The 69,205-nt window shown below is 32.9% G+C and overlaps 6 protein-coding genes and 2 pseudogenes across 8 annotated transcripts; 3 read left to right on the top strand and 5 right to left on the bottom strand.

Annotated features, from left to right (window-relative positions):
* Positions 1–13,712: 13,712 nt before the first annotated feature.
* LOC123199743 (1-aminocyclopropane-1-carboxylate synthase-like) lies at positions 13,713–15,717 on the bottom strand. Its single transcript, XM_044614794.1, has 4 exons — positions 15,347–15,717; positions 15,105–15,236; positions 14,869–15,029; positions 13,713–14,765 (listed from the first exon to the last, which is right to left on the bottom strand). The coding sequence occupies exons 1-4, from the start codon at positions 15,491–15,493 to the stop codon at positions 13,820–13,822; spliced, it is 1,386 nt and encodes a 461-aa protein (XP_044470729.1). The 5' UTR covers positions 15,494–15,717; the 3' UTR covers positions 13,713–13,819.
* A 12,379-nt stretch (positions 15,718–28,096) lies between these two features.
* On the top strand, positions 28,097–31,086 carry LOC123198711 (pentatricopeptide repeat-containing protein At3g49710-like). Its single transcript, XM_044613469.1, has one exon. It carries the CDS (start codon positions 28,194–28,196, stop codon positions 30,354–30,356), a length of 2,163 nt encoding a protein of 720 aa, XP_044469404.1. The 5' UTR covers positions 28,097–28,193; the 3' UTR covers positions 30,357–31,086.
* Positions 31,087–32,465: 1,379 nt separating this feature from the next.
* Positions 32,466–36,090, top strand: LOC123199399 (DUF21 domain-containing protein At2g14520-like). Of its 2 annotated transcripts, none has more exons than XM_044614371.1 (11): positions 32,466–32,906; positions 33,263–33,339; positions 33,415–33,498; positions 33,621–33,734; positions 33,817–33,903; positions 34,056–34,195; positions 34,288–34,375; positions 34,466–34,539; positions 35,211–35,335; positions 35,441–35,682; positions 35,764–36,090. In XM_044614371.1, exons 1-11 carry the CDS (start codon positions 32,729–32,731, stop codon positions 35,806–35,808), a joined length of 1,254 nt encoding a protein of 417 aa, XP_044470306.1. In that variant the 5' UTR covers positions 32,466–32,728; the 3' UTR covers positions 35,809–36,090. The 2 variants fall into 2 exon arrangements, with proteins under 2 accessions (XP_044470306.1, XP_044470305.1); XM_044614370.1 differs by having other exon boundaries at positions 32,468–32,906; positions 35,435–35,682.
* A 981-nt stretch (positions 36,091–37,071) lies between these two features.
* Positions 37,072–39,717, bottom strand: LOC123199398 (putative pentatricopeptide repeat-containing protein At5g65820). Its single transcript, XM_044614368.1, has one exon. The coding sequence runs from the start codon at positions 39,614–39,616 to the stop codon at positions 37,724–37,726; it is 1,893 nt and encodes a 630-aa protein (XP_044470303.1). The 5' UTR covers positions 39,617–39,717; the 3' UTR covers positions 37,072–37,723.
* Positions 39,718–44,211: 4,494 nt separating this feature from the next.
* On the top strand, positions 44,212–48,025 carry LOC123198489 (pentatricopeptide repeat-containing protein At3g49740-like). Of its 2 annotated transcripts, XR_006498039.1 has the most exons (2): positions 44,212–47,188; positions 47,907–48,025. XR_006498039.1 is itself a non-coding variant. In XM_044613172.1 (1 exon), the coding sequence occupies exon 1, from the start codon at positions 44,247–44,249 to the stop codon at positions 46,446–46,448; it is 2,202 nt and encodes a 733-aa protein (XP_044469107.1). In that variant the 5' UTR covers positions 44,212–44,246; the 3' UTR covers positions 46,449–47,590. The 2 variants fall into 2 exon arrangements, 1 of the variants encoding a protein (XP_044469107.1); XM_044613172.1 differs by lacking the exon at positions 47,907–48,025 and having other exon boundaries at positions 44,212–47,590.
* Positions 47,674–51,581, bottom strand: LOC123198491 (annotated as a pseudogene).
* A 1,247-nt stretch (positions 51,582–52,828) lies between these two features.
* Positions 52,829–61,754, bottom strand: LOC123199416 (annotated as a pseudogene).
* Positions 61,755–66,071: 4,317 nt separating this feature from the next.
* LOC123199473 (receptor-like protein 44) lies at positions 66,072–67,756 on the bottom strand. The gene has a single exon (XM_044614496.1). The coding sequence runs from the start codon at positions 67,185–67,187 to the stop codon at positions 66,381–66,383; it is 807 nt and encodes a 268-aa protein (XP_044470431.1). The 5' UTR covers positions 67,188–67,756; the 3' UTR covers positions 66,072–66,380.
* Between the last annotated feature and the right edge of the window lie 1,449 nt (positions 67,757–69,205).

The raw sequence follows: 69,205 nt of genomic DNA, 5'->3' as shown, positions 1-69,205 counted from the left end.
GTTTGACGCAGGACCAAAGACTTCAAATCGTGGAAGGAATACTAGGTTAAGACACTAAGAGAAAAGATGTAAAATGCATAGAATTCCAAAAAAAAATGCAAGAGGGTGTTGTTGTGGAACAAAAAGTGAATTAAACCAACACACAAGAAAGCAACGTATACAATAATCCAACTCATAAAGAGCATGATGATGTGGCAAGACATATGACATGATGACGTGGTAACCATGGATTATGTGGCAATTGATATGGCATAATGTTTAGTAATGTGACCTAGTGACAAGACATGTTAAGGTGGCATGCTTATATGGAGAGCCATGTGAAGGAAGTGTTTAATTTACTTTAATAAGTTTCCTAATATTCTTGAGTTTTTAATTTAAAGTTAATTTCCTAGTTTGTTAAGTATTTAATTTATTTAATTAGAGTTGTTAAGAGTTCTATTTTGAGTTTAAGAATATTTTAAGTTTAGGAAGTATTCAAATATTTTTAGTTTAGTTGAGTAAAGTAAGCTTTTATAAAGGGGTTTTTGTAATTTTCATTCAACAATACATTGATCAGAAAATAAAATTTTAGTCTATTGTCTTAAATTGCCATGCATATTAACATTATTATCTATTTATCCTTTTCATCTTATTGAACGATTTTTGTGAGCAAGATCACAAGCTCAACAACCCTTGTCCTGCATCATAGTTTCCCTTCATCCGTTACATGAAGTAGTAACAATCAATCTAGATTTAATGCATTGTGACTAATGGGAGACTCTTGATGCATCTCTTGGAAGTGTAAAAATATTTTATCTCATAAATTTATTGATAAGTTTCTAGATAAGTTTGGGTGTTTATGCTCAAAAGTAAGTATAAATAGAGTGGCTGAGCGAATGAATCACATATTTACAGATTTTGTAAGGAGTAGGTTAAGTAATCTTGTGTTGTAATGATGAGAGATCATTGAAATTGTAATTATCTATTGCTCTAATGAAGTAAATATTTAAGCCAAAAGAGATGTAATCCCAAACTCACACTTTCTATCTTCCAAAAACTCAAATATGCATTTATGAGTCAATTTCCGTTTAAAATATCAGTTAGAGTTAGAGATAAAATTATTATTTAACAAAAAAAATTTTAAAAACTAAAGTTTATTACATTTTTCTCTCTTAGTTTAAAAAGTAACAATTTTTTTACCCTAGAGTTTTGAAATTGTTGTCCAAAATGGCAAAGTTTATTGTCTCCAACCACATTGGTTGTCCCTCTTGGTTTATCTCTGTCTACCAATCAAACCCCACCCACTGGTGAAACCAAATTTGTCCAATAAAGACGAAATCATCTTCATTGGAGTGTTTTCATCTCTGATAAAGATAACCGTATGAGGTCTTAGGTGAAGACAATGTGGTCATCTAAGACCTGCGATGGTCAATTTAGTCTCAAACAAAGACAAAATCGTCTTTGTCCGAGACGACCTTGTGGGTGGGATTTGATCGGCAAGAAGAGATAAGTCGAGAGAAAGAGCTAACGTGGCCAGAGACGATGAACTTCACTGTCTCCGATGATGGTTTCAAAATCTTAAAGGGGAATATTGATTTTTTAAACTTTATGTAGAGAAAAAATTGAGATTTTTAAACTTGGAAAAAAAAATCATAAAACTTTAATTTTTTAAATTTTTTTAGTAGGTAACAATTTTATCTTTAATTATAACTAAGATTTTAAATAAAAATTAACTTATAAATAAATATTGATATTTTTGATAATTAAAAGATAAGAATTTGAGATTCCATTGACCCTTAGTTGGGTGGGAACAAGTCTTTTTGGCCAAATATTTAAGTATTGTGTGACTCATTGAGGTAGGCATTTTAGATTTCACTGAACCGCATAATTTTGTATAAATCTAGTATGCCGTCTCTTGCCTTTTCTATCATTTATTTCTTGAGTATTCAAAATCAAACTTATTAATTATGCATTTGACCAAAGATTTCCTAACAATCACCTCTTAAAAAATTAAATGCACGTTTTAATCGCTATATTTTGGTGTGCCGTGTTGTTTAAAACAAATACAGTTAATGGGCTGTACATATCCATCCAGCATAATATGTTTTTCACACTAAATACACTTTTAATTAATTACGAATAAAAGCATTTGGAAAGTTAGTTTGGGATGCAATTGTTGTATCCATATGCCTAGTTAATAAATATGGAACCAAAAAAAAAAAAAATACAGGAATTATATGGATATAATATAGTAAATGATAAAAAATACGTTTATAAAAAATCGATCATAAAATTTGAATACAAAAAAATATAGAATATATATATATGAGTTTAATACGATACATTATCTATAATACGTTTTTAAAAATATAGGAATACCAAACATAATTTTAACACTTTTCATAAATTTTCTAGTTAACAATTTAAATTTAAAGCATTTAATTTACTGTTAAACCTAATATAACATAATATATAATCAAGATTCAATTATCATAAAAAATTATCAAAAGAGATTAAAGATTTGGATGACAAAAAATTGTGTTTTTTATTTTATATAGTTATAACATTATATAATTAATTTAAAATATAAGAGATATTTTTGTATTTTAAAAAAATTATAAAAAATAGCAAAAATACATATTTAATATGGGAAATATATAAAATATTAATAAGTTTTGGGTTCAAAAATTCAGAACGACATGTTTAAAACACAAATTAAATAGGAACGTAAATTAAACACGAATAATTAGCATTTTTACTAACTAGCTCCATATGTATTTTCCCCAAAGGAAATTGAACACACGAGCTAAGGACTACTAATACAAAAAGCTCTTGATATAGAAGCATTGGTACAAAAGATTTACCCGATACCATTTTTTTTTAATTATCAATCTTACATGTGCTTAGATTATAGTGTAAGATCATTAGTATTGTTTTGTCTTAGACTCATTAAAGAAGCGACTTTAGCTTCTAATAAGTTGATGCAAAGATGACCTAGTTTCCATTCAGTATGCCTTTAACTACATTACACACACCTTGTAGCACTCCCAACAAACAACAACACACCCTTTAAATCAATAATCACGTACACTCCCGCTTACACATGTCCATCAACCATTCGGTGAATAATATTATTAAACTATATTGCATGCTTTAATCTATAAAATTACTACCAAAACTCACATAGTAAATGTGCCAAAAAAGAAAAAGAAAGCCAATAGTAGCTAGAAATCGTATCAAATATTTTTGTATTATGTGTTATTGTTTCACCATCATTATTACTAGTATACTCACCACCATTACCACTGGAGTTTCAACCATTTTTTTCCATTTCAAGAAAACACCTAATACGTCATTTTTCTTCTTTTTTAAAGCGTACACCCATGTTCTTCTAAAAAAGTCATCAATGAAAGTAACAAAGTAGTGTCTACCTCCCAAGAAAGTTGTATTAGTAGGTTCTCACATATCAAAGTGAACATAATCTAAAATACCTTCAATATTATGAATTGCAATACTAAATTTTACTTTCATCTATTTTTCCAAGACACAGTACTCACAAAAATCTAACTTGCAGGTCTTTGCTCCTTTGAATAAATCTTATTTCACCAAACTAAATAAGACTTTTTCCCATGCATTTCCTAAGCGCATATGCGAAAGTCTAGTTGTTTCAACATTTGTATCTTTTTCAAATACTACAACTGCTGATTCAAGAATTGTACCACCATTATAATAATACAAGTTATTTCTTTTTATAACTTTCATCACTACAAGGGCACCAAAGACAATTTTTAAGACTTCATCTGACATTGATACATTGAAGCCTTTGGATTCCAAAACTCCCAAAAAGATGAGATTTTCCTTCAACTGTAGTACATGTCGAACGTCACTACAAGGGCAACAGAGACAACTTTCAAGACTTTATCTTGCATTGATACATTGAAGCTTTTGGATTCCAAAACTCTCAAAGAGATGAGATTTTTCTTCAACTATAATACATGTCGAACATCTGTCAGAACTCTAGTTGATCCATTATTATTCTTTAAACGGATTGAACATATTCCTCATTGTTTTGCAAGAACTATCATTACCCATGAAAACAACTTCATCATTTAGTTTTTCATAATTGAAGAACCACTCCTTGTGTGGACACATATGGTAAGTGCAACCCGAATCTAGAAGTCATTCATCATACTGAGATGTCGATGGTAGACTTACTAGAGCAAAGTCTGACTCATCTTCTTCAAGTTCAACTACATATGCATCTGAAGCAACTTTGGTCTTACCTTTATCTTTCCTTTGTAATTTCGGACAATCTTTCTTCCAATGTTTCTTCTCTCGACAAAAAACACATTCATCTTTACTAGGTATTTTCTTTGACTGAGATCTACCCCTTCTTTCTTGCTTATGACTGTGACTTCGTCCTCCTGCAATAAGGGTTTTAGTAGTCATCTCTCTATTCTCTTGTTGATCTTTCTTTCGAATTTCATTATTATTCAAATTAGCACATACTTCATTGTAAGATAATTTCTTCTTTCCATGAAGTAATGTAATGTTTAGATGATCCAATTCTTCAGGAAGGGATCCTAGTAGAAGCATTGTCTCATCTTCTTCTTTGAAGGTTTTATCCAGGTTTAATAAATCATCTATCAACTAGTTAAAAGTATCAATATGATCACTTATATTTGTACCAGGTTTCAATTGAAGACGAAACAGTCTCTTATTTAAATAAAGTCTATTCTCATTGCTCTTCTTCATATACTTGTTTTCTAATATCTTTCACATCTTACTTGTAGATGTCTCTTTCATGAATGGATAATTCTACTCTCTACAAAGACACGTATGGATTGTACCACAAGTTTAGCGATTGATCCTTGCCCATTCTTTGTCATCCATCTTCTCTGGTTTTTCCTCCTTCAAAGTTATATCAAGATTGTCTTGACACAGGGCATCCATTACTTCACATTGCCACAAGCCAAAATTGTTTCAGCCATCAAATTTTTTCACATCAATTTTTGCGGTTATCACAATTGTCTTTGTTGATGTCGATACTATTTTATGTTGACTACAGTTTAATTGGTAGATAGTTTTTCAAATAATCAAGTTTCACAAATTTATATTCAATAACTAAAAAGATTACTATAAGCTAGGATAGTAGTAAGTGTCAAAAATAATAATATAAGCACAAGAAAAATACCCAAAAAAGATTGGTGGGGACAAAACCTCCTTAAAAACTAATCTCCTTAGATAGCATTTTCCTAGACATGCACATAACTATATAAAAAGCTATTCACTATCCTAAACCTAGGCTCTGATACCACTTGTTGTACAGCGGAAACATAAAACACAATTGTTATGCTATTGAATATAATAAATAATTAAGGCAAAAAATATAAATACAGAAAAATAAAAGAAAAAGAACACAAGAATTTATGAGGTTCAATAAATGTGCCTACATCTTCAGCACCACTGATTACTTTCACTATCTTCAAAGAATAGTTATAAAAAAAAGATAAAACTATTAAAGATCCATAATAATAAAATTTTCTCAATATAATTGTGTTTGATTACAATTATTTTTGGGATGTTTTGAATTAAAACTAAAACTTCTATTTATAGCATTTGATAAAATATAAAGAGAATAAAATAATTAATGTATGATCTAAAGAACCAATTTTTCAACATTACGGTGGTAACAAGAGACAAAAGAATATAGACAAGAAAAACCAAAACCTCACAGCAGTTATTACACAATTATTCAAATAAAAAATGGAGCCGGATTTGAGGATACTATAATTTGTGGTATGGGCGAGGGAGGCAACGAGGCATGTTGATATGGGGCATAGTGTTCCCATAAACGTAAGCATCACTCAAGGCTTGTGCAGGTGTTGTATGTTCCCTAGCATATGTGCCTCCCTGCCCTCCCTCATGCGACTCCCACATGACTCCCATACTCACGTAGTCTATTTTGTTTTCTCTTTCTCTTAATTTCCATGCACTCGTTTTCCCCGTTTGCTGCCTCTAATTTTCTCGAGATGAGTTAAGTTAATAGAACTATTGATGTTATGCGTGGATATAGATTTGTCCCATATATATTGTGTTAGAAAATTTTCTATGGTGCGTTAATATTAATTATAAATTTAGTTTAACAAAATTAGGTAATTAAATAATCAAATGACTTTTTGCATATATGATTAAGTGGTTAAATATTATGATATGAGTAGATAACATTAATGTGGATTAAGGTTTTTGGATTTTTTTTATAGGAGTTCAACAACCTATTATATATTAGTTAGATCTCACAGTAAAACTCATTCTGTATAGTTTTACATATTGAAAATTGTTATTTACGAAGATTTCAAGAGTGTAAGACCAGTCACTCCATTGCTGATAATTTTAAAAACTCTATGGTTTCAGATTCTATGACGTTATAAGTATTTATAAACTCTAAAAAATTTAATTCAATATTTTATAATATCTGTATAGATCTTATATATTAGGATTACATGATTATATTTCTTCATGTAAAATTAAAAAATCTTACATATTGTGCAATATATTGGCTTGGATAAAGCCTTATCGATAGTTTGGCTATCTTGTCATTGTCTCTTATTATGTATAATGAAGACATTAGAGGGAGATTAGTCTCTAATTGTGATGTTGGCGTGTAAACCCTTGCAGAGACAAAGCTTTCTAAATCAGTTGTTCTCGTGTCGTCTTTTCCCAACGTGCCATTACATGATTAATTACTTTATATATATGTGTGTGTGCGTGTGTGTATAAAATACAGCCTATGATCATGCACGCCTGTTTTTCTGAGCTAAAAGCACGTCTAAAGTCGTTTTTGTTGCTTTTTTTTTTTTCATCTTTATTTGTTATTACTTTCTTTGAAATCATAATAATTCTCCTAAGTATGAACACAGAAAATTCTTTGTTTTCCTAATCTAAATGGTGCAAACCTAAGGCTTGTAGTAAGAGGCTTCGCAAACTTTCTATGAAGATTCTTTTACAATTTACTTTTCTATAATACATAATAACCATCCAGCAGATTAAATATATAATTATCAATATTTTATAATATATGATATAATATAGATGTAAAATAATATATATTATGAGATATATCGTACGATATAATAGATATATTGTACGATATATTATACATTATCAATATAGATTGATATATTTTTTAAAGAAAATAATAATATAATAAAGATGTATATGAGGAATTTTAAATTTTTAAAAATATTTGTGATTTTTTTAAAATGTTGACATGTTAATTAAATTTTTTATTATTTTATTATCATAATTTTAAAAATCTGTATAATACAATAAGATACTTGATACACGATACACAAAATAAATTTTTTGATATATCATATAATACATGATCCGATTACCATGATTAGATGCTTAGTCAACATAATGGAATAAATAGAACAACATATTTTGACTGTCAAAATACAGCATTTATAGGAATACTTGATAGAATATTCTTTCATAAAGCATTTAAAATGTTTTTCTTATTCCAAAAAATATTTATACTTTTACTTTGGTCATTCAAATGTTAGAAAAATTAAAAAAAAAACAAACAAACAAACAAACTATATCTCTATATCTTTGATAAATGGAAAGTTGTAAAAGTAAACCTTTACAAAGTCTTCTAAAACATTTAGTGTCATTTCGTTTGTGTTATATAAATATTATTTTAATAATTTATTTTTTATTCTTTGTATCATATTCTTTGGTTTATCAATAATAAAATATTATAATAATTTTATATTATTAATAATAATATGACATATAATATAGGTGGAAATCTGATTACTACTTTCATCTTGATATTAAAAAATTACTAAGGTAATCTTGATTTTATTATAATTTTATTTTTATTTATTAATCTTTTAAGACTAAAATACTATCACTTTTAATTAATCTAACAACTAATATGAAATATATTTTAAAATAATTATATCTAAAGATATTTAAATAAAATAATATTTTAGTATTCATTTAGTACCTCTGACCAAACATAATAATTGTTTATATCTACCAACTTTTAATAAATTTTATCAAATATGATCATCATTTATACCCAGTAATCTTCTAAGTAATCTATCTTTAAGGTAATCTTTTATTTTTTGTAATAACATATTATCCAAACCAAATATCCCCTTAAGGGAAAATAATACTTTTATGGAAATTTAAAAATTAAAAAAGAAAAACTTTTGTTTTTATCAGTCTCAATATATTGATAATTACAAATCAATATACATAAATAATGTGTAATTACATGATTTGATGATTTTGAATTAAAAATACATTAACATTTAATTGCATGATAACACATCATTTGTGTATTAAAAAATATATATATAACTTTGTTCATCTGAAAAAAAAAAAAACTGAGAGAAATTATGTGTAAAGGTGTGCACGGTCTGGATTGATGCAATTTGAGAGTTTTTTCTAACTAAACTGAAAAAAATAATTTGAAAAATTTTCAAACCAAATTGAAAAGATATGTTTTTGTCCTATTTAGAGTACGGTTTGAATCTATTAAAATAATTTATTTTAAAATAAATATTATTTAATTTAATTAACTGAATTATAGTAATATAATATAAATATGTAAAATAAAAATGAAATATATATATATAAAGAAAATAATAAAAAAATTATAAAAAATAAGTTGTATATCTAATTATTTATTAAAAAAATTTTCAAATATCCTTTTATATATATATATATATATATATATATATATATATATATATATGTATTTTTAAAAAAATATAACTTCTGATTTGATTTAGTTTAAAAATTGTTCAAACCACAATCCAAACTGTAAACTAATATTTAAAAAATTATCAATCCAAATCAAACTATTTTATAAATTAAACTAAATTATAATTTTTAAACAGTTCAGTCTGGCTTGATAATTTAAATTTAATTACCCACATCTCTCATTATGTGACTCCATAATTAAATATTCAATTCTTTTAGGGATACTCTAAACTTGAATCACATAAAATCGACCCTCCTGCCGCCCGGATCTGCGATTCATTGAAGAAACTAATTTAACAAAAACCGTGTTGACATAATCTGATTGAAAGATATTAATCAACATTATATATGTATAATGGCCAATAATATGTGCTAAATCTACTGCAATATATGTCCTTTAATATGATATGTTATATAAAAAGGATCATGGACATTAATATATCTACCTAGGCCAAAAGACCATTTCCCACCCAAGGTTTACCGAGACAAATTCCCACCAATTAACTTCAAAAAATCTAAACACGCACTCATCTGGTAAAATTCATTGTTAGGATTAGAGGTAAAATTATCATTTAGAAAAAAATTCTAAAAACTAAAAATTTATTACATTTGTCCCCTAATTTCAAAACAATTTCACCAATCGAAGGTTTGAAAAATGACTATTTCCTTCTAAGGTTTTCTTTTCCCTTCTCCGACAACCATCTTCTATGGTCAACCCCCCCAGACTCCTCTTCTCCGACCAAATCATGCTACTCTTGGGCGAAATTGGCACTTCCCTCTAAATGGATGAATGCATTCATCCAAATCGGTGAACCTGTTCGTCGCATTCTTCATGGATGCATTCATCTAGATGCATTTATGGATGTCGATCTGTGGGTGAGAGACACCATGTCCAGATCTGTGGATGTCGATCTTCATCTGAACCTTAATCTGTGGGTGAGAGACACCACGTCCAGATCTGTGGATGTCGATCTTCACCTGAACCCTGGTTTGTAGGTGAGAGACACCACGTCCAGATCTGTGGATGCTAATCTTCGTATGAACGTCGGTCTATGGGTGAGAGACACCACGACCAGGGAAGGGCGAAAGAGAGATTGGAAGGGAGAGATGAGTTGACCGGGAGGGAGAACATCGATGACCGAGAAGGAGATGTTTGTCAAAGAGAAGGAGAAAAAATCATAAGGAAAAATAGTTATTTTTAAAACTTTGGATGAAAAGAAATTATTAATTTTACAACTAAGGGGGAAACGTGACAAATTTATAGTTTTAAAAAAAAAAATTATTAAATAACAATTTTATCATTAACCTTAAAGGTAAATTTTAATAAATAGGTGGATATTTGAGTTTTTAAAAATTAATGGGTGAGAATTGATCTTTTTACTAAATCTTGGGTGGGACATAGCCGTTTGGCCTGTCTATATAACATACACATATTTTCCAAAATTCCCAATTTTCCTTTTATTTTATATATTCGAACCATTAATGAGGGCTGCCAGGGACTTCAGCACATGGAAGGATCATGGGCAGTTTTGATAGGTACATATTGGCCGCATATGGTGGAAAATTAGGCAGAAATAATTAGGACTCAAATAAATATTAGAAATAACAAATATACGTATCATGTAGTTATTTATTTATTTCAACTGAAAAACAATTGAGCTCTCTATTATATTTATTTTTTCTTCTTTCATAATTCGTTTTGTTATATGTTGGCTCACCCACATGGCACATGCAATGGACTTATTGGTCTCAAACAAGAAGCAAGAAGACGAAGAGGGGAAGCTCCATTTTATGATTCGTGATATTATAAAAAAAAAAAATGTTGTCTACAATTTAATTAAGTGCAAAATAATTTTTGTTGCTGCTTGGGTAAATTACAAGAAAAATAATGTTTTGCATACACATTTTTGTATACACGAATATGTATATATATGATGTATTATTAGATAAATAGTGTCACTTTATTATTATTTAAAATCACCTAATCACATAATGACATATTATGTGTGTATCTATTTGTATACTCAAAAATAGGAATGTACAGTTTTGTTGTTATCAGAATGACATGAATATAAATAATTAGGGGTAGATACAAATCGAATCAAGTCAAGCGAGCCCGAACACCACTTGGCTCAAGTTTGGTGTGAAAAAAAAAAAGTTTGGCTCAAATTTATCGTGCCAACATTAAGGGTAGTTCGAGTTCGGTTTGAATAAAAATGGTTTGGTTTAAGTTCAGTTCAAGTTTTGCTCAAATTTATTATTCAAATTCATAGCTCAGATATGTGGCTTATATACGTGGTTTGAATTCATGACTCATTGATAAAACGACGTTGTTTAACAATTATTTAACATAATTCGAATTGAATCATGAGTCAAGTTCAAATTGAATCTAATCATTCATCTAACTCACAACCCAAACAAAGTTGAATTCTCTATAACTCAAGTTCGGTTCGGTTTTAAAACAAATCAAACCTCTTAACTTGAATTTAGTTTATATTTAAAATAAATAAATTCAAACCGAGCCGAACCAACTTTCAATCTTGAGTCAACCCGGTTCCGGTCCAACCCGACAAATAATATTGCAGTTTAAGGGTGATATGAATATTGTGGGGTGGATTTAAATTGGTTTTCAATTATTAAAAAAAGTGTTCATTATTTTTTTTAATTTCAAATAAATTTTAGTATTCACTTAGAACTGTACTGGAAACAGCAAAACCAAACTAGGTTTCTTAAGATTTTGATCAATTGTATTTTTTAATTTTAAAAAATAACATATCTTGATTGCAAATTAAGTGGAGTCTTATTTTGCTTTACAAATATAGAAAGAAACCTATTCCTTTCTTGATGTATTAACTTTCTGTCTTAACAGTTCAAATGATTTTTCTTTTTTGTTAAATATATCTTAACATGTTGCATTGAGATCCCCATCTTGGATCATACCTAAATCAGCAATGAAACTAACCAAATTAATTTTCGTATATAATATAATCTAAAAATTTAGTCCGTTGTATCCACCATATTTTTAATATCTTTTTATATATATAATATTTCTATTTTTTTTTTTAAGTTTAAAAACTATTAATCTCCCTCAAAGTTTGAAAAGTTACCATAAGACCCTAAGGTTTTTACTTTTCTTCAATCATCTTCTTCATTCCAGCTAAGTGTCAGCACTTCCCACCCATCTTCCCATTCCAGTCACTCTAGAGACATCATTAAATGCCAAGTGTCGTTGAAGATACAAAACCCGTCGTTTTCGTCAACTTCTCCAAATTTATTGTCCATTGAATTGGCTCTAGATAAAGCTTCTATAACACGATTCGTCTTCTTCTAAAACCAAATTGACAGAAAAAAAAAGTTTGATTCTTGTTATCCATAGCTATTCTACGAAAACAAATATCCTCATCTTCAATTTGTCGCCTTCATTCTTTGTCATCACTGATCGGTCCTCGACCTTAAATAATATTCAGTACTCAATAGCATATATGAAGTAATTAAATCCCCTCTACTATAATGGAACCACATGCGTATATTATTTGGTTGGTAAAATAATGATATGATTATGGTAATGATCCCAGTAAAAAAGAGATTAATAGTCAATTCATATACTTAATTAACTAAATAAAATATCATATTCAATTAGTACCAAAAGATCTTGAGAATAGAATCGTAGTTCTATTATTTTTCCCTATAACAGAACACATGCTATCTCTTTTTTTTTTTTTAATTTCGTTAATTATATAAAATTCAAGGAAGCACTTGACAGGAAAAGCACTTTCTAAATAATTTAACACTATTAATGACTTTGTTTTGTCACCCTTTAACTCATATATGCATAGCAGTTTTTGAAAATAAATAATGTGTTATTATGTGATTAAGTAATTTTGAATTAATAATAAAATAATATCAAATCATATAACAACTTATTATATTTATATTTATTTATATATTCTAAAGTATGTATGCATAATATTATTCTTTTCGCAAAAACCGTATGAAACACTACAAGAAAAAACACTTTTTAAGCCCCTTAATTAATAATCCTATCAAGTTCACAAAGCATTAATCTTTAAAATTTCTTATTTATCACTCTTCCAAATCCTCTCTGATCGTTTGGTAGGCGACGAATAATTTGACGAGAGACATAGAAGTGTCCAAGTGTTAAAGTCTTTATCATATATTCATTCCTGGCTTTGTTTCAAACCCTAAAAGGGAAGGTGCATCTATAACAATTAAACCCTAACAAGAATATGAATGTTCTTTTACTCTATTGTTTATATATATATATATATATATATATATATATATATATATATATATATATATCAAGAGTTTCCTTCTCACACGTCTTCAATTAATAGAGGACCGGCCGATGCCGACAGCCTAAGTCACCGCCTACATCTGTTTATCTCGCTGGCAACATTACAAGTCGTACGTCCCCAAATACTACTGCAAGAAATTTTAATAATAATGTTCATACACTTAAATTAAGAAAATAAAGGAAGAAGTTAATTAATTTTTATTATGATAATTTATAGACTAATCACGGATAGTTACATTATATTGTCATTTGAGCTTTTGAAGAAGATTTCATGCAAGGTAAGAGCTTCAGATTTAGAATTACAAAATGGGACTAAATTAATTAAACCACTTCTAATCCACATTGACTTGTGGACAGAGTTCACCTGTCTAATGTTTTTGAGTAATATATGAAAAAGACCCAACAAAAAATATTTGGAAAAGTTGCCACCAAGCTAGGGCTGGATTTGAGCCAAGCCAGCTCGAGCTTGGCTCGGTCGAGCCCGAAACGGGTCGGCCATAGCTGAGCTCGAGCTCAAACTACTCGTCAGATTTTCTAATTAAAATTTTTGATACAAAACGACGTCATTTTGACCAATATATATTAAAAACGATGTCGTTTTGATAACGAAAAATGAGTTGAACCGAATCAAGCCGAATTCAAACCCGAAATGAGCCGGCCTTAGCCGAGCTCGGTTGAGCTCGAGCCAACTATATAAACGAGCTCAAGCTCGGCTAGGCTCGAATCCAGCCCTACACCAGACTATCGTTCACCGTTAACGATTTCACAGTCGTGGAAGGATAGCCAGAAAACCCACTTGGTGAGGGACTTTCTTCTTGAATGGTTCGTTTTAGTGGTTGAGTCCACAAAAACCTTCAAACGTTGCATGGAGAGCTTTAGAGTTTCTTCTGACATGTTAGCGAAGCAAACTCTGAACCATCCAGGCTCGGTGCAACGGCATGAAGACCCAGGAGAGATGTTTAACTTGACATCATAAATGACCTTTTTCCATAGTTCCATCTCTGCTTCAAATGTGTTAGAGCTCAAAAGATGCCTCATGTCAACCCAACAAAATAAACCGGCATTGCTCTTAAGGCAGCTGATGCCAGCTTTTTCAAGCCCTGAGACGAGCCTCTTTTGCCTTTGTTTAAGCCTCTTCTGGTTTTCAGAAATGTAGTTCTTTGTAAACTTCTTGTCAGAAAGCATGGCTGAGAGGAGATATTGAGTTTGGGAAGAAACCAGGCCGAAGCTGGACATTTTTGTGGCTGCAGCCACAACCATGTCATCGTTGGAGTAAATTGCGCCAACTCGAAAGCCAGGGAGGCCCAAATCCTTTGAGAGACTATACACAATATGTACTCTCCTCCAAACTTCAGTATCGTCAAGCTTCCTTTCTTTTAAAATTTCCATTATGCTAATGAAGCCTGGTGAACTAAACACTGTTCCGGAATAAATTTCATCGCTAATTAAATGAATATTTTTGGAAGAAATGAAGTTGACAAGAAGGTTCAACTCATTGAGGCTCATTGTTGTGCCCAGTGGATTGGAGGGGTTGGTGACAAGGACTCCTTTAACTTTTAGGTTGCGTTTTTGTGCTAGCTGATAAGCTTCTTCAAGAGCTTTTTCAGTAATTTGGAAGCCATTTGAGCTTGTGCACTGTATTGGTACGATTTGAACCCCAGTTCGCCACTTAAGATCTCTATCAAATCTGCAAGGAATTAAAAAATATATATCAGTAACGTACATTTTATGCATAAAGTATATTTACTTGCCATTTTAGAAATAGGAAGAGTACTTACAAAGATACTTACCCAGGGTAATATGGAGTGGGAAGAAGAAAGGCCTCGCCTGGCTCAGCAAGACAAAACACGAGGCTCTCATTTGCAGAAGTTGCCCCGGCTGTGAGCACAATATTGCTTGGATCAAAAGTTACTTTGTTTCCTCTAATTTCTGACATGAAGTCTACCAATGCCTGCATAATTGTATTCAAAGAAGAGTTAGATATACAAATTATAGAGATGACCAAAAAAGTAGGATTTTCTCTTACCTTTTTGAATGCTGGGAGTCCATGATAATCTTGAAAGAGAGCAAGCTCCCTGAAAATGGATTGTCCATCTCTCTTGAAACCAGCTGCATCTGGGTTTTTAGCGAGCCATGACTCAAGAAGATCAAAGGAGAGCTGCAAATAAGAATAAATAAATAAAAGTTAACTCACCAGTTTTTGGATTATACTATGTTCAATAAACTTTCAAGATACAGTTAAGTACTGTATTTAGTAATTTCAGTTACCTGATTCTCTGCAAGACCCATCTGAATAATTCCTTTAGGGTTCTTAACCTCATCATATGGGTTCTTCTCATATTCCTGCCACCCGAGGAAATATGAAGAATCTTGCCCATGGGAATTGCACATAGCCTTTCTCGACAACAGCTTCATTTTCAGTTTTGTTAAGAAAACAATTAGGAGTATCGAAGAGAAAGAACAAATCTCAGAGAGAAAAGAAATGTTGATTTGGAGTTTGAAGATGGTTCAGTGGAGAACTCTAATCCACAGGTTGAATATATATATAATTGTTGTAGCAAGGAAAGAGTGACCGAAGACAGATTTAGACCATACAGACATAGATTTCTTTATTTTTAATATGAGAAATAAAATGTTTCTGGTCCATCGCCGGACAGAACTGTACATTGAATACTCCAAATTCTTGTAACTCGCGTGGTGTAATAAGAGTATAGTTTATAAATATTTGATAAAATTATGCAAATAATTTTATTCATAAATAATAATATATGATTATATAATTAAATATTAATTTATTTTTAATTATTTAATTATATAATATTATATTATTATTTATATATAAAATTATATATAAAACTTGATCATACAACATTTTATATATATAACACTACTCATAAATATTTTATACTAAACAAAGAAACAAAAAACTGAGACCCAGAGGAAAATATCGTGTTAGTGTTTAGTGAACAAAACCGAGACAAATCTAATTAAAAATGGCTAGACTGACCCACAGAGTTTATGCTAACTTGGACCCTCAACTGTGCACCCTGGTCCATATGCTTCCGGTCTCTCTTTAGTCGTTTACTCTCTCCCAAAAGCCTATGTTCCATTTCCTAATTTTTGTTCACGATTCATTTGAAAAATATTTCTAGGTCAAACATTTCAGTATATCTCCACGTAGGAAGAAAATGCTTTTTAATATAACCTCATTATAATAAAATGACTCCCCAAATGGATGATTGAATGTAAAGATGGGGTGTGAGAGTAGATTCAAAATTTATTGATGATATATTAAGATCTAATTTTTTACTTATTTAATATAATAAAAATAATATTGGTTATTAGATCATAGAGTTAACAAAATTAATAAAATATGAGAATTTTCAAAAAAAAAAATCTAAAACTCTGATTTATTAAGTGTATTAATTATGAGTACAATATGTGGTTGAAATTGTATCATGTGTATGGATTTGTCTATCTGGTTACAGATTACCATGAACCAAATCAACTTCTGATTCCGCCTTTTGTTTTTGCTCCCAGATTTCACTGTGACCCATTCTAAACATTCTTAATAACATGAAGAAGAGAAGTCATGAAAACCATACTCTTCGCAGTGGCAGTGCTGACTATACTAAAAAGACAAAAATGTTATTAAAAGGGACTGGTCGTGTTTACATCATCAGTGTGTTTCCTTAACAAAGAAGCAAAGGTTAGGTTAGGGTGGCCTGAGTCCGCTCCCAGATTTGAAGGACTTTTTCTTCACATTGTACCATAATTTTAATCTAATTTATCGCATTCGAATCAATGAAAAAGCAGAGACAGCTAAGGATGATTTAACTTTCTTGATCCGTTTAGGATATTGAATTTCAAGTGGGTCACTAATTGCATTACATTACTCACCACCTGGCCTCTCTCCCTCTTTTGGCATGTACAAGTTCATGGACATCAGTGTTAATAAGCAGACAAACATCCAAGCCACATCTTAGAAATAGAAGCTAGAAATTAATTACCCACAAAAATCAACTTCAGGGCAGCCCAATTACGGTACTTCTTTTCCAATGGAGTCTACACTCATAAATTAACTGTTATATGGGGTTTGTTATTTTTAATTAATCAGACTTAAGGATGTTATCCGAAATCTAAACTTGGGAATTTCGTGTTGAAAGCAAGTTTACCGTTTGTATCAAGGTGTTTAGTTTAGATAAGACTTAATGAAGAGCGCGCATTATTGGCGAGGATTAAATCATTGATAATAGAGGAGATTAATTACAAAAAAGCAAGTCCACATTCATAATTTTTTGTTAATTTATGGTAAGATAAATAGATTGAAAGCTGAGTTTCGAAGTCCCTAAATAATTGGGACTTTACTGTAGAGCATTATCTTCTTGGGATTTATACTGAAAACCAAATTAGTATTGGATATTGTTAAATTGGATGGAGAATTTTTTACATATAAACTAGCTAGTTTATCAGTTAAGTACCTTAAGAAATGGATTGTCAAATTAGAAAGAGACTATTATAGCAAAATTCCATCTAAAAATTTGATTAGGGCAAAACGTCTTCCTAATTTGGGTGTGAATAAAAAACCCTAATATATAAACTTACACAAACAATAACTAATAATCCAAACAATAACACTATAGGTATCTTGATTGATGATTTTGAATTAAGAATAAAGTAATATCTAATCACATTGTGACACATATAAAATATATATCCATTTATATACTCAAAATTATTACAGATAGCATTGTTTATTTTGTAATCTATGGACAGGTCGTGTAATAGGGTCCCTTAATACTTCTTACCAAGCAACAAATGGGTCCTCCCCTAGGGCTGCTGATCTAATTGAAATAATTTGTGAGCATAACTATGGGATGACAAGTGAAAACATGATGAGAAATCTCTATTTTATCATATATTAGATTATCATAAATTTGTTTTTAATGGCAAGAGAATTATTGGTTTGTCCATAACATATATATATATAAAATATCAAACTATTGTCCTCTACACTCAGCACCCTATGACATTTGATAAGTAAAATTAGAATTTGGGAATCATGTTAGCCCTAAAATGGGGCGTTTAGATGATATGAAGGGAAATATCTTTTGAATAATTGAGGGGGGCACGTGGTTTGTAGTAGAATAAGGTTTATTAGGGCACGTGAAACCCTCGTTTACTTGCCCCCACCACAGCCAGTTAAACACATGAATGTAGAATAAATGTAGCCTCAGCGTCAGGGACCATATTCACGCGTTGGTGACAAATAACAGGAAGCTCACGTTAGTCCATTCCTCACAATCTTCCTAGGAGACACGGCCATGGCTCATTTGCTTCCTTTTTCAACAACGTAGGCCCCTCTCACTCTCATCTATATCTCTCCATGAATCTATCTCTTTGTCTTTCTCATTGAAATTGATGCTTCTATATCTATTTTAACATATGTAAGTCAACCAACGATAACTATGCATACCAACCTTATTTACTAAATTTGTGGAGTCAGAACACGTATAATTCCAATAAGCTAGATAGGCTTGAGTAAAACCTGAGTCTTCTCTTCACAAATCATATTGAGATTTAAGCTTCTTTCAACCGTTGATTGGATTGATCAAATTAAGTCATGAAATTACGTCAGTTACGTTCAAAATTATTCAATGTCGATGAGCTATTTGTAATCAATGCAACATCATTGAATTTTCTCCTTAACGATAGAATTGATAATTACATATTACTTAAGATGTGGAAAAACCAAAAGTCAAAAGTTTTATATATGTCTTTGTATGAAAATGAGAGGTTGCGAGAATAGATAAACCTAACTTCATTGTCTTCATATAAGATCAATTTAAATTAAATGGTTGATCAGTCCGTGTCCAAAATATTTTGTAACTGAACAAATTAATGTCAAATAATAAGGTTGATCTAATCGTACATGCGTTAAAATTAAGTTCTTTAAACTTGAATGACACATAGACAACAATTCACATTGATAGAAATATTTATAGAAGTCAATAAAAAGCCTTCACAAATGAAAATCACAAGACTGTTTGTTTTATTTTAGATTTTCAATGGTTTCATGTACGTGTGAGGAGTGAAATCCCAGGGCCTTTGCTTTGGTCTTTTTTGGATGCCTAGCAAACATTTTTTAAATTGTACGCAGGTGGGTCAACGTGCCAAATTATTCTTGTGAATTTCATAATACAGAAATCACACTAGAATTTGTAGACTGAGATGAGGACCCAGGCCGTACATAAGCAAGTTTAAATTTAGTGCTTGCATTCATTTTGTAATTGGTATAAGCAGGTGGGTCGTGAGGGACAATGATGAAGTATGGAGTTGCGTAAATGTGCACAACGAGGAACCTGGACTTTTCGAGGCTCTCTTGGAATAACTTGGTGTACAAATTCAAATCAAACAGCCCCAACCAAGCAATCAAGCTTGCCCTTATTGCGTTCCAGATTGCTACTCAGTCCAGCCTAGCTTGAGAGTGACTGCTCACTTCAATGCCTTCCCATTTTGGAGACTCCACCTGGTGCCAACTCCCCCTAATATTTGTATTGTGTATTATGTCGTTTAGTATAATGTATCTTTTAAAATAATAAAAAGTATAATTGATATATTATTATTTTAAAAAATATTATAAATATTTTTAAAATTTTAAAATTTTTTATATACACATCTATTATATTATTATTTTCTCTACAGAGATATATCGATCTGTATTAATAAAATATATTATATTATAAGATATATATATATATATATATATATATATATATAGTATTAAATGATATATTAATTTAGAAAAAATGACTATTTCCCACTTAAATTTTATTCTAATCACAAAATTATATTCGCAATAGATGAAAACTCGAACACGTACCTATAGACTAACTACCGTCTACATTTATCATTATTTTACTCATAAACCCTAAAACTTTGAAATTTATAACATTTCCCCGTAAGTTTTAAAAAGTAATACTTCAACTCATTCTCAAAGTTTAAAAAGTTTAATTTCACCCCTTAGGGTTTGTTTCTTTCTCCAGCCACCATCATTTCGATCGACGGCCAACATTTTTCACTCATCTTTCAGATCCAACTACAAAGGACAACAAAAAACAGTCATCCAAACGCGACAACAAAAGACGACTCTTCATCGTCCTTCATCATGTCATCCACATGCGATGACGAAGGACGATGATGTGTCGTCCTTCGTCTCTTCTTTCCTATTTAGATGACCTTTTGTTATCCAGATCGTCCTTCGTCGAAGAAGATCTCCGTTTTTTCCCAATCACCGGCTAGTTTCCTAAGTCATCAGAGATAAATGTGAGTTTTCTAAATTAAGAGGAAAAAATTATATCAATTATTTATATTTTATGATTTATAGGTAAAATGACGATTTTATCTCTATCTCTAACTTAAAATTTGGATAGTAATTAGTTTATGGGTAAGTATTTAAATTTTTTATCTATTGTAAATATGATTTTGAAATTAAACTAAAACTTGAATGAAAAATTATCTTTTTTCCATTAATTTAATATATCTTTAAATATATATTGTTTTCATTTGTATCATATTATATTACAATATACTTGTATATATATATATACACACACATACATACATATATATATATATATATATATATATATATATATATATATATATATATATAAAAATAATTATAATGAGAGCAATTGTGACAGTAGGCTGCTTGTATCATCCCCCTTGGTGGGTCCTTAATTACTTCTAGGGTTTGACTCCACTACGTGATCCGAGACATCCTAGGTATGTCTATGTGATTTTACAAGTACCATTCCTAAATTCTATTTTCACTAGGTTACTGAGATATTTATAAACTTTTAAATTTTATTAAAATAATAATAGTAATGTTTAAGTAGGCCAATTTATGCTAAATCTACATTTCTCCTTAACACTTTCAACGAATCTTCTCTCATCACAGTTTAATATGAAACAAAATAAACGGAACTTTAAAAAAAAAAAATAAGTGACGAAATATTAATAGAAACTAATTGGTATTGTAAAGTAATATTAGATTTAAGAAACATTTTATTATTAAAATTAAAATATTATCTTAAAGATAAATTATTTAAAAAATTATTGTGTACGAATTATGATTGTAATTAATAAAATTTAATAAATATAAATAATAATGTTATATTTTTAGTTATTTAAGTGTTTTAAAAAATTGATAAATTAAATATTTGTAGATATTTTACATGTTAATTTATTTGTATGCAAAATATTTAAAAATATATATATAGTGACAACACTTGAAACGGGTTAAATGGGACCTAATTACGCAAAAGTACGACTTTATTCGGCATGGGCCTACCCCTATCAAATGTTTTAAATTGACCATTCAGTCCAGCAATATTGTGTTTAAGCTTGTACCATCATTAAAAACTTAGGGGCGTTTGGTTTAAGTAATGTTTGATTACTAAAATAGAAAGATTACCTTGAAGATAGATTACTTAGAAGATTACTGGGTATAAATGATTACTATATTTGATAAAATTTGATAGGTATAAATAATTATTGTGTTTGGTTAAAGGTAATAAAATATTACTAATAAATTATTTTACTTAAATGTCCTTAAATATAATTATTTTTAAATATTTTTTATATTATTTGTCATATTAATTAAAAATAAATTTATTTTGATCTCAAAAAATTAATACATAATAATTTTTCTATAATAAACTCAAGATTACCCCAGTAATCTTTAAATACCTAAGGTGAAGGTGGTAATCAGATTACCACCTATATTATCTGCCACTTCAGCATTGGTAATTAAAGATTACTGTAATCTTTTATTACTGACAAACCAAACAAGGGAATAAAAGATAGATTATCAATGTAATTTTAAAAATCATCAACCAAACGCACCCTTAAAGTTATTTGAATAGCGTTATACCCAAATCAAGGCAACCTACTTAACATAGTTATTTGAATTTATATATTTAGAAAAAAAAACTTTTGGACATTATATTAATTAAAATTAATAGACCTGCAAATGATAATTAGGTTCATATTTTAAAGACCAAAGGACTTATTCCCACCCAAAATATGCTACTTTACAAGATTCCCGCTCTTTAATTTTAACAAATATATTAACCTATCTATAAATAATTATATCTGTTAGTTTTAAGGGTAAAATCATCATTTTACTTACAATATTAAAATAAACTAAAATTTTATCTCATTTCTCTTATAAAATCTGAAACCTAAAAATTTTCCCTTTAGGTCAAACTTAAAAATAAAAAAAAAACAATATTTTATCTCCTAAGATTTAATTTTCAATTTGTAGCGACATCTCTAGTGCTATTGCTAGTAGTCTGTCTCTCCCGATGTTTTCCCTTTCTCCGATGGTGTTTTTCAAACGAAACTCTTCGTCTTCTTGTTTGAGTAGCCTGTTGAAGGAGAGAGAGATGTCAAGATAGATACTGATAGAAGAAGAGGAAGAGGAAGTATTAAGAGGGAGAGACTGTCAACAATGACATTAAAGATGTCTAAGAAATTGAAAATAAAACCCTAAGAGGGATAATGTTGTTTTTTAAAATTTGGTTTATGAGGAAAATTATTAGTTCTTATGATTTATGAGAGAAAATGAGATAAAATTTTAAGGGATTAAAGTTTTATTAACTTTAATGGTCTATAAGTGGATAAATGAGTTTTTCGAAATTAAATAGTGTGAATTTAGAAAAATAGTATACTCATTTGGCCTATTTTAAAACAAAAAAAGGATTGATATGATTTGGGCTGAAAGCGAAAGGCGATACAAAACAAAAAATCTGACGAAAATGGACAAAAGTTAGAAAGAAGGGCCATCAATCGTATCGTAGTTAGTAATTATGAAATCGAAAAGATATGTTTGAGAGTTACATCAGTATAATACGACAAAAAATAAAAAATATATTTAAAAAAATCATAAAATTTAGATACAAAAAATATATAAAATATATATATATAGGTTTAATAAGACACATCATTAATATTATGATTTTAAAAATATGATAATTTTAATCATAATTTTTATATTTTTCATATATCTTTTAATTAAAATCAATGCAATAATTCAAATATAAAGTATCTAATTGGATATTAAACTTATATAACATAATATATTTATCAAATCATCACCAAAATATTATGATTTGTTGATGTTTGAGCTAAGAAAATTAAACGTGTATGAGAGATCTATGAAATACCCTCATAGACATTGAAAATGTAAAATGCACATTAGAAATTTGGATGACAAAAAATTGAGTTTTTAGTTTTATATAATTATAACATTATAGTAATTAATTGAAAATATAAGAGATATTTTGTATTTTAAAAATTCATAAAAAGGTAAAAAAGAGCAAAAAATATATTTAATATAAAAAATATATAAAATATATGTTTAATATATTTTGAATTTAAAAATTCAGAACGATATATTTAAAATATAAATTAAATATAAATATAAATAATTTACGCCATTGCTTACTAGTTAAAGGTATGATATAAACCCAAGGTCTCATCCTACCAGCTATTTCAGTCCATTGACGAGTTCGAGAAGGTACGATTAAATTGATAGGCCATTCATCCTTAGTTATGGACCCAAATCCAATTAAATGGGTAATGGATTATAAATCCCAAGAGAAAGCCCTGTAACCTAATCTCTGTTGCTGCCTTAAGTGCCCTTATGGTTGAAGAGAAGTTCCTCGCAACAAAATCTTCTATAATCTGATGCAAAATTTCCCTCTCAGTAAATCTACTTTAAGTCCAAACCTCAAACTTTCCATTTTTTTTTTTATAATTAATTAGAGGATTTCATACGTATGATATAGAAACTCGAATTTAAGATTTCTCCCTAAAATTTCTAACGCTCCAAACCTCAATCTTTACTTTTTATTATTTGTTCATAACAAAATAGAAAGGCTTATAGCTCAAGTTGCGAAATTAAACTTTTCTTTAGTAAAATCACCAGAGTTCTATTGAAGAGGTGTATTGTCATTAATTAACAATTAGACATATTATCTATACTTGAGATAACTTTCACTGTGGGTAAAAAATTTTATATTGAAAAACTATAAGAAGAATCAATTTTAGTTGTTCCATGATTTAATCGGTCACATTTCATCTTTATTTTGTATCGTTATGGGATAAAAATTATTTCATATTATTATAAAATAGCATAATTTTCTCTGATTTCTACGGTATAATGTGATCACAACTTAGACATCTAAATTCAATGTTTTCGGATTTAGAATATTTACTTTCAACTATGTAATTACCCAAATATCATTTCCACTTATCATATAAATACAATATTGTGCAAAGATAAAAAGATGACAATTTTTTTAACTCATACCATTACTATGCTAAAATGTCTCCATAAAACTCAATAGCATAAAAAATAAACATAAGTCTTCTGAACAACAAGTCAAACCACTTTAAAATCTTATATTCATCAATATTTTTTTATTAAAATTTTAATTCTAATTATATATGTTTATCACTGGTGGAATTTTTACAATGAAAAATTTTGTGCTAAGAAAAGGCTTCTAAAAAGCTCTTATCTTTTTTAGTAAAAACTTTCCAAGTCTATGTTAAGACTCTTTTTCCATGGCACCCCATAGGAAAAACATCAAATCATGTCTTAAGCGTCCAGACTATCAAAGTGAGAGTGTTACTATCTTAAAACAATTCGAACACATTATTGAAGCCCAACTTGTTCTTGGTAAGGATTATTTATGGATCTTATCTGTCCAAAATCTAGTGGATTATACGGCTAAGATAAACATAGGATATATGACTGAACATCATCATGAATGGCCATGCAAGGTCTCTATATAAAGAAACACGATTTCATAATTTCATAGCTTCTTGCCCTATACACATAATACGCACACTTGTGCACCCTGAACACCTACTTGTTCATAGATATCCTAGTAGACTTCATGAATCTGTTTGAGCCTCTGATCGTTTGTGTTTCATGTGAATATTAAGATGCAGTCTTATATTTAGTTTGAGAGCGTTGTTTGGTATACCCAGTGACTGAAAAAACGGAGGAGTTGCCTACATAGTAATGACTTCTTGATACGCCTGATGGTTGTGTATAAATACATGTTTGTAATACGATTTCATTAACAGATCTGATCAAGATTATAGTCGGTACGTAGAACTTTTTGCAACAGAAAATGCAAGCAATGTACAATCACAATCCACTAGATCAAGTTTAGTATTAAACTTTATTTTTGTTGAAACAGTTATTTTTTTACATATTATTTTTGTAGGAAAAGCATCTGGCTCTCCAATTGTTAACATGAAATCTTTTTAGGTTGGCAAAGATTAAGATAACACACTAAGAAAGTTGAAGTTAAACCCACTATGAAATCTGAGATCGATGCTTACCTTGAAGAATCGTGTATATACACTGATGAGGGGAATGAAGCATCAGATTTTAAAGCCTTTCAGTGGTGCACGGCAAATCAATTGAAGTAAGTGCTTAGTCAAATGGGTGCTAAAAATATAACAATTTGAATAACATCAGTAGCTTTAGAGTAAACGTTTAGTGCTGCTTCGAGAGTAATTGATCCTTACAGAGCATCTCAATCTCCAAATACTGTCCAATGCTTCTTAGTGGGGGTGACTGGATCAAAGCAATGCAAAGAGTGCAAAAAATCCAATTTGGTACTTGTTTACTTACTTTCATATGCTATTCAATTTTCCTTGAGGTTTTCTTTTTTTTTTTTTCTTTAATGATATAAGTTTAACTTCCTTTCATTTATGTTCATGTAGGTAAAATTTGTAACTGAAATTGAGATTCCATTACCATTACACTGAGGAAGCAAGTTCCATCAATATATAAAATCCAAAACAATTTATCATGTGTGCTTAAAATTTTTATATTTTAGTACAAAACATGTTTCTGTCATATGTTCTCTTCTCCTGATATTATCCCCAAAGGTGTTGATAATGTTATGGATGTGATTTCAAATACAAAGTTTGGATGCAGTTGATCAACCATTTTTATATGTTAAGAACTTACATGTTTTTTAGTATTGGTTTTGTACATACAATAATTTAGTTGTTCATGTTGTGTTACCAATTTAGTCATGTACTTTGGTTGGATTGTCTTAAACATAGTAGTAAGTCATGTTGTGCTAAGACATGCAATATAGTAAGGTTTGGGATACAATCCAAAGCTTCTGAGTTGTGCTTCTGTGGACCTTTAGTAGACTGACTCACGTGTTTTAACATATCAACCTGTCATATTATACATTTATAGATTTTTTAATTTTTAATTTTTTTTAAGCTTGTGTCAAGTCGGCTCATGGGTCAAACCCTAAAACCCTTAACACGGTTCACACAATTCGCAACCCTAACACAACTTATAAAATTGCAACTTATACCCTCTTAAGCCATGTTTTTTCAAGGGAGAATAGGGCATGCCACAGGTCGACTTGATACTTTAACTTGTCTAGATTGTCTACTCAATTGTTTATGTAGAGTTTAATTTGACTGACTGGTATTAGAATTTGGTTGGATCTATACATACGACAACTACTTGATTGCATCATGGATAATGGTTGGCTGGTATCATTCACATCATGGATTTGGTTTTTTGTTGTCTTCTTGGTGTGACATAATAATTGCATAGTAAGTTTGTGATTGGGTATAATGGAACACCAGTAATTTACAGCAAATGTGTTTTTGTTTTTCTTGTTTTTGTTGATTCAATAGTATCTTGTTTTGTTGATATTATGTAGTCATAATGGCATCTCTAACTTGAATGTTAAATCTTTTACATTGATAACGCATACTTTTTTGTTTGGTGTTGTCACCTACTTTGCTTGACATCTAATATTTTGGACATATTATTGAAGCTCTCACACTAGATCAAAGGGTTGTTGTAGTGTAAATCCAATTCAAAGTTCAAGGAACATTTCTCCAATTTGATGTCTTCTAACATAGTTGAGACTGTGGGAACCATGATTATACAATTGTGTTTCGATACTTGATGTTTTCTAGGATTTAAAAAAAAAAAAACAATATACTTAGTCGAATGTTCAATGTAAATATGTGTAATTTCTAATTTTTACTGTTTGGATGTCAAATATTTTTATGGAATTCACAACCATAAACCTGTTGATGTATGAATGTCCATATTTACCTAACATATTAAATGGGTTAAATTTCAATCTAAGACAAATTAAATTTTAAGATACGTTTGACTCATGTACACAAACAAGTAAGATTATAATCAAACTCGAGCTATAAACTTGCATATTGAGCCGATCTTGAACTACAGAAACTGCTAACTTATCAAATTTGAACCAAGCTCAAGCTTAACTTTATTTGAGTTTAGACCAATTTGAATCAACCCTGTCCTTCAATGATGTTGAGTTTCAAAAGTTTTCAAAAAACATATTAATGGGCTCCAAATTTTTAGATTGGGTTTTAAGGCGACCAAATAATGGGCTTCAAGACTGCCAGAGATAGACTTGGGCTCCAATGCCTAGTCATAGTAGGCGTTAAAAATTTTAGAGTAGGCACTAAAAGTCGTACTAAGATAAACTTCCTTCCAGAGGGAAATGATTGTTAGGCTCCACATATATTCAGTTTAAGATTAATTCAAGATCGACAAGTTGAGACTCTAAGTCTATTTAAAAAAAATTAACTTTAGATGTGATCTAAGTGATGCATGAATCAGTTTAAACTTAAATATTCAAATTAGATCAAATTTGACTTATTTATAAAAACATGTTCAATTTTAAGCTCCGGCTTGATTCGTCAATCCCAGCTATGTTTCTAGCCTGAGCATCCTGCATATAATCTAACCCTAAATACAACGCTTGGGTTTTAAGGAGACATAGTAATGGGCTTCAGAGTTGTCAGAAAGGAATTGGGGTTTGAGCCCAAGTACTAACGGGTTTCAAGTCTTTCTAAAGATAGACTTGGGTCTTGCGGCCACTGATGGACTGCCTAGGTCCGGGCACTGATGGACTGAATACCGATAGCCGAAAGGCCAGCAAACGAAGAAAAGTATAAAAGCGTAGAAGAGATCGCTCAATGTCAATTCGTTCCAAGTTCTGCATACTTGATGAACCAAATCTCATGGACATTGACTCTCCAAACCTTCCGCCACCTTTTGAAAACATGCATAGCTCAAAGAGACATTTTAACAGGCAAAACCCTTCATGCACTCTACCTCAAAAGCCTCATACATCCCTCTACCTACTTTTCCAACCATTTCATCCTCCTCTACTCCAAATGCGGTTGCATTTCTTCTGCCCACCACTCTTTTAACCTAACCCAGAACCCCAATATTTTCTCCTTTAATGTTCTCATAGCCGGTTATGCGAAAGTTTCATGTTTGAACATTGCTCATCAACTGTTTGATCAAATTCCCCAGCCGGACTTGGTCTCGTATAACACGTTAATTTCGGCTTATGCGGATTGTGGAGAAACTGAACAAGCATTAAGCTTGTTTAAGGATATGAAAGACAGGGGTTTTGACATGGATGGCTTTACGTTATCTGGGGTGATTACTGCCTGTTGTAACGATGTTTTTCTAATGAAACAGTTGCACTGTTTTACTGTTTATGGTGGATTTGACAATTATACTTCCGTGAATAATTCGCTTCTTACTTATTATGGTAAAAAGGGGTTATTGGATGAGGCGAAAAGAGTGTTTCATGAGATGGATGAGATTAAAGATGAGGTTTCTTGGAACTCTATGATTGTTGCATATGGGCAGCATAGGAAGGGAGAGAAGGCGTTAGAACTGTTTCAAGAAATGGTTCGTATGGGAGTAGTTGTTGATATGTTTACTTTAGCCACAATTTTGACCGCGTTCACATGTGTGGAGGATTTGTTGGGTGGTCTTCAGTTTCATGCGAAATTGATTAAATGTGGGTTTCATCAGAATTCTCATGTAGGAAGTGGTTTGATTGATTTGTATGCAAAATGTAGTGGCGGAATGCAAGATTGTAGAAAGGTCTTTGAGGAAATTCGTAGTCCAGATCTGGTTCTTTGGAACACTATGATATCTGGGTATTCACAAAGTGAGGAGTTCAGCGAAGATGCTCTTGAGTGTTTTAGGAAGATGCAACAAGTTGGTTATTGCCCTGATGATTGTAGCTTTGTGTGTGTTATTAGTGCATGCTCCAGTTTGTCTCCGTCTGTAGGAAAACAGATTCATGCATTAACAATTAAATCTTTCATCCCTTCAAACCAGATCTCAGTAAATAATGCCCTTGTAGCTATGTATTCCAAATGCGGGAACCTTCAAGATGCAAGATGGTTATTTGATAGGATGCCAGAGTACAATACTGTCTCATTGAATTCAATGATTGCAGGTTATGCACAGCACGGGGTAGAAATGGAGTCATTATATCTCTTCGAATGGATGTTGCAGAAAAATATTCCCCCCACAAGTGTAACCTTCATCTCTGTCCTTTCTGCATGTGTGCACACTGGAAAAGTTCAGGAGGGTCAGAAATACTTTAGCATAATGACAGATCAATTTGGAATTGAACCAGAAGCTGAACATTATTCATGCATGATTGATCTTTTTGGCCGAGCAGGCAAACTGACTGAAGCTGAGAAGCTCATTGAGGCGATGCCTGTTAGCCCTGGCACATTTGGTTGGGCAGCACTACTCAGTGCCTGTAGAACACATGGAAACACGGAGCTAGCATTGAAAGCAGCTAATCAGTTACTTCAGCTGGAACCCTCAAATGCTGTTCCATATGTTATGCTTGCAAATATCTATTCAAGCGCTGGTAAATGGGAAGAGGTGGCTACAATTAGAAAGCTGATGCGTGATAGAGGTGTGAAGAAGAAACCTGGCTGTAGTTGGATTGAAGTGAACAAAAGGGTACATGTCTTTGTGGCTGGAGATAGTTCACACCCAATGATAAAGGAAATTCATGTGTACCTGGAGGAGATGTCAATGAAGATGAAACGAGCAGGCTATGTCCCAGATGTGAGATGGGCTTTGGTTAAGGATGATGAAATAGAGCATGGAGAGAAGGAGAAACTATTGGTGCATCACAGTGAGAAGCTAGCAGTTGCATTTGGGCTGCTCTCAAGTAAAGATGGGGAACCGATACTTGTAGTAAAGAATTTGAGAATATGTGGAGATTGCCACAATGCAATCAAATTTTTGTCCGCTATTTCTGGGAGGGAAATCACTGTCAGGGATACCCATAGATTCCACTGTTTCAAGGATGGACAGTGCTCTTGTGGTGATTATTGGTGACAATGGTTAGAATTTGAGCTTAAGGGTTTCACCATAGGAATCAGCGCAATGGGAGGGATTAATAATCATCACAAGTGTAGGTCCTTCCATGAATGAAATTTGGTATCATGCAGCATTATGCTAAACAAAGTCATTTACTGGGTGTAGCTATGGTTAAGCATTCAAGCTTTCAGTTTTTATCTCTGCCACCAACAACTCTGTGTCTCACAAAAGGTTTCGATCTAGTGTGAACAGAATTTGAAAGAGAGATGTGTTAAGCAGATTCAAGAAGGGGCTGGCCCTAAGTATCAGAAAAGTCATGATCATTCAATCGAAACACTCTGCTATCTTCCTCACAGATGAAGCAAGCCACCAGAATTGCATCAAAAGAATGTGAAATTGAAGATAAGGATGTTGTGCCTTATGGATTTGGCCCTGGGGAAGATACTTCCTTTTTCTATTGATTGCCCCCTGATCTAATTGGTTTGGGTAGCTTCTGCATCTTTTTCCCATTCGGATCTTTTCATGCTCATGTTTTGGGCATCTTTATAGATCTAAAAGATTCTACCAATTGGCCTAGATAGTAAATGGAAGTTTGGACTGGCTGGCTTGTTCATTTGCTGTGACCCCATTCAAACTTATGCAAATGCAGATATAAATGTACTCAGATTATACCATGACATTAGGAGAAATTATCTATATAATCCAGAAGAATATTCCACCAATGGTGAATAATATTAGTTTTTAAACATCTTCATTGCTTTACCAAGTTATCTGCATCTCTAGAATGGCACATGGTATATGACAATACTAGTAACCTAACATTAAGTGATGATATGCAATTGGAGCTAAAGTTGCAGACCAAATAACTGAATGCATGATCAGACTGAAAAAGAAATATATTCCTCGTCAATGAAATTAATCAACATTCTCTTCTACCAAATCAAATGACCCAACAGAGTTTTTGGACAGCTATATATAAATTCCCCTTTTTTTTTTTTTTAACTTTTTGGGTAGAAATATTGTGGGAGATCTTGTATGTGTTTTTCTTTTTATTTGCACCTCGTCCTACCATTTTCCTTCTAATCATGTTCGGGTTTAGTTTGGGTTCAGCTATAAAATGAAAAAGTTTATTTGCAATATCAATGAATGAAGAAGATTATTTGTAAAGTTTATTATTATGTTTAATAAAGTTAGAATGTATAAATCATTATTATGCTGACGATAATAAAAGAGTGTTAAGATATAATTTTACAAAAATATCTTTTATGTTAAATCAAAGCAAATGTGAAACTGTATGGGTCAAACTAAAAAAAATGTAGATGAGAGGGGGTTGAAAGAGATTATCGAGAAAAACCATAATAAATGAGAATGATAAGATTACATCAAAAGAATCCAATGACTGTGAAAAGGAAATTGTTGTCAGTCTGACTCTGTCAACTTTTATCTCCTCTTGGTCTCACTTCAACGATGATAGGAGAATTTCATGTAATATTAAATGGTGAAAGGTTGGTTGCTGTGTGGGCGTCGACAAATGGTGGTGGATGGTGGTCTGGGTGATAGGCTTGGGCGGCTGGTAATTTTAATTGAAAATATGGGTATTTTTATAAGTTAGTGTAAAATAACCTCAATAGGAGCTTAGGATTTATCATTATTTTATTATAATGACAAGATTTCTATTTATAAAGAAAAGTAAAAATGCAAGAAATTAAAATTTTATATATGTAATATTTCATAATAAAATTATATGTTCAAATTCATTTATACAAATTGATATAATAGTTTTTTATTATATAATATGATTTTTTTTTTCTTATTTCAAAATCATTTAATTATATATTATCATTTTAATTTATATATTTTGTTTATATATATAATTTTACTCTTTATTATAACTAATAATAAAATTATATATAAAATTTTATGTACAAATAATGATATATTACTTATAATAAAGAATGATTACTCTAAAGCCAAATGAATGAGAGTATCTTTACCTTTTGTGTGATTCAAGTATCGTTTTGATTCCTTCCATGGAAGGGTATAACGCAGCAAACCTTTAGATAAGAAAAAGTTATTATGCCTTGGACTTATAGATAGAGAGAATTGTGACAGACGAACCAAACTGTTCATTTATTTGCCACCTTTTAGTCTCTCTCTCTTCCTTTAGAATCAAGTAAAAGCTAGAGGAAAAGTGAAGTTCCAGACGTTTCAGTTGAAAAAGACCACAACCCACAATCAAAAGAAGGAAATAGAATCTGATTTTATTCTGATATTTTCATGAATCGAATAAGTTCGTTATTCTTTGTTGCGCAATTGTGAATCCATTTGTTTACATTAGAATTTCTTAGTTAGGCAAAGCCATTGTTGTTGTAAACCTGTGCTTTTGATCAATGGCGTTGGAGTATAGATGCTGCGACACAGGATTCTTCATTGGCATACTAGTAGCGAGCATGCTAGTTGTATTTGCAGGGCTGATGTCTGGTCTCACGTTGGGCCTCATGTCAATGAGCCTTGTTGATCTTGAAGTTCTCGCCAAGTCTGGAACACCCACTGATCGTCAACATGCTTGTACTGCGCCCTTTCTTTCACTTCATTTTATGTCTCCTTCAGCTTCCACTACTTTTGTTAATTAGCTGCAATAATTATTTATGTTCATCAAACAGATTGCAATTCTTTCAGTATATGATGCTTGATTGTGCTCCATCTCTAATATCAACTGCAAATTGAGGCATATTTATTTTTGGTCATCAGTCAGGGGATTTAAATTATGGATGCTTTTAAAAGATGTTGGCAAGTAGACTGTGTGAACTGTGCAATTCATTATATTAAGCTGCATGCTTTATATGTTACTCCTTCACCTCGATTTAATTTGGGAGATATCCCTGGAGAGGCAATTACTGAGCATTCATTCTTTGTGATAACAGCAAAGATATTGCCGGTTGTGAGGAAACAGCACTTGTTGCTATGCACTCTGCTAATCTGCAATGCTGCTGCCATGGAGGTAATTTTACTACTGCAGCAACAACTGTCAAAGAAAATAGAACCAATGGGTGTTTGAAATATCTTCTTCTTTCAGGCCCTTCCCATCTTTCTGGATAGTTTGGTAACAGCTTGGGGTGCTATTCTTATTTCAGTAACCTTGATACTTTTGTTTGGTGAGGTTAGTTCTTTTTCTGGGCAAATATACTCATTTTCTCTTAATGGGATTGCAAGTTTGTGGCTTCTGGTCCTTTTTTACACTGATCTGCATATACAGACTCAAAGATTTTCTTCCATATGCAGATCATTCCCCAAGCTGTTTGTTCTCGATATGGTTTGGCAGTTGGTGCAAAACTGGCTCCATTTGTTCGAGTTCTTGTTTGGGTCTGTTTTCCTGTGGCATATCCAATAAGCAAGGTGAAACAAACCTGATTAGTTCTCTTAAGTTTGATTTCTCAATCTTCATTACTGGATATTGACGGGGAGTGTATTTAACCAGCTATTGGACTTCTTGCTGGGGAAAGGTAATGAGCCACTTTTTCGTAGAGCTGAGTTGAAGACACTGGTTGATTTGCATGGTAATGAGGTAATATTCTTTTAAGCTTATCAACATCAGTAGTTCCTTGTATCATATCCTTTCCTCAGCCTGTGAAAACAAAGCTATTCAGTCTATTGAGCAGAAATCCATCCTCTTACCTTGCAATGAAGCTAGTTCTTCTTCTATTGACTGTTATGCAGGCTGGCAAAGGTGGAGAACTGACGCGAGATGAGACAACAATCATCACAGGAGCACTTGAACTCTCTGCAAAAAAGGCCAGGGATGCAATGACTCCCATATCTGAGACCTTTGCCATTGATATTAATGCCAAACTAGACAGGTAATATATGATGCATCTTGGTATTTTAAATTGGTTTTCTTGTAATGACAACTGGTTGAGATGGATTTCATATCTAAATGAACAACATGCAGGAATTTAAGGAAGTTAATTCTGGAAAAAGGGCATAGCAGAGTGCCAGTTTACTATCAGCGACCAACAAACATAATTGGACTCGTATTGGTAACTACATTTTACACATATTATTTTATATGGTCACTTTGTGCCTCTAGCCCAATTTATGCTTACAGAATTGTCCGCTTTTTATCATAGGTGAAAAATTTACTAACCATCCATCCAGAAAATGAGGTGCCTATGAAGAATGTCCCCATTCGCAGAATTCCAAGGTATTTTATTCCATTTCCACAACATCATAGTTTGTCAAGACACCTGCATTGTAAAGATACATATTTTGCATATACACCATGCAGCCACTCTGATGTATTTCTCTAAATTAAGATATCTGATCATAACACAACAAAATCTAAGAGCATTTTTCAACAGAAAACTAAAACCCAGTAGATTCTCAAAAATCTGATAGAAATTATAAGTCTGGCAACATTAATTTGATATGTCCAGTCCAGAATACAACCTGCAAAGCTTCATATCCTAGCCATGGCAATAACCAGCAACCATTATGATGGAATTTCTCACAAATAAAAATAAAGATTCTAACTTCTCTTGATTATTTTATCGATTTAACAGGAACTAATCAAGAATATAGACTAAAATTCTCCTTCTGATAAATCAAGATACTAACAAACAAAAATATTAAGTTCAACAAAACTACTTTTGATACAAAAGTGTTTGGATTGGTTAAAAAATGCCAGTTATGGACACTGACTATGAGGATATTGACATTATTTAACCTGGTGTTATTTTTTTTTTGGGCAAAATTGTATATATGTTACTGGCCTTAACAAAATGTTATGCTAGATAAATCTCACCAAAATGAGAAAACCAGTGCACACAGAAAAAGTAAAGATTGGCTAATGTATTGTATGTGCCTTGTATGCAGGGTTTCAGAAGCAATGCCTTTATACGACATACTAAATGAGTTTCAGAAAGGTCATAGCCATATGGCTGTTGTTATAAGGCATCAGGGTGAGACACAGCAACCAGCTGGTGAACATTCAACTGTTGGTAAGTTCTGTTTCTAAAGCTGTGGCATGTTATTATCCATGGTCAACGTTTCTTTCCCATAATACTAGTTTCCATTTTTTTGAAAAAACATGGATTCAGATACAGATGTGAGGCTGGACATTGATGGTGAAAGTCATCTTAAAGATAAATGTTTAAAGACCAAGAGATCACTAAAGAAGAGTAGCTTTTCTCATGATCCAAATCTGCATAGAGGAGCCTCCAAGAGTAAGAAATGGACTAACCCAGAAGTTCTGCATATCACTGATGATCCACTCCCAGTGACCACTGGAGAAGGAGAAGCTATTGGCATTATAACACTAGAAGATGTCATTGAAGAACTATTACAAGTATATGCAATAATTTTTTTAATAAACTTTTCTTTTGCTATACTCCCAGAGAATTTATACCAATAACTTTTCTTCATGTAGGAGGAGATCTATGATGAGACTGATTATCAAGCTGAGAATAATTAGTGAGGATCTGCCAATATCAAGTATAGCTTTATTATGGAAATTAATGCAGAGAGATTCATTTTCATTCAACAGCTGAATAAATCACAAGTTGAAGAATTGAAAGTAAACTTCTTAGATTTTGATGTATATGTTATTGGCAACTTAGGTTGACAAAAGAAACTGTTGATCTGAAAATATGGGGAAAAAAAAAAGTGATGAAATTGTTGTTGAGACTTGAGAGAAACAGTAATCTTTAAGACCAATGGTAAAAATAAAATCATTACAATGGAAGTTTTGGCTGCAGTACCCAAATAACGTTCTCAAAATCTGTCAAAATAAGCATTTCAATTTACTTATTTTAACAGATTTTGATTCTCTGAGTCACAGAAATCCATTGGATACATCATTAAACTCCCTACACGGTATATACTGAAGAATCAAAAAGCACCAGGGTAAGTAATATATGAAAATGAAGCAAAAATGTCAACGTCCTCATTTAAGACATGGATTGGAAAACTAGGTTAAGGAACTTCCAAGAACTAAAGCAAATTAAATTGGGGAGCCACAAAACCAAAAAAATATCTAAGATGATATTAGGGCATACAAATACAGCAGGTAGAAGTTCACTAGGAAAAAGGCAAAAAACAAGAGGCTATATCTATTTGTTTAGGAGCAGCTGACAATTGAATCCAACTTTTACTATTGATTTTCTCTGAATAATATTGTCAAAAGAAAAAATGTCTCCTAGTTATTAAAATGGTAGCCTTAATTTTCCAGACCCTTTACTAAGGACTGGTAAATCCTATTTCTAGGAGGGGCAGGAAAGGTGTACAGTAAACAGGTAAAGAGTCACCTGATGTTTCAGCAGTCACCTTTCGAGTTTGATTAACCCCAAATCCACTATGAGTAATGTTTTCATATTGACTTGACCCAATATAAAAATGCAAAAGAGATTTTCTTAAGAAAATGAAATCCAGAATCTGTAAAGACATTTTTTTATGAGAAAGATAAATAAAACTTGAGACAATTTGATATAAGTAACTCAACAATATCAACAAAACAGTTTCATGTGAACTCTTCATAATTAACAATCATGGAATAACAACAGTTACACACAGAATTATCCCAATCCAATACACTTATCTGAGAACTGATGTGATTTTCATCTGTCTAACTAGAATTATTAAAAAATATATATATACACCATTTTCTTCAAGTTGGATGTAACATTCTTATCTATTTACATGCTGGTGTAGAAAATTGAATGAAGATAGGTGAGGATCAGTGAATCTATAGTTTGAAAATTTTATAATAGTGCAGGAAGTAAATATATATTATTTCATACCTAATTGTTAAAGATGTTGCAACTTAGCAATGCCAACATCCAAATAGAATATATCTAATCACTAGCAGAAACCATCAGTCAAATTTGCAGGCAACCCAGAAGTCTTCTTTATCTGAGATGGTGGCAAATTGGCATTTCCATGTCCAATGAAGCACTTATCTCAATATGCAAAGGGAGAGCTGGAGAAAGTTATTCTATATGGTGGCCCGTCATAAGGTGTCCCTTTATGAAATTACCACATCCTGCTGTTAAACGCCTATAGTCTTGGCATTCATGCGGCAAACACAGCCACCAGTTTGCTAAAATCAACCGTCTATGATAATTGCCTTTGTTGCTAATAGTTATCATAAGTTGCACTCACCGAAAAACCACTGACCACGGCATATCCTTGTTAAAACCAACAGAGCAACATTTCTATATATTTAGATTAAAAATGATCCTCAGATGCCCATGGTAAACCAGACAATCAGCTGAGGATTTAAAGGCTTTCTGCATTACTCAAAGCACTGGATTGGAACTAGTCTCATGAATACATTTCTTTATATTGAAGTCGTTTACTTCACCAGAATCACAACAATCCCTTCATTCTAACTACAAAATCTTGGCTTTACCATGTCCCCTGCCCCATCGCCTTTGACAAGCACTCCTCTTCCTCCCATCTTTTTTCAGCTTTACTTTTTCTTTCAAGTCCCTCTCACCACGTCGTTTATACATTTTGAAGGTGATTTCTCTATCAGCAGCCATCTTCCTCACTTTCTCTGTAATCTCTGCTGCAATCTGTCTATTATATAGTTTCCTTAGTCCACGCATGAGCTTAGCAAAAGTGTCCGGTTGTGGCATTACATCTGCATCCATCATGTCCAAGCAATAAGAACAAGCCTCTTTAACATGTCCATTGGAGAAGAGAGAATGAATCCAAATTGTCCATGCAGAAACATTAAGGTCACATCCTTTACTGACAATACAAGTCCAAACATCTTTAGCCATTTCAAGCTTCCCACCTCTCAATAGAGAATTCAACAACTCCTTCAAGATACCATACTGAGGAGCAGAAAATAGGCCTCTCCCAACCATTTCCTTGAAATACTCACAAGCCTCAACTAATAATCCTTGCCCAAGATATCCATGAATCATCACAATAAAACTATCAATCCCTGGACTAAACCCACTAGCTTCCATCTCGTTCCAAACATTTACAGCTTCTTTCACCTCCCCCAACTTGCAAGCCAACCTAATCACCACAGTATAAATACCAACATCTGGAACACAACTAATCCTTTTCATCTCCCTCATCAATTCCACACACTCTTCTAACTCTTCCTTCTTCTCATGGGCCAACATTATATGCAAATAAGTCAACTGATTAGGCATATGCCCTCTTTGTATCATTCCATCCAAAATTTCATAACTTTTCTCAATTTTCCCCCATTTACAATACCCACTTATCACGGTAGTGTAAGTCACAACATCAGCCTCACATCCATTTCTCTCCATCTCAGCAAGAACCCTCATTGCCTCCTCCATCTTTTCCTGCCTACACAGTGCCTGAATCAAAACCGTATATGAGTTTGCATTTGGTTCACAACCCTTCATCTTCATTTCCTTTAACAACCCAAAAGCATCAGTCATTTTTCCCAATTGTGCATACCCACTTAACAAATTGTTATAAACAACGATATCAGGCTCAAAACCAGCCTCCTTCATTTGCACCAAGACATATTTAGCCTCTATTAACTTCCCTTCTCTACACCAACCGTACAACAACGACGTAAAATGCCTCAAACTCGGCTTAAACCTCACTCTCATATCCTCAAACAGCTTGGCTGCTTCTTTAACACTATTATTCTTACACAAAGCATCTAACAAACAACCAAACACATACTCATCCGCTTCACACCCATACTTTGGCATCTCATCTAACACTTCAATAGCCTTCTTAACCATTCTTGCAGACGCAAATCTCCTCATCAAAACCACAAACACTTCACTTGAAATCAACTCTGGCTTTTCTCTTCTCATTTCCTCAATTAAAGCCCAAACGGCGCCAAATTGTCTCATTTTACTTAAACTCTTAATCAGCGACTTGTACACGTCATAGCTATGAAAAAAATTCGGTTGCTTCGACGCCCACACATAATAATTATACCCCAAATTCCCCGCATCACCGCAACGGTTAATCACGCGTTCTGTTAAACCGGGACGTAAAACGACGCCGGATGCTTGTAAAGCCAGCTCAAGTTTCGGAACTCTAGAGTGGAATTTTTTTAATATTCTGAATATCTTCTCAACGTCGGCGGAGAATTCATCAGCGTAAGATGTATCATTGTTGTCTTCTTTACTGGTTTGAAGGCAAACCAGGTTAGAATCAAACTGATTCCTCAATTCGGATGATTGAACAACCACATTGGAGTTTTGATTGGGGGAAAATGAGAAGTGGCGGTGTTTTCTGAGGAGAGAGAAAGTCTTTGAAGAGAATCTCAGCATGTTGAATAAATGTTAACGTTACAGGTTTACCTAGTTTTGACGCATTTTCCAGGGGGGTCTTCGAGTCGGGAGAAAGCGGAAAACGGTGCGGTTTGAGTGATGAGCGAGAAGAGGGTGTCAAATTGGAACATCACGGCCCGAAAGTTTTGGCATAACAGTAGCCCAATGACAAACATTAATAGGCTAGCCTCGGTTTGAGCCCAATGAAAAGAGAAAATTTATTCGGAATTTCTGTCTGCTCTATTCCCAATATAAGGATAACGGAAATTTCTGTCCTTTACCTGTAGAAAAGTTTCTACCCCTTTTTCTCTGATTAAAAAAATAATAAAATATTTATTCAGTGTTAAAATAAATTAATAATAATTCAAAATATTTAAAAGTTATTTAATATATAAAAATTTAAAGAATACATAAAAAAAGAATAAATTAAAGAGAGAACAGATTGAAAATATATTTATCTTTGTATCCGTCTTCATATTTATCAAAAAATATCTTTCTTGTTTAGAAAAAGACGAATTGAAAATCTAGTTTTATAGAGTGAATTATCGTCTCTCAATGACTACAAAGGCCAAAGGACTATTTTCTATCTAAGTTTTAACTCAATCTCAAAAGTATACTTATGATAATTCAAAAATTTAAACACTTACTCATAATCTAACTGTTATTAATTTTTTTTGTTAGAGATAAAAATAAAATTATTATTTTATGACCTCAAAAGTTAGTAAAATTTGTAAAACATTAAAACTTCTAAAATAAAGGTCTAGGTTCAAGCTTTTGTCATATTTGTAAAATTTTGACTTACCTGATACAGTGATTATAGGTTCAGTTACTATGTCTAGGGTTTACCCATCCAAAATACAGGTAGGGTCTCCAATTAACCAAAAAAAATCGTTATCTTACCGTTAATATTTAAAAAAATATAAAATTCATTTTATTTTCCCCCTAAATTTTAAAAATTAACAACTTCACCTCGCCTATAGTTTTCTAATTTTGAAAAATAACATTTTCCCCCCAAAACCTAAAGTTTATTTTCAACAGCTCTCTAGCGACCATCTCCGGCCACCGACAACTCCCTTTTGACCCAAAAGTTGTGGTTGTACCTCCTAAAACCATCTTGTCATTTGAAATTGTCTGGATTGACAAATCCAAATGACATAATGGTCTTGGAAGGGACAGTAACGACTTTGGGTTCAAAAGGGAGTTGTTGGTGGCTAGAAATAGTTGTCAGAGAACCATTGAAAATAAACCCTAGGTTTAGGAGGGGGGGAGGGTGGGGAGGGGGAATGTTACTTTTCAAAAATAAAAAACTTTAGATATGGGTGAAATTGTTAGTTTTTAAAATCTATGGAAAAAATATATAAATTTTATATTTTTTAATATTAATGATTACCTTTACCTCTGATGAAAAAAATTTAACAACAATTGGGTTATAGGTGAGTGTTTTGAGTTTTTAATAGTCATATGTATGTTTTTAAGATTAAACTAGAACTTGGATGCAAAATAGTCCTTCAGCCAAATTCAATTAATAACCAACAAATTAGGCTAGCATATGATGGCTTGGTGGTGGTATATGACTGGCTAATGAAGCTAAATAAAAGCAAAACAATCTTCTTAAAAGGCCAAAAGGCTATTTTCCACCTAAGTTTTAATACAAATATAAATAAATATCTGTGAGGTTTGAAAAATCTAAATACTCATCTATGAGTTAACTTCTGTTAAATTATTTTGTTAGAGGCAAAGACAAAATTGTTATTTTTCACTAAACCCTAAACGCTACCAAATTTATATCATTTTCTCAATAGTTTAAAAAACTAACAATTTTCCCCTATATTAAACTTTGAAAAATCACATTTTATCCCCCTAAGGTTTCTCTTTTTCTTCTTCTTCATCTCCAGTAATCAAAATTCAATCATGCCTCTATGTCTCTAGCCGCCAATGTTTCGTAAACGGTGACGAAGATGTATTTGTCTCTGACTAGAAACAAAGACAAGGTCTTCGTCTGAAAAGATCTGGAATCTCTTCATCTCTACAATAAAGAGAAGCACAACCAGATTCTGACAGCATAAGATAGAGAAGAAGAAAAGAGAAACCCTAAGGAAGAAATTATGATTTTTCAAAGTTTAACCTAGAGAAGAAATTGTTAGTTTTTTAAACTAAGAAAGAAAAATGATATAAATTTGGTAGGTTTTAGGGTTTAGTGATAAAATGATAATTTTACCCTTGTCTTTAATAAAAGTTAGCCTATAGGTTAGTGTTTGAGTTTTTCATAGGCCAAAAGACTTATTCCCCCTCAAAGTATATTGTTTTTTCAAGTTTCCTCCCTTTAACTTTAAAAATCTCAAATACTTACCTATGACTGGTTAAAATTAACAATAGTAGAGGCAAAATACTTATTTTCTCTATAATATTAAAAATAAACTAAAATATAATCTCTTTTTCCCCCATAAACTTTAAAGGCCAAACGACTATTTCCCACCCAAGGTATGTTGTAATGACAAGTTTCCACCCTTTAACTATGGAAACATCAAATACCCACTCATGGCCGGTTAAATTTAACAAAACTCTAACGGTGGTAAATTTAATCTCATTTTCCCCCCTAAAAGTTTAAAAACTAACATTTTTTCCCTAAGCTAAGTTTGAAAAGATCGCATTTCCCCCCTAGGGTTTATTTCCAAACCCTTTCACTTTCTCCGGCGCCATCGTCGGCCGTCTTCCCCTCCCGACGGTTTCTCTTCCACCGACGACCCCCCTCAACTCCACTCCAACCCATCCGACGCAGAGATACGTCGTCTGGGAAGAGAAATCGTCTTCCCAGATGAAGACGACTCGTCTTCCCAGAAGACGCTTTTTCGACGTCGATCGGGTGTCCAAATGGGAGGAAAGAGATCGTCGAAAGGAGAGGATGCTTCGAGAGGGAGAGGTCGTCGGCAATGGAGTAGGAGATGTCGTCGGAGATTTCAAAACGAAACCCTAGGGTGAAACTGCGATTTTTTAAAACTTAGGCTAGGGAAAAATTTTAGTTTTTAAAGTTTAAGGGGGCAAAAGTAGATTCTATTTTAGTTTATTTTTAATATTATAAAGAAAATGATGATTTTACCCTTACCACCGTTAGGGTTTTGTTAAATTTAACCAGTCATGAGTGGGTGTTTGGTGTTTCCATAGTTAAAGGATAGAAACTTGTCATTACAGCATACCTTGGGCGGGAAATAGTCGTTTGGCCAACTTTAAAAACCAAAAGTTTCCCCCAACCTAAGTTTTAAAAAATGACAGTTTCCCTCTAAGGTTTAGCTTCCATATCTCTAGCATCATTGTCGGCGACCTCTCCCTCTTGAAGCTTCCTCTCCCTTCGGTGGTCTCTCTCCACCCATTTGGACACCTGATCGACTTTGAAGGAAATGTGGAAGACAAAGAGCTTCGTCTTCCTAGATCTTCGTCTTCGTCTTCCACGCCTCCTTCAATGTCCATTGAGCATCCAAATGGGTAGAGAGAGACCATCGAAGGGAGAGAAAGCTGCGGGAGGGAGAGGCCACTAGCAATGACGTCGAAGATTTGAAAACTAAACCTTAGGTGAAACTGTCATTTTTTAAAACTTAGGTTAGGAAAACTTTTAGTTTTTAAAGTTTAGGAGGGTAAAAGAGATAAAATTTTAAAGGGTTAGATTTCTGTTAATTTTAACTGTTCATGAGTAAGTATTTGAGATTTTTAAAGTTAAAGGGGGGAAATTTGGGAAAGTAGCATACTTTGGGTAGGAAATCATACTTTGGGTGGGAAATAGTCCTTTGGCCTTTTTCAAATCTTACAAGTGTATATTTATATTTACATTAAAACTTGGGTGGAAAATAATTCTTTGGCCTTCATAAAAAGGCCCAAGGACTATTTCCCGCCCAAAGTATATTGATTTCTTAAGTTTCCCCTTGTTAACTTTGAAGATCATATTTACTCATCTATGGACAGTTAAATTTAACGGTTTCAAGGACAAAATCATCATTTTATCTTAAATATTAAAAATAAACTTAAATTTGATTTTATTCTTCCCCCCAAACCCTAAAAACTAACAATTTCCTCCAACCCAAGTTTTCAAAAATAGCATTTTTCCCCCTAGGGTTTTCAAACTTTCAGATCTAATTTTTTCGATAACGATAGGCGATCTCCAAACACCTACTCTTCCTCTCTGACGCCTCCTCCTTCCGACCATGCATATTCTGACGTCGTGTGGCATCATCGTCAATGAAAAGATGTATCTTCATCGACAACGACACCACACGATGTCGAAAGATGCACAACCGAAAGGAAGAAGTGCCAGAGAAGAAGAGTAGGTGTTTGGAGATTGCTGGTCGTAGCCGAAAAAATTGGATTTGAAAGTTTCGAAGCCCTAGGGGGAAAATATAGTTTTTGAAAATTTGGGTTAAGGAGAAATTGTTAATTTTTAAGGTTTAAGGGAGAAAATGATATGAGTAATAAACTCAATTAATTTTAACTGTATACGAGTAGATAAATAGGATTTTTAAAATTAATAAAAAAAAAACTTAGAAAAGCAACATTGGTTGGGCAAGAATAAGTCCTTCGGCCTTCTTAAAATTATGAAGTACAACGAGAAAAATTTCCATCCCACGGCAAAATCACCAAACAGATGACTCAGTTGAGTTGCAAAATACCACCCATTGCAACAAAATATAGCACTAAACAGCTACTCCTTAAACTCAACGTTTCACTCTCAAATTTCAATCGTTGTTCCCGTTACCAAGATGCTCTCCATCTCTTCCTCCAATTCCAGTCTTCCCATCACGTCAAACCAGACATCTACACTCTCTCCACAACCATTACTGCCTGCGCAAATCTCCGCAACTCCACCTTCGGTGACCAACTCCATGCCTACGCTATACGCACCGGTCTTAAACTATCTTCTTACGTGGCTAATACTATTCTTTCGCTGTATAAAAACACGCAAGATTTTTGTTTAGTTAAAAGGGTCTTTGCTGAAATAGAAAACCCAGATGTTTATTCTTGGACAACGATGTTGTCCTGTTGTACTAAGATGGGTCATTTTGGTTATGCTTGTGAATTGTTTGATAAAATTCCTAACAGAGACTTAGCTGTTTACAATTCGATGATTACCGGGTGTATGGAAAACGGGTATGAAGATATTGGTATTAGTTTGTTTAAAGAAATGCATAGATTGGGTATTGGGCATGATAAGTATAGTTTGGGTAGCGTGTTAAGTGTGTTTGATATAGGGTTAGTTGAACTTGGGAGGCAAGTGCATTCGTTGGTGATTAAAACTGGGTTTTTTGTTAGAGTTTCTGTGGTCAATGCGTTGATTACTATGTACTTTAACTGTGGAATTTTTGCAGATGCGAGTATGATTTTTGAAGAGGCAAGAAATTTTGTGTATGATAATATTAGTTTTAATGTGATGATGGATGGTTTGGTGAGTTTAGGAAGAGTTGAAGAGGCTTTAATGATGTTCAAGGAGATGCTACAGGCTTCTCTTAGGCCTAGTGAATTGAGTTTTGTGAGTTCAATGAGTGCATGTTTTTGTGTTAGAGTTGGAAGGCAAGTGCATGCTCAAGCAGTCAAGAATGGTTTTGAAGCATTAACTCCTGTGAGCAATGCAGCAATGTCCATGTATTCCACCTGTGGGGATTTAGATGCTGCTCAGAGGGTTTTTCAGAACTTGGAAGAGAAAGATCTTGTCTCATGGAATACTATAATATCAAGTTACGCTCAAGGTAAACTGGGTAGAATGGCAATCGCGGCCTATCTTAGAATGGGGCAGGCAACAGTGAAACCGGATGAGTTTACTTTTGGAAGTCTGCTGGCAAGCTCGGAGTTTGTAGAAATCACAGAGATTATTCACGCCCTTGTATTTAGAAATGGGATCATTTCAAATATCCAAGTTTCAAATGCATTGATTTCTGCATATTCAAAACATGAGCAAATAAAGCATGCCTATCAAATATTTCATGGCATGTCTTATAGAAATTTGGTAACCTGGAATACTATCATTTCTGGTTTCCTTTTAAATGGGTTTCCAATGCAAGGATTAGAGCTTTTTTGCAAATTGCTGATGTCAGATGTCAAGCTTGATGTATATACCCTGAGCATTGTTTTGAGTATTTGTGCTAGTGTTTCATCATTAAGACATGGGAAACAGGTTCATGGTTACATCTTGAGATATAATCTTTTCTCAAATACCTCTCTAGGCAATGGTCTAATAACAATGTACACAAAATGTGGGAATTTGAGTTGTTCTGTGAGAGTGTTTAATGGGATGATTGAAAAGGATACTGTCTCTTGGAATGCCCTAATCTCTGCATATGCTCAGCATGGAGAAGGAAAGGAAGCTGTCAGTTGTTTTGAGGCAATGCAAGATGCAGGTGGCCTTATACCTGACCAGGCCACCTTCACTGCTGTTCTTTCCGCTTGCAGCCATGCAGGTTTAGTTGATGATGGCACTAGGATATTCAACTGCATGGTGAACTATTATGGTTTTGCTCCTGCAGAAGATCATCTATCTTGTATGCTTGACCTTCTTGGAAGAGCAGGGTATCTTGATGAAGCTGAGAGACTAATAAATAGTCAGCATATTCAAGTGCCTTCGAGTGTCTGGTGGACCTTATTTAGTGCTTGTGCTGCTCATGGTAATTTAAGACTAGGAAGAATAATTGCTGGCTTTCTCCTTGAAAATGAGCAAAATGATCCATCAGTTTATGTGCTTTTATCAAATATATATGCAACTTCAGGTTTGTGGGAAGAAGCTGCGAATATTAGAGAACTCTCAAAGAGAACCGGGGTGATGAAGCAACCTGGTTGCAGCTGGGTTGGGTCATAAAACCATGCAAGCTTGAACCCTGACGACAAACAATAGTCGAATATGAAATGGGAACTCAGCTTTCAACAAACAATGTGTTGTTTGCTTCCCTAGTTTTTGACAGGTAGGTTGCCCCTAGTGGATTGATGTATAAGCTGAAGTATTTATTGAGAACATATTGTGGGGATTTGAATCCATTCTAAATACAGCTTGAGAAGAATGGTGAAGAGCCATGTAGGAGCACTAGTCATTTGTCATATTTGAGAGTCTCTAAGATAAAAATAACTTGCAAATGTCAACCATTTTGAAAGGAACTAAGTTGTCTGATCCTTGAAAAGGTTTCTTCTGGCCATGTCAGGTTGCGAGAAAGATGTAAGCAGTTCTTGGGCCCTTCAACTTTCATAAAGATATAGGTGGTGTTGAACAGTTGGTTTATACAGGGAAGATTTCGTGTATCAGAATTGGTGGATTTAGTAATACTGTAAACAATAGGATATGGAATGAAAGTCTACAACTATTCCATACAGATAGGGGCTGCCCATGGTATCCATCAATGTGGATTCCCCAAATGGGAGTTTGAGTGGCAAAGCATATGGAATCCCTAAGTGGAGAGGCGGTTATATCAATATCAAAATCTTAACTTACCTAGTACGGGATTTTACTTACTCGGGATGATTGACTCAACCCTAAAAGAGAGATCCAACTCAAATAGGTTCTTCGTCATAAAAAAGAAAAAATGTAGATTGCACAAGGAACTCCAGGTGCGAATCATGGCTCATGGCTCACCTCATGTCAGTTGGTCTCATCTTCATCATTATTATTTTCTGTATTACAAGCAATAGATAGAACCTCTATGTCATCATAGTTACATGACTGGTAACCCACAGTAGCAGTTACATGACTACTGAACTACCAAAACACCATTGTGGTGCCTGGCCGGTGATTATCCATCTGATTGTGTAATGCTTCTTTCTATACAAACTGTTGACTCACCAGCCAATTTGTCTACTTTCTTCTCTGAAATGGCTTTAGGACCAATAAGTTGTGCCAGATATGAGTTGTCTCTATGATTAATTTTGGCATTCATTTTTATGCATTTGGTTAATGAGATTTCACGATAGATATGAAGTACGTTTGTACAAGCAAGGACTTGTTTTTGAGTATTCTTCTTTATACAGAACTTGAGTTTTCATTTGTTATTTCACCTCAAGGAAACCATAGAAAGGCATCTCACAATCCTGGCACATATCAAGATACGGGTTTGGTTACCTTTTGAATTTTATCATGCAATCACCAATAAACTAAGCATTTAGCAATTTCACTGCTACATCTAGCAAAGATTACATCATCTAATATCACACTTGCAGAATTATTTTGAGCCACCCTATGAACTCTAAATAAATGTCCAATGTCTCTTTTTTTGAGTGGAACAGTTTGCATAGATTATTGCCATATAATCTTTGATTTATCAATCAACAGGAGGAGCTCTGTAAACAGCAGGAACAGTTGCAGGGAAAAACATCTGCCTCACTCCATCTGCCTTGATGATGGGGAAAATAATACCTGATGCACCCTGTAAAAGGAAATATTATTGTGAGAATTTAAAAATCCCAAAATGCAACAATCCATACCTGCTGTAATCATCAATTATAGAAGATGGAAGATACATACCAAAATTAATCTAGCTCCAATCCAAACGCCTTTAGGGGAAGGAAATGGTACTAGCAAGCGACCAACACCAAATATTGCCACAGCAAAGAAATGGAGAACTAAACTCAAAGGGCGAGGGTTTAGACTAGAAAGCAAAGCCACTGGTCCAGTTGAAAAAATACCTCCGAGGCTTAAATGGTCGAAGCATGCTTGGCGCATTTCCTTCCTTCCTTGATCAGGGGAAGAAGAAAACACATTGTACAGGGCACCTGCCAAGAGTATTTATTGTTGATGCCACTGGCTGCCAGAAAAGAACGAACTGTGAGGCTAAACCAGGTAAATTCCCCATTTTTCTACAGCTGTAATAATGAAAATGAATAAATAAAAGTGGTATACTAATTAAGCTTACCTTCCGGAAGGTGTAGAAGGATTCAAGATATCTGCTCAGGGCAGCTGCATCATGAAAGTCTTGCAGAGGCTTAAGAAGATTCCGAAGCACAACAATATCAGATAATGCCACAGTCATTCCACCACCAGTTAAAGGATGGCGCATGTTGAAAGCAACACCCATTAGAAGAGCTCCAGGAGTAGGTTGAGGATCAGCTGGCATGCTTCTGTTTGGCATAGTTCTCATATTGCCTTCGTCAACTGCATTATTGAAGGCATCACGAATTTCAGGAGAAATCCGAAACATCCATACTCGGATACTCCAATTAAATTAAGGCAAAACAAAGTGTAAAGCAAGGACAAAATGTAGAAAATAATCCCAACACAAGAAGGTCAATCCTTGTATGTTTAATAATTGTAAAACATGAACTCCGATCACAGATACCTGTGGTGCTACCATGGTCTTCAAATATTTGGCCATTTCTCCATTTCCAATGGAAGGTACCTTTTGACCTGGAATATCAACCAAGCATCGAACCTCTGCACTACTGATTGGATAAAATAAGATGGGTGAAGGGTCTGCTAGAATGACATGCCCATCGTTTTTTAACGGAAGTTGACAGTTCTCTAACACCAGACCCACAAAACAAGAGGAAACATCAACCTGTGTAAAAGTTACTGATACCATCAGCTTCTCGGTACAAAAGAATACAGCAACAGAAGAACACGACACATCGAAGAGTAAACTTATTATCACGACGCACAATACAAGTTTCTAGCATCCTGAATTAACAGATAATCTGACCAAAACTATCTTGAATATTGTGACTGATGTACATATGATACAAGAGAACTTAAAGGCTCTGAAATTCAACTTCACCTTTGGTTTGCAAAGAGAACGACGCAGAATTGAGAAGCAACCATCACACACAATTGTAAGAGGAGCAAAAGCTCTAAGTTCTTGACCATTCTTAGTTTTGTACATTGTCCCATTTTCTTCCAGGAGAGATGTTACTGTTCCTTGCTCTAGTCGTACACTGATTTGAATTGAACAAAATTGGTGCAAGGAGATTAATAACCATCTACTGTGATGCAACACTTAAATAGTGAAGTGCATGGAAATATAGAAAATTCATGTTGAACTGACTAATCACTTAGTACCAAGGAACCAGAAAGCAACAAGTAATATCATACAATCAGTCAAGCCAAAGGGAGAGGGAAAGATGCTTGGGAAGAGTAGCAGCTTTTTCTCTCATCCTCTGGATGAATCGCCCATTGTGAAGCCTCCTCCCAGCAACATCAGCATGAAACTTTTCCAATGGATATGACAATTTGGTATTTTTTCCATCCTTGATGAGAACATATCCAAGCACTCTCTGGGCATCAATTCTTTCGACACAATCTGTTGTTAAAGAACACATATTATATATCCAGACTACAGTTGGAGAAAATAAAAGATAACCGTGTGCAAAAATAATCATAAAGAGAAGTTAGTCCTTAACCACACAGTGTGTTGTTTACAATAAAAGCATTTGAAAGTTCTGAAGACTCCATCTATCTGAAAGCCAGTGCAAAGTAAGAGATACAGATTCTAGCTCTGGCGCATACCTTCAAGGCCCAACTCAATTAGTTTCGGGTATCCCCCAGGCTGAAGCAATTCATCAACAATTCTGTCAGGCTCTGCCAAGTCTCTTTCTATTACATGAACCAGTTTTCCATCCTGCAGTTAGTTCAAATTAAGACTTCAGAAAAAGACTTTGCACAAAACAGGTGAATAACAATATGTGAATTGATTAAAATGGATATAATCAATGCAACTAATATATAGATTTCAAGGTTATTTACAGCTCATTTCACATGTTAAGGTTTGCCTAGAGACACAGTTTTTAGTAAACGGACAATCATACTGAGAACCATCAATATAAAATTATTTAAAGAGCCAGCCATAAAGAATCTTATTTCTTTTAAAATTCTCATTGGCTAGAACAAATTTGGATGAAGAATGCACGAACAGACATATTTCTGCAGTTCATAGTGTTTCTTCAACACCTTGTCAGTCTTAAATTAGGATTTCTCTATATCCATTTACAATTAATAAATTTTAGAGTAATAATATGTCCCTTATAATATACAAATCTCTTTGAAGTTCAACTTGAGTGGTAAATTTAAATGACCTATTGAAGCAAGCAATAACAAATAAGTTGCTTCTTAAACTTTTAGGGGGAGGTAAATTGCCTTTATACAGTTCCCCTCTTAGAATTTATTAACTACCGTAGCAATCAAAGCATGAAACCTAACCAGAAATGACAAACAGGAGTTAGCATGTTAATGTTTGAAGTTCTTGTATAGGTTTTATATAATCAAAAACTGACATCATTTGCGTCATCAGATTATATTCATCATCAGAAAAATCCATCAAGTGACTCTGATCTTATTTAACAACCAAGTAGCCTTTAAGCCCACTTCACAGCCACAAACAAAAAAAAAGACAATTATACTAATAAAAAGTAACCCATCACACCAAAAAATGTGAACCACATTCTGTTGTGGCCTACATAAATTAAAATTTGTATATATATGAAGCATGAAAAGAAATTACGTTGCCAAGGGTATGAGCCAAGGCTGCACCAGCAACGCCAGCGCCAACAATGATGACGTCCGTGCCGTGCGGCGAGGAATGATCTCCGTTACCAACAGGGCTATGAACAATGTCGTTCTGGATCTTGTACGTCCCGGCGTTCTTTTTCGTGTTCTTCGTATCGTTACGGCGCAAAAAAAAGAGAAGAAGAAACCCAGTAAGAGAAGCAAAGAAAGCGACCATAATGTACTGATCAAAAACCATCATCTATCTCCTTCTTCGTAAAAATGAGACAAAGAAGTCCAAGTAAGAAAGAAGGAGGGGCTTTCTTGATAAACAGTGAGTCTCTGGAGATGTCTATAAGGAATGCATGTAGGAGAAATAGGCTACAGATTAGGAAGCAGTTGTGCAGATGACAGATTGAACTAGAATAATTTTTAAAACTCGTGACTCTACTCAATTCATAACTGGATTTCTGGGTCTTCTTTTGATTAGAATTGAATTATAAAAGAAAGAATCTGCAAGGACATGCGTTGTCAAATCTTGTTCATGCGAGCACGTTCAAAGAAAAAACAAAACAACAGGGTTTGGTAAGAAACGTGGTCGTAATTGTGAATGACACGGTAAATGTTTTAGTGGATTTTAAGGTGTAAATGTTTTTGCTCTTTCATTCTTCATGATAGTGTTGCCATGCCAATGCCGCCCGTCATAATTACCATGAAAATTGAGGCCTCATATTTCTACATTCTAGTTTTACGTCAACTCATATACCAGATTGGATTCAACTGGAAAATAAATCAAATAAATAATTACTCTTTTACCCGACAAAGTTATATTAAATAAAAAAGCCAAAAGACTATTTTCTAACCAAATTTTAATATTAAGATAAATATATATCTATGAAATTTTAGAAACTTAAATGTCAACTAATAGGCAAACTTCTATTAAATCTATTAAAATTTTCTGTTAGAGGTAAGGGTAAAATTATCATTTTATCATTAAAATCTAAAAATTTATATCATTTTTTCTTTTGGTTTGAAAAACTAAATTTTAAAAAATTCATTTTTCTCTCGTAAATCCTAGGGTTTCAAAATCTGAAATCCACAATAACAACAGAAGCAAATCTGGACAACAACAAAAGCATCCACAAAGTTGACAAAAGCATTGGAGACGACGAAAGCACTTGTAGAACCCAACAGATGAATTGTCTGATTTCCCTTAAGTCGTCAAGATGTCACTTTGAATCGTCTTCTATCGACGAAGAGAGATTAATCATCTTTGTCTCTCTCTATCGACAGATGGAGAGAGAGAGACGATTTATCTCTCTCTGTCGACAAATGAAGAGATAAAAACGAAGATCTTTGTCTCTCTTCATCTCCCAATGACAAAAGAGAGTCGACTAATGGTTTGAATAGAAATAGGAGGTTATTAGAGACAAAGTCACAATCGAATAAGGGAGAAAAACCAAAAAAATCTAATGTAAAAAAAAAAAAATCACTTTTTAAATCTAGAAAAGTTTAAACAAAAATAAAAATATTAGTTTTCAAATTTTGGGGGACGGGGGAAGATGAGGTAAAAATTAAAACTTTTTTAATAATAATAATTTTACTCTTATATATAGCAAAAAATTTTAACAGAGTTTGGATAATTAGTTTTTAAAACCATACAAATATAAATTTAAAATTGGACTAAAACTTAGGTGGGAATAAATTCTTTAGCCAATATAAAATTACATAACAACCCAAACATAAAGGAAGGGAAATTCCCCCACCCAAAGGCCTTTACATAAGAAATCAGAATAATTTTTTTTATTATTATTTATCATATAGTAGTTCTTTTCCTAGATTCCTTTAGAGATGAACTTACTACAGCTATTATAAAAAATGTACAGCCCCTTAAATAATTGCTACAAAACCGTTGGGTTGGTTGTCACCCCCGATAAAAAAAAAATGGATAGAAAATAAATCAGAAAGATTTTCTCTTTTTGTGTTTATGAGTATATTGACCATCTCTTCCTTCTTTCTTCATCCCACCTTTGTGAGCTCTCTTTGATCCCTGAGATTAGGTTGGCAAAATATAATGTTAGAAAATCTTTATAGTGCAATTTCAAATCAACAGAAAGAATTGTTCAAGTATGTGTCGGAATGCTTGCATATACCTCAGCTGAGAAAGTCTTGAGGTGATTGCGGTTTTTTCTGGATTTTCTCTTAGATCCCTGGCGTCGAGAAGGGTTAGTATTTCCCATTGCAGCTCTAGCAAGTTTGACCATTTTGCGGGCTTCTTGAGTTGTTGGGTCTAAAAGGTAATCAGGCACATCACGTAGGTGAGGAGCTGAGGGCTTCTTGCTCAGAACCTTATCATGTTTCAATAGATCTGCTCAAATACACGGCCATCGCATATATTAAAATTTCACATGAATAGCAGGAATCGAGAAATCAGTCTACACATATCTGACCAAAAATTTTCATTACCTAAGTCCTTTGGATTAACTTCAAAATGAGGCTTTAACCTTTAAAAAAAAAAAAAAGAGAGATGGCACAATATCAGTGAAACAGAATATGTAACTTGGTACCCAAATTTGACATTGGAACGGAAGCACAGGCTACAAATTTTTCAATTGAACACAAATAATTACAGATCAACTAAAACTGCAACTAAAATTTTTAAGACAAATACAAAAATAAGAAAATGGTACAACAGAAAAATAACCAAAAAAACACTAATAATCAATCAAACTGGAAATAAACACTAATACAGATTATTTTATAATAAACTCTACAACAGGATATATGGTGAAAAAGCTCCAAACAGTCATTAATTACTCACTTTTCAGAGTTCATAATTTCATTTCTCAAATCCTGAGCTCGTGATTCTCTGACAGCAACTTTTGTCACACTTTTAGCAACATCCTGAAAGGGTCATTATTGCCATCAATAAGGTGCTTCCTAAGGCAACCATTTGGGCCAAAAATTTGATAGCTTGGACAGGCAATGTTAAACACCAACAAGAATATAAAACCATGGTTTTAAAAACTAGACCGAACCGGCCAGTTTTACTGGTTAGACCGGGATTTGAGAGCCAATCCGGTCTAGAAATCTTTAAAACTTGTTTGAGGCTTTGAACCAGGTTAAACCATGGTCGAACTGGCCCAAACCCACTGGTTCATCATTCAACCGACAGTTTCCCCAATCAAAACCCCTATGGTAACATTAGCATAAGAACTGGAATTTTTTCTAAGGCAAGTAGTTGAGGACTCAAACCTGAGTTCCAGCCTTAACTGGCCCACACAAGTACCACAAAAACTTTGTATTTGTTGAGACTTGAACCCAACACCGTATCTATTAAGGTAGTGTGTGTCATCGAGCTAAATCATATTTATGTAAATATTATTCGGATTTTATGCCAATTGATTAAACATATAAAATTGTTTTGAATAATATTTTTAATAGTTATTTAAACAGTTCACCAGCCTTACAACAGTTGATCTAGATCGGCCCTTTCACCAACTCAACTCCAATCCAAGTATGAAAACCATGTATAAAACAATGATTCACAAAGAAAACTTTGGTGTACCAAACAACCTCCACCCAAGAATCCCACATGTGATAACATTAGAACTTCACAGCCTGAAGTGACCTAAGATCTATTTGTCGCAAAAAATACAAAGGGGAGAAAATGTTACTTAGTTTTGATTTGGTTAGTAAACATACATACATACATACATACATACACACACACACACACCCTTCACTGAAGAATCCCACATGTGATAACATTAGAACTTCACAGCCTGAAGTGACCTAAGATCTATTTGTCACAAAAATAAAAAGGGGAACGAATGTTACTTAGTTTTGATTTGGTTAGTAAACATATATACATACAAACACCCTTCACCCAAGAATCCCACACGTGATAACATTAGAACTTTACAGCCTGAAGTGACCTAAGATCTATTCACACACACATATATATAACGTAAGTTGTTAAGTTCATTAAAAGAGAAAAAATGAAATAAAGCCTAACACACACACACACACACATATAATGTAAGTTGTTAAGTTCATTAAAAGAGAAAAAAAATGAAATAAAGCCCACTTCCCCTTCCGCCCGCCGCCCGCACCCCCCCCCCCCACCAACACACACACACACACACATATTGTAAGTTGTTAAGTTCATTAAAAGAAGAAAAAGGAAATAAAGCCCAAAGAAACTGAGCTAATAGTGCTAGTACTTTATCGCATAAGAATGCTACTGCATCAGAAAGGATGGCTTATTTTGTCTAAATGATGGCAAGAGAATTGTACTTGTTAGAAAAAGACAAAGGGACAGCAATTATAACAAATAATTCTTTTAAAAACAATTTGCATGCATCTCCTCATTCGTACTAAGGGAAACTGAGCTAATAGTGCTAGTCCTTTATCGCATAAGAATGCTACTGCATCAGAAAGGATGGCTTATTTTGTCTAAATGATGGCAAGAGAATTGTACTTGTTAGAAAAAGACAAAGGGACAGCAATTATAACAAATAATTCTTTTAAAAACAATTTGCATGCATCTCCTCATTCATACTAAGCGAAGAGATCTAGCAACAAAGTAGCAATCATCATTTTAAAGAATTCTTAAATGTAAATCCCAACCTTTGCCAATAATCATGGATATGCATCCCAGATAATATAAAAGGAGATGGATTGAAAAGTAGATCATCAATCAAATGCAATCATATAAAAATAGTGTATGAAAGACAGAAGAAAAAATCACCTCAGCCCTGTATCTTAACAATTCCACTGCATTCTTAGAGAGCAAAGGAAATGGTGCAATAATACTTAACTCGTTATCTTCATCACCCACAAAAGATTTAATTTCTTCAAAGACTTCCATCTCATCAGGAGAAACCTGTTAACAGAACAAGTGTAGAATAGTAAAACATTGAGGTAATCATGTTAGTACAAGAAGAAACCTATAATCCATTTATCACTGCCAGCATTACCCATAATTTATTTAAAAAGAAGATATACAACTTTATAAAAATCGAAATAAGACAAAGGTTGGTTTCCAATTCTTGTAGACCTTACTGTATTGTGAGCCAAACCTCACCCAAATTGTACTTAACTCTATTGTAGAGAAAATGCATTGAAATGAAACAAACTAGCACTGTTATCGGCACCCTCAAGGACACACATTACAAAGACAGACAAATAATGCACTCATAAAAACTCAAAAGCTCACTTAAGTGTAAGAATCATGAATGATTAATGAAGAAATGCACGATGAAAAGTGTAATTTTAGGTACCCTAAGCATCCTGTAAGGAAGAACAAAAAAGATTAACACATGATCCAGTCAAAACCACTCAATCAATAATGTTTATTTATTCTACTATTATTAGATAGAGACCATTGGCCATTCTACAAAATTTAATTCCAAGAACAAATATAACCTCCATTTTGTCTAACAAACTCACCAGAGATACTGAAGCACCGGTATTGTATGCTCTTCCAGTATGTCCAATTCAATGTACATACCCTGCTGCATTTTGAGGCATTTCAAAGTTTAAAACCTGGAAGAAGAGACGAGCATTGTAGCACTTGTTAGACAATGTACAATCTTGACCTGTCCTCATAAAACAAATGAAGATAACATCTTAAAAGCACCAGAGACAGTAAATGAGAAAGCACCATCAGCAATCAAAAGCACTATAATTTTCCTTTTAGACTCCCATGTCCCTCCCTTGTAGCAACATGGAGGCGTAAAAGGGGGACCCAATCAACTTGTTCTGACCTTGGATAACAAGCTCATGGGTTGGTCTTACATCACCATTCAGAAACAAAAGAAGAGTTACATCCTCAAGTTCACTCGGGTGTAGCTCAGTTCCTTTTAATGTGAAACAATGTCAAACAAAATTACCCAAAAAACGTTAGCACTCCCTGAAAAGGTGTAATTATTCCATTTTGAAGATCAGGGAATAAGTGATAAGTTAAGCAACCATGATCCAGAACCAAGAATCTAAAACTCCAATCATGTTTGTTTTAGACCACATGGGGTACAGTTGGTTCCAAATAATAGTCCAAAGTGTCCTTGCAACAAACAACAAGTCTATTGCTTCAACAAGAATTTAAAAATTCACTGTTACTGCTGGCTTTTCCAAAAATTAAAAATCAAAAGAAAATGAATGGAAAAACAACTTCCTAACCTTCCTTGAATCTTAAATAAACATTAATAACTATAAAGAATGATGGAAAATTGACTAAGGAAACTCTATAAAACTTCCTAGAAAGAGAAACTTCTAAGTCTGACCAAATAAAATTCATTTTTGATATCTAAACCCAGAAATAAAAAGGCCCAGATATACCATGTAACATTTTTCAAGTAGACTGCTCATTAACTTAACATAGATGAAGCCCCATGAATTACTCAGCCAAGTACAAAAAGGAATCACAGCAACAAAACACAACAGAGCATCATAACGAGAACATTAACTTACGGTGTGTACATTTTTGAAGTCATTTCCCCTCACTACTCCAAATTCAGAATCTAATTTTGGCTTTGCATTCTTTCTAGACTTCCTTGAGTCAGCATGACCTCCACTGTTGGGTTGCTGCTTATCTTTTGTTTGGCTATCATCAGTTGCAATTAAATAATCGAAAAGCCCAGCATTAAATTCCCGGAACAAACAGTAGACAGGTTATAAAATGATTACGACTTTGTCAGTGCCCATGTAACTCATGTCAAGGCGGACAACTTTTGAATCATTCACAAAATAGCTATAGTGGCCAATGGACTAAACAAAAACATTATTCTCAAAATACCTTTTGAGCATTCCATCAATTTTATCTTGAAAAAATTTCAGAGAAAAGTAAAACCTCTAGCCATATTGAATTGTCTATAAATTGAAAGAACTAGCATACCTCAAGAATATGGAGACGTGAATTCTGTGGTAACTCAGCATTCAAAACAGCAGACCTGATACCAAACTGTCAAAAAATAGATACATCAAGAAAATGGAAAAAAGAAGTATATAACTATTCCTAACAGCAGCAACTTTGCAAATATAGTAATTTCTAAGGTGTGCATAAATTATCGCTCTCTGATACCATGCACTTAATTAATTGTGAACACATTACATAGATGAAAAAGCATAGTGCAAACAGAAGCAAATGATAGCCATTCAACTCCACAGTTACATTTTTCTTTTCAAAACCACAAGATTAATATTTTGAAACAGGACCACGATAATCTGGAGACCAAAAGCAAAATAATGTTTGCACTCTGAAAAAACAGAGTGAATATATATAAATCAATTGATGCACCATCAGAATACCTTTTCCAAAAACAGTTTCAGTCTGAATCCCGTGTCAATGGTATTAGTAAAAATCAGAGCTTTTTTCTGAATTAGCTCCAGCTTCAAGAGGGCAAGGATGTAAAGTAACTTATCACGTTCACTGCATGAAATCTACAAAAGTAAAATAATAATTTGTTCCAATAACCTTGATGTGACAGACAAAATGGAGATATTTAATGTACTAATTATCATAAAACGAATTAATAGTTATCAACTAAGAAGTGCGTTTCCATGAATCCGAAACGTTTCGGTTTCCGAAACGGCCCCGAAAACTGGTACGAAACGTTTCGGGGCCGTTTCGGTAATTTTAGATAAAAAGGAAACGCGTTTCTTTACCAGAAACAGTTTCCTATGCTCCGTTTTTTTCCGTTGCAGAAAAGAGAAGAATTTTTGTCTTCTTGTTTTGAAACACCTGTCTGCTGATTTAAGCCTTTTATTATTTTTAGGGGCCAAGTGCCCACCGGAAGGAAGATTCTGAGGCGGGCTTCTTACTTCTTGGTACACTTACCTTCCCCCAGGAATTATTAGTAACTCCCCTTTCATCCAAAGCCACTGCTCAATCTTCCTTTTCTGATTGATTGAAAAAGGAAACACAAGCAAAAACTTTTGAGGCACAAGAAGCAAATATGGAATTGGGTAAATTTCATGTGATTCTGAAAATAAATAACAAAAATAGTTTCCTATGCTGAATAGTCTTCTGGGCGTCTTCTCTTATTTGCTGTCAATCTCCTGGGCGTCTTCTTCCTCTCTGAACAGTGGCTGGAAGAAAGAAAACTCTGTGAAAAAAGTGTGCGTTCCTCTGGGTCGGTTCATCCTGATGTCACAGAGTTTTCTGGAACTAGGTCTTGATGTCACAGAGTTTTCCAGGAACGGAAATTGCTAGGACTGGAACTGTTTCGCTGTGACATCAGGACGAACGACCCAGAGGAAGTGTGCGTTTTATTGTATTTTTTATAAAAATTTTATATTTAAAAACAAACCCTATATTTTTTTATATTTACACGTTTCCCCACGTTTCCGTTTCCTATTTTTTTAAGAAAATACGTTTCCACGTTTCGACGTTTCCGTTTCCGTGCTACCTAGGTTATCAATGATGTAAAAGATGTGCATTCAGATAAAAGCCTAACACAAATCTACCTGTATACAACCTAAATAAAATTTACTGACTTGAATATGAACTAAAAATTCATGAAAAGAAGTTCCACAACTAGAATATAAGACTTTAGAAAAGGATTGTATTATTCCATATGGAGTGGAGTGCCATCAGCTTCATATTTTGCTTTGCAGTATGGTTGTAAGCAAAATCATGATTAGTGGTTTCTCTTATTATTATCAACATAAATTGCAGCTGTCAGACTGGATAGGTTTCACTTGAATTAAATGGTTAACATCAGAGCAAAGAAGGTATTTAAAAAGCATTCATGCTAACATTCCCAACAAAAAATCCATGTTATATCATATATATTTGTCTAACACCAATAAATGATTTTTTGAAAACAGGATATTTTAGGCAAATATAGCCCTAAATTTCATTATAATACAGAAACTCTTACCCAAAATTGCTGAACATTTTTGGGGATAATATCATCTTTAACATCTCTAACTTCTGGCAGAGTCAAAATGAACGGATTGTGTAGAATAAACTTCTTTAGTTTTTCAACATCAGAACTGCCAAAATTCAGGATTTTCATAATTGTTAATCACTCTGAGTCCAGAAGAGAACAAAGAAATGTCAGTATAAACTATAGAGTGCGAAAATGCAGCTCAATTTCTGAATGTTTGCAACAGGCATTGAAATGTCAAATTTACACACAACAATGAAAGGAATTCTGAAACTAATTAACATACTTTTACGTGACAAATATGTTTATAAGAGGCACCAGACAATGTACAAGACTAAAATGTTTAAAAAAAATCCCAGGAGTGCATTTGATATCTATAAGGTAAGTAGATAACGGTAAAAAAGACGCATCATTTCATCTTGTTCAACTTTCATTGAAAAAAAAGAAAGTTTTGTAATCAAAGAACACTTTTCATAAAAGCCTAAAAAAAAAAAGGGAAGAAAAAGAAGCAAAATACATAAAACACCTTGAAGTAACGGACATAAGAAGGCATTGACAGCCTCTTGGGACAAGAGCTGTAAGAGCTTTTAGATCATCTTCATAGCCATATGACAGCAAAAGATCTACCTGAAAGTAAATATGAATCAATGATTTCCTAACAAAAGTATACAAGTAATCTTGTCTTGAAAAATTAGATGACAGGGAGAAAAAAATAAAGGAGTAAGAGTATCACCTAAATAAACCCAAACAAACCTCAACTCACCAGGTCTTAATTTCAAGTTAACAAATACAACAGTTTTAGTGGCAGCCAGCACCACTCTACAAGAAGAGTTACCATATCTGTTTCAACCATATAACTTATATACAATAAGAAAAAGTACCGAAGTCTCACCTCATCAAGAATAAGAATTTTTAGCGAATCACTCAAAGATTTAGATTGAAGAAAACCAGCTGACAAACATTTTGGTATGCAACCAGGAGTACAAACCACAACATCAGGAGGCCCAGCCAATGCAGCTCGCTCTGACCAATTACATCAATCAGGCAAGAATCAGCAAACAGCTTGAATTCAGTACATCGTGAAATGTAAAGCTAAGTCAGAAATCAGAGAAAGTTAAACTAACCAAATCAGAGGTAGGCATACAGCTAGCCAACTGCAGAAATTTCAGTTGAACTTGACCCTTACAAAACTCAATAAGTAATTTAATCTCTGAATAAACCTGTTACAAACCGATTTAAATCACTAACATCCATAGAATTAAAACGAGAACTAAACAATATAACCAAAGTACTCATAGCAAAAACATGCCTGCTGGCACAATTCCCGGGTCGGGACAAGAATTAACGCGGGTGGGGCGAGCTTGGCCTTGGATAAAGACTCATTGAATATCCTATGAAGCAAAGGAAGAAGATAAGCAAAAGTCTTCCCAGAACCCGTTTTAGCCCGCGCAACCACGTCCTTGCCTTCCTGGAAATCGTTTATTTAAAAAATTTAATTAATGTGAAGCAAAATTAGCAAAATAGGGATTAAACAGAGCCAAAGAAACTTACTAAAATGAGAGGGATAGCAACTTCTTGAATTGGGGTCGGTTTTTCGATGGCCTTTTTCTTTAGGGCGTGAACTAGCCGTAGGTCTAAACCTAGCTTTTCAAAGCTCTTCTCCTCTCCTTGCCCGCTTGTTCTACTTCTTCATCTTCTTCTTCATTGATTTCCTTTGGTGGTTTTTCCTTATTTTTGCCCATAGAAATTTGAAAATATTCTTCACAAAAACGTAAATTTGGTTTTTGAAGAGCGGTTTGGAGTTGGGGCCTGTGACCAGGGCTTTAGAGTGGCTTAGAGACGCTGATTGATAAAGACATAGATTATAGCAATTCGTGGGTCGGGCTGACCCAACATGTGATCCAGCTTGATAGCCCGCCTTTAATTATTGGCTTTACTGGAGCCCAAAATAAAATAGGCCGAAAGAGTTGTACTCACCCAAAGTTAAGTGTAATCTATTTTTCAACTTTCAAAAATTCAAACTCTTATTTACAAGTAAAATTATATTAAGAAACTTAATTAAAATTAAGGGTAAATTTTTTATTTAATTAAAAAATTTTAAAACTAAATTTTTATCACAATCTCCCCCCCCTAAAGTTTGAAAATATAACAATTTTCATTTATCTAAAATTTGAAAAGTAATAATTTCACCCCTACGATTTTGAAATCATGGATGGAAACGGTAAAGTTTGTCATCTCCAACTGCGTTTGTCCTTCCACTAGGGTTGGATTCGAGTCGAGCCAGCTCGAGCTCGAGCTGGCTCGGGTTGGCTTGGTAATTTTTTTTTTATTTTTTATACAAAACAATGTCGTTTTGATCCATATATATATATACAAAACGGTGCCGTTTTGATATGAAAAATGAGCCGAACAGAGCCATAAACGAGCCGAACTCGAGCCGGCCATAAAAAAACCGAGCCGAGCCCAAGCTAGATGCGAGCCGAGCTCGGCTCGGCTCGGCTCGAATCCAACCCTACCTTCCACCTGAGTTATTTCTCCCTGCGATCAAACTCATGCCTTCGATTAAAGCGATTATCTCCAACGAAGACGATTTTATCTTCATCAAAGGAAATCAATATCGTTAGTGGGTGGGAACAAGTCAATAGGAGGAGATAAGCTAAGAGAAAGAGTCAATACGGCCAGAGATGACAAACTCCGTCTTCTTCGACAACAGTTTCAAAACTCTAAAGGGGAAATTATCATTTTTTTAACTTTAGATGAAGAGAAATTGTTAGATTTTCAAACTAAATGAGGAAATGCAATAAACTTTAGTTTTTTAAATGACAGTTTTGTCTTTATCATTAACAAAGTTTTTTAACAAAATTTTGCTCATAGGTAAAAGTTTGAGTTTTTGAAAGTTAAAAGGTATGAGTTTGAGGTTACACTTAACCTTAGGAGTCTTTTGGCCAATAAAATATGATATAACTGTGGATGGTATATACATACAATAAATCGATAAAATTATGCGTATAACTTTTATATACAAACAATGATGTATTATCATATGATTAAATATTATTTTATCTTTAATTTTTAATTATTCAATCATATGATGATACATCATTATTTATATATAAAAATTATGCACATAACACTGTTAATAATAAATCCATATTTGTGATTTATCTAGTGGTTCTTTGATGTGACAAATTAAAGACATATACTATGATGTAAAGCTAGTTTCTCACTCAAGGTATGTTTCATTAATACTATTTCACCTAGCAAGTTTGAAGATGACATTTACTAATTTACATCCAATCATATTGTGAAATTGATTAACATGTTACATGGTGCAATTCTACGCTGGATTGCATTGTCGAAGTGCAACATGGCTTGATCGCACATTTCTAAGTGTGATTCTAATAAAATCGTGACTAAAATATCGTAGTTTTACATAAATTTGGTTCTTACAAACCATCTCATTTTTTATTCTAACTAAATATTTTTATTCTATGTATTATCTAGTCGATATTACACTTAAAAAGCACTATTCCAAATATATAGAATAGTACAAGTTAGGGTTTTAATTTTTTTCAATTTAAATTAAGGGTATAAATGACAATTCTTAAGTTGGTAAATTAAATAAATGTGTTTGCACTTGAGTAATGCACGTGATTAGATAATGTATATCTTTTACTATAAAAAGTGGCCTTTGAATTTTAATAGTGTAAAAAATGCAGTTTCAAAACTTAAAAGGGATAAAAATAATAATAAATTATATACATAAATAAAATATATAATTTTATATATAAATAAAATATATAACTTTATTTATAAATAATAACATATCATTATATGAATGAATACCATTTTCCTAATAAGAGTATACAAGTAACCTTATTCATTATAATATTGAAAGCAAAAGCAGTTATCTTGTGATTGGATCAAAATAATCAATAATCAAAGTGAAGAAGAGGCTAAGTTGAGCAACATAATAACTACCATGCCGCAAGGGTTAGCTTGGTTGACGAAACGTGGAATCCTCAAATAATTGTAAAAGGGTTTTGATTCAAGATTCATTAGTGTCAGAATAAGATAAGACTTTTGATTTATACACTACAATAATTTTGGAGTCAGACACTGAACTTGAAATTTTACATAGTTGGTATAATTGATCGACCCTGAAGGGACAAACCAACTTGAATAAAATTCCTTAGTGAAAAAAAATTTGTTAAAAAAAAATATAATAATCATTAAAAAGATTCATAGGTGTCAAAACAAGATAAAACTCTTGATTTATTTAATATAATAATTTTAAAGCTAGTCATTAAATTCAAAATTCTATGTATTCGATATAATTAATTAACTCTAAAGAGACAAATAAATTCGAATGAGATTCCTCCTACGTGGAAAAAAAAAGAAAAACGTAATCACCCTTCAGAAGATGGACTGGGGGCCGGGGGAGCATATTGGGGCCCAGCCCATTATGACATGCATGCCATTCTCGGAGGAATCATTATGGAGAGGAATTGATTTTGTCATTCCCATGTATGCTTTCGGTGTGGGTTAAAATTTTGCTTTCAATTCAACGCCAAAGCCAACCATTTGATCCTTTTCAACTCAATGGCGTGCCTTCAATGGTTAATTTTGGCTCCCCTTTAGACTTCACCTTTAAGACAATTTATGCCACTTGTATCCAACCAAGTAGCAACCTTCCAATTCCAGTGTCCTTGTCTAACTTTTGTTCATCCATCGTCTCTAACACTCAACATTTCTAAATTTCAAGATGAGGCTCCTCACTATAAATTGCCTTATATTAATATAATCCAATAAATTTTGTTTTCATTCTCTCTATTTGTATGGAGTTGACATATCCATGTTAATTGAATCATATATCATATCATGCATCAAAATTTTAATTTTTTATATCGTGTATCATATTGTGTGATACATTTTTTAAAAAATAAAATAATAAAATAATAAAAAATTCAAATTGGTATATCATCACTTTAAAAAAGATTATAAACACTTTTAAAAATTTTAAATTTCTTATATACACTTTTATCACATGATTATTTTTTTTTAAATGATGTATCAATTATATGTATCATATCATATAATATGTCAATTGTATCGTATTAATTTAATAAATCTTATAATATAAATCGTTTTTTATTTATATCGTATCATAAGATAATAATAATTATATACATATCATCATTTTAGTCCCTTAAACAATAAAATTTGATATTAGTTAATGATTATAAAATCATGAAAAAAGGGGCATTTTCGGTAACAAAAGGTGTTTAAGTTTTTGGTCATAATTGTAAGAGTAATATTATATATACTTATTTTTTAATATATAAAATAAATAAACATATAATATGTCATTATATAATTGAGCATTGTTTTATTTTTAATTCAAAATAAATTTATTACACGACAGCGCATACTCAAAAATGTGTTACCATAGTTTTAATGTAATTGTAAACCTGGGTTATGTTTGAAGAAACAATAAAACTACGAATACAAATTCTTTATACACAATTTAAATACACAAATAATATGTTATTATGTTTTTAATAATTTTAAATTAAAGATAAATTAACACACAATCATATAATAATGCATTATTTGTATACTTAAATTATATAAAAAAAAATAAGTATATATAACATTGCTATTAAATAAATTTGTCCATTAATTTCTCTTTTAAATTAAAGTATTATAAATATTTGAAAATAAAATATATAAAATCAGAAGTCAATCCATATAAATTTTATTTTTATACATGACTCACCTTCCATTGAGATTATAAAATTGAACATCCCATGTGTTTGTTTGTTTTTTTTCCTTTTTAACATAATTTAAGTAATTTAAATATATAAATAATATGTATCAATATTACTTTAATTTAATTTAAAATTATTTAATTATATAATAATATATTATTTATATACCCAAATTATACATAAAAAAAAAATATTAGCATAGTTTTATGGTCAAAAATTTACTAGCGAAAACTCAAGTTGAAGAGTTTAAGAAAATTGAAGCATCAACAAAGATTCCATCTTTTTCCATGAAATTGGCAAAGAGTTGAGTGATCGAGAATAAATTTCCAAAATGAAGAAATGGTCAAATAAGAGGAAAGTGGGCACATCGCAGAGGCCAGGAATAAGTATTAAATATCACCAGCTTCAATTAAACTATTGCAGAAACAAACAAAGAAGCCTACAACCTCTGGATCAAAACGTATACTGCTCAACTATGGTCTGGAAAAGAAAAAAGCCTATTGCCTATGAGATGATGCTATAACTTCATTTTTACACTGTTTTTGATTGTTGCAGATTAAATATTATAAAGAAGGAACCTAAAATTTTGTAGCTTTGAGCTCAATAATCTTGAGTCACATTGAGATTTTTGACATACCTGAAATAAATTGTCAAGATATAAGAGAACTTCAATAATCAGGCATATGTTGACTGATTTTGCCTTCTTCAAGAGCCACCTTCTGTTCAGTAATCTTCAACCAAATGCATACTCCGGTGAAACTGAGCACCAAGCTTGCAAACCCAGTTCCCAAACCGATTCCAACGATGGCCAAAATCGACAAGCCGTTGCTTTTTAATGGGGGTAAAGGGTATCCATAAAGACCCTTATTTCCTTCAAACGAACTGGCATTAAACCTGGGAGAGTTCCCACTTTTATTCCCTAACAACGGCGGTATTGGCCCAGATAATCTATTGTTGGACACATCAAAAGATGACAAACGAAGAAGATTTCCAAGCTCCTGAGGAATTTGGCCCGTAAGCAAGTTGTCATGAAGATCAATAATGTTTAAGTAGGCACATAATGTGAGCTGAGGAGGGATCTCTCCTTCTAAACGATTGGCTGATAGATTGAGTACAGCAAGGTTGACCAAGGCCTGTAAATCTGGGGGAATGGAGCCCGTGAGAGCGTTAGAAGAAAGGTCAAGAGATTGAAGGTTGGTGCAATTGGAGAGATAGGGAGAGATTGAGCCTTGAAGAGAGAGGTTGGTGAGAGAGAGTTTATAGATGCGGCCATTGTTGCAGGTGGCACCTGGGAGATAAGAAGTGAAGCCATTGCAAGGATTTGAGAAGGTTGAGTTGGTCCAGTTTTGAAGGTTCTTATATGGGTCTTTTAAGGACTGGCTTAGATGGGTTAGACAGGCTTCGTCGCCTGGATCTGATGATGCAAGAGGGAGAACACTTAGCAGGCTCAAGATTATCAGACTATAAACAGCCATTTACAACGCACAGGGATATAGAAAGATAGATGGATTCCGCTCTGTTCACTTTTTTTTTTTTAACTTTTCAGCTCTGGACCTCCCGATTTTTTGAGAAGACGGACTTGAACAGAGAAAATCAAGAGAGAAAATAGTGACAGTTTTGGATTTTACTTCGCATTTTGCTCCTCCTCCCCCTGTGCTACTAAAAAGGATACATACAAATTAGCAACAAAACAACAGACCAAAACGATCCATCTTTGCGGAAAATTTTCTTTTTGAAAAATTTCAAGATTGGTCTTCTTCCCTTCACAGGCGAACCCAGATTAAAAAAAGGCAGAAGAATCAGAATCAGCCATCAACTTTTTGAGAATGAATTTGGACCTGAAGGAGGAGATGAAAGGAGTTGGTGAAATGAGAGAAATTGAGAGGGGAGAACAGAGGGTCTGAAGGAACGAGGCCTAAGATGGTGACTTCACGTTGGGACACTGATGGGCATAGAGGTCATTTTGTTGGAATGAATGTGTAGGGAACCAGCAGGCATTGGTGTAGTGCTGTCGATGTGGGATTGATTGAAACGTTCTTTTATCAACTCAAGGGTCAAGAGGCAGACGAGGAATATTGCGAAGTCTAGAGAGAAAGAAAGAAGTTCCCATTATGAATGCACCCACTTGTTCCACATTGCTTAAATGTGGGTCATCACATGATGTCTGCCTACGTTATTCGATTCGGTCCATTCCTAACAGAATTAAACCAGGAATCGGACAATCTGGTTACTCCATTAAACAAAGGCCGAAAGACTTATCCAGTTATTCCCATCCAATGGTTGGTAAAATTTCAAATTTATATTCGCTAATTTTTAAAAGTTTAAATATTTATTATTATATTAAAATTTACTGTTTAAATTAAAGTACAAATATTATTTAATTAAAAATATTTAAAAAATTAAAAATTTATAACATTTCTTTTTTATATTTAAAAATTTAATAAATTTTCTTTATTTTAAGTTTAAAAAGTAAGTATTATTTTTTTATGATTTTTTTCATCACCACTTCTGACGCTCATTGCTATCTTTGATCGTATTCTCTTTCCCTCTTAGTTTCTCTCTCTATCTCAACTTTGGTCACTAAAATATTGACCGTCTTGGAAAACGCCATTCAAACTGGGGTTTATCACTTGTCCTAAAAGTAGTCGCATAATGGAAGTTCTTCTCAATGTATAAATTTAGTATGTGTAACCGTAATATATAAATTAATTAGTGTTTAGTAGTTTGATTTAGTAAATATAAACCGTGAGACTATTGACACCTATTGTAATACACCTTTGATAAAAGTAAATGGGTGCAAAATAAGAGGTTTTAGCAAATAAAAGTTTTAACAAAAAGATAAAGTGAAATTTAAATACATAGAAATAGATATAGCAAATGAGTCGGGTCAATGTGCAACTCGATTTAAAACACAAAAAAATGGCCTGATCTAATATTATAACGAGTTGTGCCGGACTCATGGACCTTTAGAGTCGAGCTTTGGATTGGACATCAAGGGGCCCAACCTAATTTGTTACTATTCACATAATTATTAAAAAACTTAAAAATTAAATAATAATTATAATATTAAAATTAACATACCATAAGCTTTATTAATTTTTTGAACCAACTCGGCCTAATAGGCGTGCTAGAGCCAATCTGACCCCACCCACTAATGCCTCTATATATGAATTAGAGCTGACAATTTTTAACACGACATAACATGAGACAAAATAAATCGGATTAAGGTTAAGTTTATTTAACACGAAATTTATTTCAAATCAACCCGACATGATTCAAAATTAAATTGGATAGTGTTAAAGCTCACACAAAAGTAACCCAACACGATACGAATTGACTTGAATGTTTGGAGAAATGTTACTTTAATAAAATTTGTTTGAGATAAATTATAAGCAATGTTATGTGTATATATTTTTTTTATATAATTTGAGTACAAAAATTATATGTCATCATGTGATTGGGTGTTACTTTATCTTTAATTTGAAATTATTTA

The sequence above is a fragment of the Mangifera indica genome, chromosome 16 (genome assembly GCF_011075055.1).
Source record: "Mangifera indica cultivar Alphonso chromosome 16, CATAS_Mindica_2.1, whole genome shotgun sequence".
In the NCBI taxonomy this organism is placed as follows: Eukaryota; Viridiplantae; Streptophyta; class Magnoliopsida; order Sapindales; family Anacardiaceae; genus Mangifera; species Mangifera indica.
The sequence above is the reverse complement of the archived record's forward strand: the minus strand, read 5'-3'. Positions and strand labels throughout refer to the sequence as shown.

Coding starts and splice junctions, on each gene's coding strand:
- LOC123199743 (XM_044614794.1), bottom strand. CDS start 15,493: ATGAAGCTGTTGTCGAGAAAGGCTATGTGCAATTCCCATGGGCAAGAT. Junction 15,237..15,346: donor TGGGTCTTGCAGAGAATCAG/GTAACTGAAATT, acceptor TCTTATTTGCAG/CTCTCCTTTGATCTTCTTGA. Junction 14,766..14,868: donor CCCACTCCATATTACCCTGG/GTAAGTATCTTT, acceptor AATTCCTTGCAG/ATTTGATAGAGATCTTAAGT.
- LOC123198711 (XM_044613469.1), top strand. CDS start 28,194: ATGAACCAAATCTCATGGACATTGACTCTCCAAACCTTCCGCCACCTT.
- LOC123199399 (XM_044614370.1), top strand. CDS start 32,729: ATGGCGTTGGAGTATAGATGCTGCGACACAGGATTCTTCATTGGCATA. Junction 32,907..33,262: donor CACTGATCGTCAACATGCTT/GTACTGCGCCCT, acceptor TTGTGATAACAG/CAAAGATATTGCCGGTTGTG. Junction 34,540..35,210: donor CCCATTCGCAGAATTCCAAG/GTATTTTATTCC, acceptor CCTTGTATGCAG/GGTTTCAGAAGCAATGCCTT.
- LOC123199398 (XM_044614368.1), bottom strand. CDS start 39,616: ATGCTGAGATTCTCTTCAAAGACTTTCTCTCTCCTCAGAAAACACCGC.
- LOC123198489 (XM_044613172.1), top strand. CDS start 44,247: ATGACTCAGTTGAGTTGCAAAATACCACCCATTGCAACAAAATATAGC.
- LOC123199473 (XM_044614496.1), bottom strand. CDS start 67,187: ATGGCTGTTTATAGTCTGATAATCTTGAGCCTGCTAAGTGTTCTCCCT.